A 71,581-nucleotide genomic window follows, 5' to 3' on the forward strand; every position below is an offset into this window, starting at 1 on the left:
GGGTAGAGTGGGTCCGCGGGGAGGGGGCCAGCAGGCTGCAGGATGTGAGCCTGCTCCACTTTCAGGCTTCTCTAACCAGGGATATGCATGATCGCCCTGACCTCAATCTTTCTCTGTGAATTATGGAGAGTTCTCTGAAAATGAGGCATGTGCAAAAAAGTTCCACCGGGCTCCCCACCCTCCCCTCATTTCATCCTTCCCAACTTAATAAGGACCATGGTTTATTAGCTGTTCCCTTCCAGCTCGCCTTGTCCTGTGCCTGCACACGTGAGACTAAAAATACCCATGTCTCCTATTGGAGGCTCTGCCCAGGAACAGGAAGGGCTGGAGCCCGCACTGACACTGAAAACCGGCTCCCTTGTGCCCCCTGGGATCTAGGCCACTGGGCCTGTCCCGCTTGGGGCAGATGGGCACCAGCTTCCTCCCGACAGTCCCCAGGGATCCCCAGTAATGATCAAAAGGCTGTTCTGACTTTATGTGTGTGTGTGTGTGAGTGTGTGTGTGTGTGTGTTTTAAATTTTATTATTTATTTTTGGCTGTGTTGGGTCTTCATTTCTGTGCGAGGGCTTTCTCTAGTTGTGGCAAGCGGGGGCCACTCTTCATCGCGGTGCGCGGGCCCCTCACTATCGCGGCCTCTCTTGTTGCAGAGCACAGGCTCCAGACGCGCAGGCTCTGTAGTTGTGGCTCATGGGCCCAGTTGCTCCGCGGCATGTGGGATCTTCCCAGACCAGGGCTCGAACCCGTGTCCCCTGCATTGGCAGGCAGACTCTCAACCACTGCGCCACCAGGGAAACCCTTCATGTGTGTTTTTGTTCAGATGCTCCAAAGCCATTTTCTGGGAGTCTCCTCACCACCCCGTCAGACAGCCTCCCACCATGAGGCACGAGGGCTCTTCCCCAGGGGACACGCGTGACCAGGAGCACAGCTCTGGGCCCCGCAAGTGGCCCACCCAAGTCTTAGCCTGCTCCCAGAAAAGACATCTGTGCCCTTTCTATTAAAACACGCAGGACGGCAAGTGTGTGAGCACTGGGCCCATCTAGAAGCCAGAGTTGGTACACTGGTGAAACCGTGTGAACAGATTTCTTGCTCCTTGTTTCTCTGCCAATAAAACAGACAAAAGGCATCAGCCCAGCCTTGGGTTAGAGCAAGGACGACATGAGTTCACGGAAGTAAAAATGCAGAATTCTGCACAGAAGTAGGTAACGGCAGGTGGACAAACTTTGAAGCAGGAAGTAGATGTGAGGACGCCTTGCTTCCATCAGAGAGAGAAGCAGATCGAGGAACATGTAAGGGACATTTCAATAGCTCGGCAATAAACACTTGGTGAAGCTGAAGGGGTAATCTCTCCACGGGCTTTCATGTGCCACTGGATACCTCTCTTGGCATGGCCTGAGATATTTTGGAAGTGATGATGAAAGACAAATTGATTTTCATCATATCCATCCACAGGAAAAGGCCAAGAACGCCAGCGAGTATAAAGACTCCAAAATTTAAACTACCTGGAACTTGGATGTGGTTCTTCCCACAGGTGCATCTCGTTATATGCAAGAAAGGGGGTTGGAATGAGCCATGGACAGAAAAATAGGGACTGGTGATGAGGGTGTCATGGACAGAAATACTGACAGGGAACGGCTGACGGGCCATCGGGGAGGGACATACCAGAAAGGTTGAGAACGGAAACCGTGTTTAACAGAAATGTCACAGCTCTGGCTCCCGGCTGCGGTGAGGTGGGGCGGCTGCGTGGGACTGAACAACACTGTCAGAACCAAACTCTCCCCAGATCCGTGCTCCAGATGGTTCTGCCAGGAGCGGGGGAGGCACTTTTAGAGCTGCTTGTCCTCATTTCACCTTCTTCTCCTCCATCCCCTGAAGGTCCGAGGGAGACACAGAAGAGCAAGTGCTACCAGTCTCTGGACGGCTGGTACCTCTCTCAGCTAAAGGGAGAGGTCTTGTTGGCTGGGAACACTCATTCCACCCCATTTGATTCAAACATTTATCGAGCGCCTCTTGTGTGCGAGACACATAGGAGGCACAGGAAGGGGGACTCAGGAATGAGGAAGACCATGAGTTGGTCCTCAAAGACCTTAACGTGATCCCAGCGTGGCCATGACCTCACCATAGACTTTGCTATGAAATAGGAAAGCTCTAGGTAGTTTGGAAGAGTATTCATTTTTCAAACTGATATTTAAATGTTTGTGCCATTCCAGTAGGAAAAAGGAACTAAGGATTCAAACTATTTAAAGTTTAATGATTTAACACACACACACCCACACACGTAAATTTATGTAAAAAATATTGTTCAATCTCAGTGGTAAGTTTAAAATGAAAATTAGAAAGAGTTACCATGTATCAATTATATTATGACAAAGGTTCACACAATGACAGTATTCACTACTTGTGACGGTCTACAGGGAGTTGGACGTACACAGCTAGTGAGATTGTAAACAGGCATGATTTCTCTGGAAAGTGATTGGACATTATATCGATTTCTCTGGAAAGTGATTGGACATTATATCTATCTCAAGCCTTAAAATAGTCATAACCTTTGACTCAAGTAATTCCACTACCTGGAATCTACTTCTAAAGAAATAATCAGAAATGTGGTCAAAGGTATAAGCACACAGATATTTATCAACATATTATTTATAAAAGTGGAAAATGCAAAACAAACTAAAAGTTCAACAACAAGAAAATAGAAAAATGGATTGAGGTACATCGGTATAGTAGGTGATGAAGCAGCCTTTTAAATTAGGTTTTGAATACCTTTCAGTAAACTATTCACTACCTGTGTTGAGACTAAAAAAATCACGAGACCAAGATCTATATGATGTGATCCCAGTTTTATTTTTTAAATAAGTATATACACATATATATGTGTGTATATATGTATATACGCACACACATTTATTATATATGTTGTAATAATTATATGTTGTAGTTGAAGGAAATGCTAAACAACAAAATGTTTAAAAGTGATTATCCCTGGATGATGAGATTGGATGATTTTATCTTCTTCCCTATATAACGCTTGCATTTCAATAATGAGCATGAGTTTGGCAGGATGGCTTGTTTCACAGACCCCTCTAGGGAGCCCTGCTGGGAGTGGTCCCACCCTCACCCTGAACGGTCACCTGTGTCTGAGGGTTGAGCTGGGTCTGCCCTCCAGCTGGAGTGGAGGCCCCTCGTGTCACCTGCCTGCTCCACCAGCGCCTGGCGCCTGCCTGTGCTCCTGCCTGCTCTGAGCCCAGCTCCCCACCTCACCTGGGCAGTTCGCACCACACTCCCAGACGCCCCTTCATCACACAGCCCAAGTGTGGTGTCTGACGATCTTTCCACACCAGCATCCCCTTACCCAGCAGCCTCTCCGGAAGCCCAGCCCACAGTATGTACCCTCAGGCCTCGCCCTCGTGAACACTCCCTGCTCTCCCCTCCCTGCTGACAACATCCATCACGGCTCAGGGTGGCAACAGGAGCCCCACCCACTGCAGGCCTCCCCTCATGCTGACCCCCTGCTGCTCTTGGGCTCCCCTCTGAGCCCTCCTCCCTGTACTGCGGCATCAACCAGACCACCCTGCTTTCACTTCCTGAAACGTGTCATCTTCTCTCTCACCTCCAGCACTCTCCCTGCCCCCACCCTCTCCCCCACAGGCTGTTCCTCAGCCTGGAAAGTCCTCGCCCTTCTGGGGCTCTTCCGACTCATTCACCACCAAGGACACTGTCTGGATGTCAGCCCCACCTCATAGCCTTCCTGGATCCTCCTCTTTAGGAGGACAGGTACCCCCTCCCTGAGCGCTTACTGTGTCATTTCATCATGATGGCACTGCCCACAGTAGGGTCTCAAGAACAAGCTGCAGCCGGTGCCAGGAAGCATCCTCAAGACAAACCCAGCAGAAATAGCAAGGCTTCTTTACAGATTAACCATCCTCTCTGCAGCGCACCTCCTAATGGTTCTGCAAATGGCAGAACTCTGCCTCCCTCTCCATCCCTCACAGCTCCTAAAGGCTGCTGAATGTTCCCGACCACCAATATTTGTCTATTGCCACTGCCACCAGTTCTCACCCACTGAGATGACACAGAGCCTAAGAAATCTGTCCCCAAAGGCCCAACTCAGGGCTTGAGCTCAGAGAATTTTCCCAGAAACCTCAACAGATGTCTTGGGCTCCTGGCTCAAGGTGTGTTCACTATGACCATTGAAAGCATCTCCCCTGCAGGCTGACGGCTGTTCTTCCCCTCGGCTGGGACGCTAGGCATCTCAGAAGCATGTGATGGTCTCAGGGGGCGGGGGGTGGTTCAGCACATGAGCTTTGGGGTCATACAGGGTATGGTGTCTAGGGTTAGGGCATCAGTGCTATGTATGAGACATTGTGGGACCTTGTATAGGTCTCCTTAGGTCCCTGAGTCTCAGTTTTCTCATCCATAAAATGGAGATAATACAGAGGCACATCCCATTGGATGCACACCGTGTTCACAGAGCATGGAGGGGGGGATGGGGGGAAGGAAGAAGAGCTGTGCTGAGCCACACTCCGCTGCACAGATCTGAAGTCAGTTGTGCAAGAAGTGGATTCTGTGGCTCACTGAGTTTCTCTGCAATGGCAGAACAGTGACAGAGGACAGTGACACAGGAGGGAAGGCAACTTCCTGCTCCAGGAGGAGTTCAAGGATGCCTCCAGTTTCTTCTGTCCACCCTCCCCAACTGTGGAATCACATGCATGAGAACCTCCTCAGACCAGGACAGACAGGGGTCTGACCAGAATACAGGAAACCACTGTAGCTTTAACTAAGCTATCGCTAAGCACTTTATCTCAACTCCCTCACCCATTTGACAGATGAGGGAAACTGAAGCTCAGAGAGGTTAAGTACATTGCCCAAGGTCACCCTGCTAGGAGGGAATCTGGAAGCATACATCTTCCTGGCATAACTGCTTCAGTGGGAATTGACAGGTTTTGTAAATTTGATGAGTGTGGGACCAGAGTTGGGATAATCTTCCAAGTCCTGTTAACTATCGGGATGGATACAAAGAGAGGCACCACAGAGAGCTGGCATTCTCTAGGACTTGCAGGAACTAGGGTGCCCAGGAAGGCTTCAGGGTGGAGGTGAGGTCTCATGTCAGGCCTTGAAGGATGGCTAGACCGTGCTTGCCAGGGACGTCTAAAAAGTCTTCCAGGAAGAAGTGAAAGCAATAACAAAGACTCAGAAGTAGAAACCAGCCAAGCCAGGCTGGTCATGACTCCAGGAGAAGCCCACAACAGCTGTGAAAAAGGTTTCTGGGAAAGATGTCTGGTCCCCCGTGTAACTGTTTGCCCATCTCAGGGGAAGCGAGAGCATTAAGGGGCGGGGACCCGGTCTGCTGCCCTTCCCCGAGTCGCCCCACTCTCTGTGCACCCCTTCCCCACTGCACCAATGGAGAAAAGCGTGTTGTGTCTACAGATTGCCGGCTAAGAGCCTTCCGTGGGTTGGCTTGCCTATTAGGTCTCTATAGAAAAGGGGAAAACTTGCCTCTTGGAATCTCTAGAGAAGTAAGAGTTAGGACTGGTGGTCCCTGAGGAAAAACAATACTGTGAGTCAGAACACAACCCCTTCTGGCAAGGGCAAGCCTCCTCCCATCAACCACCCCCCACCGCCAAAATAGCAAAGTGGGCTCGGGGCTCAGAACCACTCAACTGACAAATCCCCCCTTCAAGCAAAGGGGTGAAAGCAATGTGGGTGACAGCTGGATGTGTCTGGGTATTAGATGTGACAGAGGATAAAGGAGACAATACAGCCATATGACTGCTCTTTGTCTCTCGGTGTCCTGAAATTTCCAAGTCATTGTGATTAAAATAATTAAAGTTCTGCCCTAAAATGGAGATATCCCCCGGCTTGTCAGATCCTCAGACGAGGGTGTAGATTAATTAGCTGGGTCAGAATACTGAGGTCCTTGAATCCCGTGTTGTTCAGGATGGTGGCAGGATAGAGGGGTTATTAGGGGGTGCAGAGCAAAGCCTGGCAGCAGAAAGGCCAGATGTGCTCGGGGAGCAGTGAGCATAGCTGTGGCTGCAGCGTGTGTGAGTTGGCAGCGAAAGAGGAAGACATGGGTCTGTAGAAGGAGGCTGGACTAGGGTGTGAATCATAGGCTGTCTGTTCTCTGTCCCGCTGGTTGTAGGAACAACTGGAGAGGGATTTTAAGCAGAGGGATAGATCCTCTGACGGGTACCTCGTAGCCTCGGTCTTCAGTCCTGCTCCCCCTTCCCTTTCCTGATACACCCAAATGCCCTCGCCTACATCACCTTCCCCGTGGTGTCTCCCTCTCAGCCCGGAACCGATGAGGCTCTAGATGAGGGTATGGGTCACCTGAGGCCGGGGATGGGGGAGGGTGGGGGTGAGGAAAGCATCTCTTCTTTCTGCTCATGCTTCTGGCAGGCCCAAAGACTGAGGGCTGTGGGTGGGAGCCTCTCCAGAGTGGGTCCAGGTTCTGGGCAGCATCAGGATCCAGGAGCGGCAGCATCTCCCAAAGCAGTCAAGGCAACGTGGCCCCTATATTTACGGGTTTTTTCCAAAGCAGTGTTCTGACTGCATTTTTGCCCCCCAAGAAACATACGTCAACAACTGGAGTTGTTCTGAGTTGTCACAACTGGGAAGTGGGTGCTCCTGGCACCTAGTTAGGTAGAAGCCAGGGGTGCTGCTAAATATCCTACAGTGCACAGGACGTCCCCCTACAGCAAAGAGCTCTCTGGCCTCAAATGTCCATAGTGCCGTGGGGGAGAAGCCCTGCCCCAAAGATCTGTTTTCAAGTACTCTGGAAAGGCAGGGGGTCCCAGACCATCTTCCTGGAGCTCAGGCTAGCACCACCACCCTCCCCCCTGCCCCAGGTCATCATCCCCTCCTCCAAAGGCAGCTATGGAAGGTACGCCATGGTGAGCGAGTTCCTAAAATGACACTCCCAGCAGGGGAGTAAGCATGGGGGATGGAACGCAAATGTCTGCTGAGGGGGCTTCAGCTCCCTGCCCTCCCCACACAGCCCCATTCAGGTGCTGCACAGGAGCTTCTGTTGGGATCCGCACCCTCAAAGGACTTAGCCCCAGTGGTGAGGTGATGCTAGGATCAGAGAGCTGCCTGGACAATCTCCAAGACCCCAGCAGCTTCAGATATTGAATAATCCATAGTTCTTACTTCCCTAGTCATCTAGAGAGCAAGGCTTAGCCAGCCTCCCAGCCCTGCGTGTGTGTGTGTGTGTGTGTGTGTGTGTGTGTGTGTGTACATGCCCACATGCAGACAGGACAGGGAAGGACAGGGCTTGCTGCATGAAGAAACTGACTTGCAAGTCATCATCTTTACTGGTCCTGCACTCAGCTCTCTCAGGACTCCAGTCAACACTGCCAGAAGCCAGTGACCGCTCCTTTCATCGGATGCCCGGTGGGCAATGGGGCGGCGGTGATACAATGGTGTGGCGGTCTTTACATGCGACTAAACTGTGAGCCACAGTCAGCGAGGAAAGATCTTCAGAGTCTGAGAGTTCAGCTTTGTGACCCCCAGCTCCATCACTGACTTGTCACTTCACCTGTCCCTTTCCTCGCCCTTAGAATCAGGTAAGAATGACAGGTACCACTTGAAGACCACTTACAATGCACCAGGCACCTCACATGCATGTCACTGTTACAGCAGGACCTGCATTATGCCCATGATATGAGTGACAAAATGAGGGGAAGTGGCTTGTCCAAGGTCACAGGGGTAGCAAGTGTGGAACCCAGGCCTGTGCCATACGGTCTGCCTTCAAGAGGTAGCGGGAGGTCTCAGCGGCCACGCTGCAAGGTAGGGTCACCTAACTCCACAGCAAGGAGGGTCCCAGAGCAAAAGGTCTCCACGCCCACGGTATTTCTTAACAGTGGAAACTCAAGTTAAGGGACTGACCCCAGCCCGGTAGGCCCGCGGTGCCGAGGGCTGCCAAGCAGATGCGCTGTAAACACTCCTGAGTCCCAGAGCCAAAGGCTCTGCTGCCGCTGGCTGGGCAGGCCAGGCCTCACTAAAAATAGACGGGCCCTCAGGTCCAGCTCCCTGGCTGCCAACCGAGGCAGGCCGCTCCCTACACCCAGCCTCCTCCCCTCCCTCTCCCCCTTCCCCAGCGGGCTAGGGCCAGGCTTCTAGAAGGTACAGAGATGTTAAGACTTTCACTTCAGACCAGGCAGGGCTGTTAGGCTGACTCCCGGTGGGCAAGTTCCAAGTTCTGGTGGGGCCATAATGGGGGAGGGGGTGTCCTGACCCCAACGCCCCACACACCTCCCTCTGAGGAAGGGAGCTGTCAACCTCCAAGCCCACCAGGGGAGGCAGTGGAGCCCAGGCCAAAACTTGGCCAATTTCTCCACATTTTGGAATTGAATCTGGGGCCTCCTTGCCGTTTCTCTTTCCCTGCACTGATTCTCCCTGTTGACAGCACTGTACAATTTCTGTATTTGCCGCGGCTTTCGGAGATCTGCTGCTGGCCATCTCAGGAAGGCCTGGGGGAGCGCGGGATGGGGCAGCGCCCGGCCGGCAGGGGCGGGAGACAGGGGGCGCGGGGAGGGAGGCTCCGGAGAGCGGCCGGACGGGAATTTCCTTTCAAAGGTGACTTAGAACCTCTTCATTAGGGTAGCGCCCTCCCGGGCGGGCCCTAATGGCGAGTTTGGCAGAGTCAGCGAAACGCGGCGCGGCTGCCGGGCGGCGAGGAGCGCCCTCTCCCGCACCCTCGCCGTCTCCCGCGCCGGGCAGCGGCGCGTACGAGCCATTTGCAGCTCAGGCAGCCTCGCGAGCGGCCGCCGCGCACGGGCCGGAGCTGGCTGCACCATGGAGCTGAAGAAGGACAGCAACGCCGTATCCATCGACATGCTGCTGATCGTGCACTCGGAGAAGCGGCACGCCGCACAGGGCGCGCACTCGGACCGCCAGGCGGACCCGGGCGCGCCTCCGCAGCGCAGAGGAGGTAATGCGCCCCCAGGCAGGACCCCGGCCTCCAGCCCCTGGACCTCCTCACCCCAGGGCCCGCCTGTTGGGGGGGCGCGCTACGCGCCCCCCCGAAAGGGGTCCCCGAGGCCGACCCGCTCCCCAAGGCTGGCTGCGCCTCCGCGCTGCGCCTCTGGCATCCCGTGGCAACGCGCAGCTCCGCGATTGCCCCAGTTGACACCCCGTGCAGGCCTGCCGTGCTTCCGTCACCCCCGGGAGCAGGTTTCCTCCTGGTCACTCTTTGAAGGGTGCAGATCAGGTTGGAAGATGCCCTGGAGGAAAGGGACCTCGGGCCTGACTCCTGCGTGCCCGAGGCCGCATTGCAGGGCACAGGGGACCCAGGGGGATTCGTGTGCTGAGTCAACTTTGAGGTGGGACCCTCCCTTGGTGTCCTTGCACAGTTCATGGCCTCACTGTCCCCTTTCTTGAGCCCTCTCCCAGCCTCCTACAGCAGAAGGCATGCCAGGTGTAGAAGGCACACAAGCTTGGGTAGGCTTAGACTTGAAATCTGCTCTCCCCACTTAGGCTTCTCTGTTGATTCTACTTGTCCTACAGACTTTCTGGGGAAGAGTAGACTGGTAAAATAAAGCGACTTTTCATAGATTGTGGAAAGCAGGGCTCTGACCTCTGTACTCTCCAGAGAACAGGACACAACGTGAGGAGAGTAGAGATGGAGAACAATGGCGGTTAAATCAGCCCCTCATACATCTGGGAACCCCCTGGTCCCGAGTCCCTGAGGAAGCCCTCAGGAGCCCTTGAGGAGGCTGGTGTGAGGGCGCACTAGACACACTGTGTCCTGGTTTTTTGGGAGCAAAGCTTCACAGCCCTCAAGGTAAAATGACCTGCCTCCTGTCTCCCTTCCAGCTCCAGAGCTCCTTGAAGGTGGTCCCCAGTTCTTCTGTCCCCACAGCCCCTATGCACATTGAACATGCACCTTCCACCTACCCTGCTGAAGCAGGGTGGCTTTGCCCCCCACCAGCCCCACAAGGTGCAGCTGCCCCATAGCTCCTGGTGACCTCCTGGGGAGGCAGACAGGGGAAAGAATGGAGATTCTGGAGAGCTGAGAATGTTGGCAGGTGCCCCAGTCTCCCGAGGGATTTGGGGCCCAGGAGTTATTTGGGTTAGATGGTTCTTTAGTTCTCAGAGCTGCCCCTGGGAGAAGGGGAGATGGCCCGCGCAGGGGTATTTGTAATGAGGAAATTGGCAGAGGCCGTTGGCCTTCCTTGATAGAAATGTGGCTGCCCCTACTGCACGGACTGCGGTCTGGAAGGCCAGAGGCCCCCCACGAGGTGCAGCTCCAGGTTAGCGCATGAGTCCCCTCCTCCCTCTCTCCTGATCACATCTCTCCGAAAGGCTCTGACACTAGAAAGAGAGGGCAGAGAACACAGAGAAGGCTCAGAGATGCCAGAGATCGGGGCTGCTCAGAGAAGTGTCCAGCACCCGGCATAAAGCCTACATGAGGCCAGACCAATGCACTTCACACTCATGACCATGACTCAGGGAAAGAAGACCGCTGTTTGCTGAGCCCTCTCTGCTGAAATTTTTCTCCAAATATTTTCCTGACAGACATTTCTCCCAGGCGCTATGGCAGCGGAGAGACCCGTGTGACTTACTGATGATCAGACAGCTCTGCACCAGAGCAGGGAAGAGGGAGCATGCATGACCTCCAAGGCCCGCTGGGCACCAGTAATGTCCAGGAGACCGCTGGCTAAGCCAGCCTGCGGGCCCACTCCTTGGGACAAGCTAAGGAGGGGAAATGCTGGACAAGACCAGCTTGTTCCAAGGCCTCCTGTTAGTGCACAGAGATCCAAAACCCACCCCTCCCCCACTTCCAGGCGTCTCCTCCAGTCTCCTCCCCGCTCCAGGCCCCCGGCTGCACAGGGAATCTTCCCCGGCTCTGCAAAAGAGGGCCTGAGCTCTGCTTTGAGAAAAGAGCAAAGCTTGGTTACTCTCACATGCAGAGGACTGAGTAAGGGTGTGACCAGGTGGCTTTCTGTTGTGTCCCTGTGGCAGAAAAGAGTCAGAGGGACAAGGGGGCAGGGAGCGTGTGCACTGGGAATTTGGGCTGCAAGTCAGCAGATACTCCCTCCCCTTTCTTGCAGGGCCCTAGCATTTCCCCAGCAGTTTCCTTAGAGCCGCACTTCTCCAAAACATGCCTAGAAGCCCTCAACTCCTATTGTATATTCCCCTGGCCATGGAGGAGGTAGCCTAAAGCTGCCACACCAGGTCTGAAATAGCTTCAACGCCTTAGGTTTTATCCCCAAAGTGGATGGGATGTGTGCATTCCACTCCCCAAGTGTCGGTGAAGGTTCTGAGTGGTCAGGCCCAGACACTGACTATGGAGGGCTCTGCGGAAAAGAAGGGTGTCAAGAAAGGCCTGGGGGCGCTCAGAGTGGTGCAAAGGGTTGGAGACCCAGACTGGAGGCTGAGCTTCCAGGAACGCGACCATAAGCTGTGCGGAATGGCTGGTTTGGTGAGGAAGCCTCTGCTGCCACCAAGGAGCCCTAGACACTCCTTCTGTGCCAGGAACTTGAAATTATTGCAGCAGCTTGCACTGCCAGAACGTTTGCCAGTTCTGTGCCAGGAACTCGACCTTGCAGCCATCACTTCCAGCCACCACCAGAGAGAGAGAGACAGAGAGAGAGAGAGAGAGAGAGAGAGAGCGCGGTTCCATTCGCTTCCCTGTTGCCTCACTAGGTCCCAAGACAGAATGGGACACAGGTTCATATCAGTGGATGCCTTGGCCACACAGGTCCATGCTCTAGCTGCAAGGGAGGCTGGGAGAGCAGGCAACCATCACGTTCAGTTCCCATAAGGATCCATCAGTTTCCGTCTTTGCCCACCCGCCACCCACATCAAGACTCTAAAAGTGGGAGATTCACCACGTACAGAAGTAGGCAGGAAAAATGAATGGCAAATGTCTTCACAATAATGCTTCCATATTTATGCAGTGGAAATGTGGGAGTGACAAAGGGGCACCTCTATTGTGAAAATTCTCCCTGAATGATCCTGATAACCAACCCGTCACCCTTGGAAACTACCGTGGTAATATTTTTTTAATGTTTTGAACGTGGAGGTTTGCATTCATTTCTTCAAGTGCACTTCATTCGTGGGCAGCCTCCCTCGGATCCCGGGAGAGCCAAGCTCCACCAGCCCCGCTTTAGCCCAGATCAGTTTGCAACTGGTGCATCACACACTTGACCTGAGTCTCCCCACCGCAGAGAGCCTCACGCCAGTCCTTGTTACTTCACAGGGCTTCAAGGTGTTGGAAACGGAATCCGGAGATGGCAGAAATTAGAAAGAAATGACCTACATGGTAAATTCTCTCATTTTCATTTTGTTTTCTTTTCGATCTCTGGAATTCAACATACTGAAAAATGCCTGGAAGCATTGGGTTTCACTTGCTTGAGGACTAGTCTAGACATCTAACCACTCAGACAGTGGCTGCTTGTGATGCAGCCAGGCCTCTGGGGGCACTGTGACCCTGGAAAATTTTCCTTGGCAACAGGTCCACCAATTTCCTGGAGGGTGTGCGGGGAGGCAGGCGGAGCGATGCTATAACCCTGAGCACCCACTTGTTCGCTGACTGAGCTATAAAGAACTTGGCATCATATGGGATGGTGGGTTTGGGTGTGTTCCCATGGGAGGTGGGGCTTCCCAGGTCATGCATCCCATGCATCTTGGGGAACCCATCTTTTGAAAATATTTCTGAACAGAGAAGAGAGCAGCCTGCCTCGGGAGATGCCACTCAAGGGTTCTGTGGCTCCTGGCCTGGGATCCAGAATACAATAAGATCTGAAGAAATCAGCTTCCAAAGGCTCTTTATGGTGCCAGGTGTCTTTCCCCCTGCAGGCCCAGAATTTCTCTGACCAGGCCATGCATGAACCGTTATACTGGGCCTTATTCTGTGCCCTTATTGTGAGGTTTGTAAGCCCGGCCTCCAGGAACAAACACTGTGGAATTGCACTGTGGGCATGTGAGAATTCCAGTAAGAATCAGACCTCCATTCCCTGAGCCCCAGTAGGGGATTCAGTCAGATTCCGACTGTGTGAGCCCCAGGATTGGATGACTGACTCATCAAATGCCAGTAGGAAGGGATCCACACCCCCATGACCCTCCACAAATGGGGAAACAGGACCCCAATTGAACAAAACAGAGCACCTATGCTCTGCCATCCTTCTGACAGTAACAAAAGGGGAGGATGAAATTCTAAAAGTAAGTTCATGCATTCATTCCCTCAGTAAAGGTCGACAGTGATTACTTTGTGCCGGGAAGGGTTCTAATTGTTGGAGATGGAACAGTGAATGGGACAGTCGGGAGTGCCTGCCCTCCTGGGGCCATGTTAGAATGATTGCATCGTAATGCCATTCACCACAGCCGAGTCTCAGCACCCTGGAGGTGAAGAGCTTGCCTGTGTCCCCTGCACTGTGCATGGAGATAACTTATCCTCAAGACACCCCCCCAACCAGGGACCACCCTCTGAGTCCTGGCTGATGGGCATGCATGGGTGGGATGGCTTCCTAAACCTTGATACGGGGCCATCAGATGGTAGACGCACCAGTTCCAGCTCTACCTAAGCAGACGCCAAGGTTAGCGAAACTGTGCTGTGGGCTTTTGAGAATTACAGTAAGAATCAGACCTCCAGACACCTGACAGCCACAGAAGCACATAGCAGCCCGTGCAGGGAGGCGTGCTCGGCCAGTGTGCGGGTGGGTGGAGGGCAGGCGGGCCACGTGGGAGGAAAGAGACACTGCGTCTGTGTTTGTTGCAGCTCTTACTTTGCCTGAGTTGTTGGAAATTCATCTTATGGCTTCTCGGGCATGTTATTAATGTTATCAGTCCTCAGGAGAGGATTGAAATATACTGAATTCATCCTCTTTTTACCATCTTCGGGGTTCCTGGTTTGGGGGAAGTTTAGTGGAAAAATATAATAAAACACAAAGAGACGTGATAACTCTTACAAGACTCTTCCTTAAGACATGAAGTGGGTCTTAGTACAATGTACCAGCCGATAAAGAGAATGATTATAGTTCTTGCAATACCACCCAAGAACTGAGAGTTTCAGGTAAGTGCAGGGCTGGAGAGAGGCCGCACAGAGGCCTTGAGCCTGGGAAAGATGATGGTTCCACCACTCCACCAACATAACGCAATTTAAAATTTACTAAGTCAAATTTTATTTATTTTTTCGAGTGGCATGCTTGCATCCGTGCAGAGGTTAAAATTCCAGCTTCTTTCTGTGTTTTCTGATGGTGAGGTCCTGGGTACATGCTTGCCTTGCTGGTGTCCAAGGCACCCAGCCCTGGTAACTGGATGGCTTTCATCTGAAAAGGAAGCAGCTGATGGCTTGTGCTTGGTGGAGTGTGCACAAATGTGGCTGAACGTGGGGTTGGTCCAAAAGGGCACATGTCCCCTCTCTTTCTGCACTGTGCACTCCTTGGGCTGGGGCATTGGCAGGGTGGGGGGAGCCCGAGTACTCCAAACTTTTCCAAGCAGCAGGTGTTTGGGCTGAGCCACCAGCTTGCCCGGCAACGGGCTTCCCCTGCTGTGATTGGCTGCTTTCCTTGGTCCTGGCCGAAGTCTGCCTAGCAGCACAGGGACTAACGCCCCACAGCTACAGGGAAACCAACTGTGCAACCCTGACTATAAATAGCCCACAGCAGCTATGCCAGCCAATCATCCTCCTTGAGGATTCCCTTCCCAGATCCTATTTCTTCCATCAGCCAGCAGAGCAGGGATGCGGCCAGCTGTGCCCGCAGGAGGCAGCTGCCCTGTCCTTGCCTGGGTCTGGCCTGGAGCTCCAGCCCAGCATACTGCATCACCCTGGGTTGGCACACACAGCGGTCCTGGCCCTTGGCCAACCAACCGACCTCAGCCCGGTGGGGGCTAAGGGTCCTGGCTGGGCCTGCTTATAGAGAAGGCTGGAGAGGATGTGCTTCCCAGCCAGGAGGATCGCACGTCCAGCCCAGCTCAGTGACCCACCCACCCATCCGCCCTGACTAGCTTCTGCCTGAGCCCAGGCATGGGAAACGCTGAGTGACAGATCTGGTTGGGTACACAAGGGATGTCATATGAATGGAACCAGGTCAGGCCAGTGCCCCTGAGTGCTTGCACCAGGTCCAGGCACAGGTGCCAGTGGTCACTTCCAGTGACAGGCCCAACAGCCTTTCTGCAGCCCAGTGGGAGACCAGGGGAGAAGATGGCAGGCCAGGGTGGTAGTGGTCCTTCCCCCACCCCTCTGAAGCAGAGGTTCAAGGGCAAGACCAGGCCACCACAGCAGCTGTAACGGGAAAGATGGAGGGAAGACAGTGCTTCCTGTAGGAGGGGCAGATAAGCTTGTGGGTTCCCCCTCCATGGCCTATGGCAGCAGCTGAGCATCTCTCCACAGCAGCCTGGCTCCACTAGGCTCTGAGGACAGCTCTGTGTCCTGGGACATGAATATCGCCAGTGCATGGAGAGCATTCACCCTGCAGAACAGGTGCCCTGCAAATGTCTGTGAAACTGAACCAAACTGCAAGCACCCCAGCTCCTAGGCTACAGTAGGTGGCAGGGTACCCACACCCCCCCATTCCTCTCAGAGGGAGGCAGGAGGCTGGAGACTTGGGTTCAAGTCCCGGGTCTCACCTGGCTGTGGGGTCTTTGGCAAAGTTAACCAGTCGAAGCTTCAGGCCCGTAATCAGGATAGGAGCCTCCCTGGCTGTTCCAAAGAAAGGTGTGGAGATCAGCGGGGCAACCCTCTGCACTTTGGTAACTGGGCCCGGCTGCAGCAAAGTCAGGAGCTGTGGTCACTTAGCCCATGGGAGGCGTCCCCAGCTTCTCTAGAAAAACCCAGCCTCTGCCGGCACCTGCCGAGAGCGTGAGGCTGTGCGTACACGGGCTCCCGGTCACTTGCCTGTGTTCAGGTGTGTGACTCTGCTGATTCACACGTGTTTAGACCAAGCCTGGCAGCTCTCTCCTCTGCCTGGGGAAAAATCCACCCCACCGTGGGCCCAGTGGTCACTGCAGTTCCCTCTGTCTTCCTTAAATAGGAAACCTGGTGGAGAAGCAGCACGCCCAGCAGACCCAGGTCATCACCTCCTACGACAACCAAGGTAAGGTTCCGCCACTGCCTGTGACCTCTCCCCCAGCTCCTGTGTGCCCGGATCCACTGTTCTGGCCAGAGACAGCAGGTGCAGAGCCCAGACCGTGGGGAGCAGGGGCCTCTCTGTCCTGGGGATGCTGGAGCACCCTTCTCCTCTCCCACATGCCATGGAAAACAGTGAGAGGCTGCATGTGTCATGGAACAGAGGAGTAAAGTCCTTGGGCTCCAGCATGCACTGCTGTCATCATCATCCCCCTGGTTGTCATCACGATACCTCATATTTGCTGAGTGCCAGCTTCACGGCAGGCACCCTGCCAGACCACGTACATGGTCATTCTCATGTGGATTATGCCTCACAACAGTCGTATTTGATCGGTACCCTTACCATCTTCATTTCGCAGATGAGTGAGCTGAGGCTTAGAAAGGTTTTCTTTCGTCCAAGATCACATGGCCAGCAAGAGTCAGAGCGGGAGCCGCCTGACCCCCTCCCTGCCCCCCCGGCCCCACCCACCCCCCAACCACCACCAGGGCCTCAGCTGTTATACTTCTCACAGCTCTGCTTCTTGTAGAAACTGGCCTCCCCCTACTGGCTCGCCATGTGCAAGCCTTCCCTCCCACTGAGTCACAGTGGTTCCCTGGCCTCTCCTCCTGAGGCTGAGCCTTCCAGGCCCTTCCACCCAGGGACAAGTTTAACTCAGCAATGGGGAGTGAGAGAGCCCTTCCTCAAGAATCCTCACTTTGCCAGGACGGGTCCTGGGGGCTCAGGGAGGGCAGGCAAGGGCAGCCCCGTGCGGACTCTGCAGGTGACTGGATCTGAGAGCACGGCGGGGTAGAGACGGGATGGCTCCACAGCTACAACTGGAGGAGAGGCCAGGTTAGAGACCTCCACTCCCCCCCACTCATTAACCTCCCCTCCTGCTACCCCAGTTTTTCTGCTCAGGGCCTGGTGCCTGAGAGCTCTCATAGACTCAGCCCCAAGATGTCACCACTGGTGCTCTCAGCACTGATGTCCTAATCTATAAGGGTTACGTCCAGGGTGCAGTGTGGAAGGAGGTTGCCCTGGAGGATTCGGAGGTCCTCGGGGAATCGCTGTCTGAGACACCGGCTAACCCACTATCCCCAGGGAAAGGCACTGGCAGGTAGTGAGGAAGGGCCTGTCAGCTCAAGTTCCCAGCAGGAGGTGGCCAGCTGTCCTTGCAATCTAGGTCAGTATCCATTTAGGGCAGAATTCCTGGGACTATGGCTGCAGGACAAACCCAGGCCCCCTGCTTCTCTGAAATGGACCTAGCAGCACAGCTCACCACAAATAAGAGTAAGTGATACCTCACTAGAGTGAGAGTGGATTAGCAACCACTTCTCTCGCTTAGTTCTGGCCACATCCCTGATGGGGTCATGGTGTTATTCCTGTTTACAGAGGAGGAGTCTGAGACTGGAGATGCTGTAGTCCCCCAGCGGGGTGCTCCTGCCAGACCTGTGGGGTGGGACTAGTGGGATGGGGCCTGCCACTCTCCAGAGCCTCACCTGGCACACCATACCCTGGCTCTCATGGGCCATTCACGTGCCACCTCCCAGTATCTGAGGCTTCCAGAGGGCAGGAAGGAGGGTCGCCTTGGCATCCAACAAACAGGAGAGGGTCCATCGTAGGTTGGGATAGGATGGGCCGCCCCAGGTCTTAAGGGAGCCTGGACCACAGTGAGGGAGAGGCTGCCCTGCTCTGGGGCTGAGCCAGAGTCCACACTGATGCTGATCCGTCCATTCCACAAAAAGCAGCTCTGGATGCCGGCACTGGGGATCCATCAGAGAACACAACAGACAAAGGCTCCTGTCCCCGCGGAGCTGACACCTAGCGAGGGAGACAGATGACCCTAAGAAGAAAAATGCAAGGTGTCAGATAAGGCTGGGGGAGAAAATAAAGCAGGAAGGGGGATGCGGGGGTGCACATAGGTGTGTATTAGTTTCCTACAGCTGCTGTAACACATTGTCACAAACTTGGTAGCTTAACACAGATGTATTCTCTTTAACAGTTCTGAGACTACAAGTCCCAAGTCAGCCTCACTGGGCTAATCAGTCTCTCGGTTGGCAGGCAGGTTCCTTTCCTTTTGGAGGCTCTGGGTAAGAACCTTTTCCTTGACTCTGCCGGCTTCTAGAGGCTGCTGGCACTCGCCAACTTGTAGCTGCGTCACTCCAATCTCTACTTCCACTCTCACGTTGCCTTCTCTCCGTAAAGTAGATACAGTCCCCTCTGTTTTATAAGAATCCTGGTGATGACATTGGGCCCACCCGGATAATCCAGGATTGCCTTCCTATCCCGAGACCCTTAAGCGAATCACATCTGCAGAGTCCCCTTTGCCATATAAGGTAACTTTCACAGGTTCCAGAATTAGGACATGGATAGCTTTAAGGGCCATCATGCAGCTACTACAGGGAATGATTTAAAATAGAGTGATTGAGAAAGGCCTCCCTGGGAAGGTGACATCTGAGTAAGGGAGGCGGTGGAGCAGCGGGTCATGCGGCCTCCGGGTAAGAGCTCCCAGCAGAGGGACACCGGGTGTGGTAACTTCATGCGACAGGTGACAGAAAGATCACTGGAATCTTGGATCTTCGTGCGGAAGAGGGCTTCGGAGGATTCATCTGCAATGGGTGTGTGCGTTGAATGAGAGGGGAACGATCACAGGACCCCAGTGACCTCAGGCCCCGAAAGTTATTCGTGACGAATCAGATTTGGGTTGAGGCCTCATCCTTCCAGGTCACCCACCCTCATCCCCACGCAGACACTCTGTGCCTTCTTGGATCACGCGTGCACTAAGCTCCAACTGCTGTGTTTCCAGACTTGTGACATCCCTGTCGAGCTCCATTCTGCAGAAAGAATCATGAATGGCCCTGGGTTTTCAAGAGCCCAGTGGAAGCCAGGGTCAGTCAGGGCTGCAGGAGATGCCCTTCATCACCCCCTGACGGGTGCCCCTGAGGTCTTGGCCCTGAGCTCTGCACACTCTCTGTCATCCCACGACTAGAGCCACTGCAGTACCCGGTGCGGGATCTACAGAGATGGACCGTCCCGGGTCATCATTCAGCTCACTGTTCCTGGGATGTCAGAGCTTACGCTTCCGGCACTAAAGCTGACTGCCATACTCTGGGTAGAAACCTCTGTTGAACACCCAGCCAGGGGCTGTTCAAGGGTCATTTTTTTAATAATTACAAATGCTTTAGCTGAGGGTTTCTGACTCTCAGCTACTGCAGGAAAAAATTCCAAGGCAGAGGATCCAGGTTGTAAAGGCGGCAGGCAGCCAGTTACGGGGAGCATTAAGGACCACCTTAAGTCAATGATGGCAAACATCTGACGTGAATCCTGCAGCCTCCACACACTGATATACACCCACGTGTGTGTGTGTGCACTCACACACACACATTCACATACACACGCACATACCTGACAATCTTTGCTAATTGATAAGCGCTCCAGGCAACTACTTCCAATCAGTCAGAGTTAATGAACAACACGAAATCTGTTTGCCATCTCTGCATTAGGAATTCTGAGCAAATTAGGCCTTTAGACACAGCCTGATTCAAAGCCGCAGAGACCTGGAGATAAGCTCTCGCGTGGGAGGACTCTCCTGACGGGGTAGAAGGCAGGCCCAGGGCAGCAGGCCAGTGGACGGGCTTGGGCTTGCCTGCTGCATCTCCACGTCTGCGAGAGTGGGGAGACGGAAGCAGAGCCCGTAGCATCTGGGAAAAGGGCCTGGGAACCACTTCTCAGATGTAGCAGAAAATAATCGCTAATACACTTTTACTAAGACAGCCAAAGTTTCAGCTTCAGAAAATGCTGTTTGGGTGACAACTGGTAGAAGTGGGGAGGGGTGCCATGAGAGAGCCAGCCAGGTGACCCGAAATCCCAGGAAGGGGCTGCTTTGGGTTTAGATGTGACTAAGATTAGTGTCATGGTATCTGACTGCACTTAGGGTTTAGATCTCACTTTAAATGGTGCTCCAATAATGCTCCACTCTTTATCATTGGCCAAATTAATTTTTTTCCATAAATTAAGAGTCCTATTTGATACAGGAATGTTGTAGTCAGCAAACTCTTAGCACTTCACACCTTTAGGAAGCACGGGTACTGTGACCCTGCTCACCAGGGGACAGCATGCCCAGACCCAGGCCTGTGTAGAGCAGAGGAGCCTCCCGGAAGGGCTCTTACACAGCGGTGAATGAGAGCGGGAATCACACTCCCACACCCATCAGGGAGGCGGGGAGGGGAGCGATAATCAGCAGCGCCACTTTGGGACAGAGCCAGGAGTGGGCCTCAGGAGGATGCTGGGCGTCAGAGGGGAGAGAGAAGAGGCAGTGCAGGAAGCAGGAAGGGATGAGAAACAGTGATGGGTGGAGCTTCCGGCCAGGGCGAGTTCCCAGCGTGAGACCACCCCGGAAGGGCTTAAAGAGTATTTTGTTTTTCGGCTTGCTCATTCTCTGACAGAGCGACGTGGCTGGATTGGAGTGGTTGGAAGTACCCAGACGTTAGGAGAAGTTTGGGGAAGAGGTTTGTTGTTGAGCCCTAAACCAACAGGTGGGTCAGTTTTGCAGCTTCCCTCCACTTCTGGAGATCGTTGCAGCTCAGCATTTCCCAGATTTTGTTTGATAAAATAGTACTGGGTCCAGTAGACTTCTGCAGGACTTCTCAGAGCACTGTGTGTTGCGAACTACAAAAGGGGAGAAAGTGGGCATTTTTCTCACAAGGAATCTGGCAGCCAAGTACAGCTTGGCACCCACTTTGAAAACTGACTCCGAGTGTCTCTGGGGGAGAAAGTGCAAAGGCAGAGGTGAGCAGGCTGTGCCTCGTGCCTCGTGGGAAGACACACAGGCAGAGTTGGCTGCCCATGGCGATGGTACCCGATCCTGTGACCAGACCTGAATGATGCTTTGAACTCTGAAATGCTTAACGTCTTGTCAAATCGCAGGCTGATGTTCTTTGACAGTGAATGTGCTAGAAACTACACTCAAAATGAATATTAACCCCTTTAAAGTAATCCCTCGGGAGGCCACATTGTATCTTTTAAAATTGTTTGAGAATTACCCTCTTTGGCAGGCAGAGCAAGTTCATGAGCTACACAGGAAAGTCAGTATTGTTATTCTGTGAAAACACATTTAACAGGCAAAGGGTTAGTAAAAAGAGCTCTTACAAAATCAACAGGGAAAAATTAACGCATCAATAGGCAAATAGGTGATTCATTAAATAAGATTTAATATGGCAAATAAGTATATGAAAAATACTACACTGAAAATTAAAGAAATACACAAAAACAATGAGATGTCATTGTTCATTGATAAAAATGTAAAGGATTAATAACAATCAAATGTCAGTGAGTGTATTGGTACTCTATTTTTACATTACCAACCACCCCAAGACTCAGTGGCTTAAAACAATTACCAGCTTACAAGTGTACAGGTTGGCTGGATATTCTCGTCTGAGCCACACCTGGCTGATTGCAGGTCCTGGCTGGGCTCGTTCATGTGTGTGGTCAGTTGGAGGGTTGGCTGGAGAGCAGCTGGTCTAGGGTGGCCTCACCTGAGATGGCTCTGCTCTGTCCATGTGGTCTGTCATCCTCCAGGAGGCTAGCCTGGGTGCAGTCACCTGGCAGTTGTGGCTGGAATCCCAAGAATGGAAGTGGCAGCGGCAAAGGCTCTAGGCCTAGGCTCGGAGCTTGCACAGCGTCACTTCTACCACATGCTAACTGGCCAGATCACATCATTAGGCTGGGCCAAATGTGATGGAAGGAATAAAAGACCTCTTCTTAGGAAGAAGTACAAAGTAGTGTGGCCAATTTTGCCATCAAACACGGCAAGGATGAGCAAAGTAGGCATTCTCTTGCACTGTTGAGAGGATCGTAAACTTAAAATCATTCATGTGAAAAGTTTGCCAGTATCTAACAAAAGCCTTAAAAATCTCCATACCTTTTGATCCATGTTTAAGAATGTATTTGAAGGAATTGATGTGAAGAGTGTGTAAAGCAGTGTGTATCAGAACGTTCATCACATCACTGTTTAAATAGCAGAACATACGGGAAATGTTAACTATCCAACGAAAAGGGATTGCTTATAATGATTATAAACCATTTGTAGAACAGAGTATTATGCAGCCATTTAAAATGATGACTTGTGAAGATGACTTTATATTCACTGACATGTAAAGACTTAAGTGAGGAAAGCAGGATACAAAAAGCATGTTTATTGTAATCCTGCTTTTCAGGGTCACCTTCTATTTTTACATCTTTCTGTATCATACAAGTTTTTGTTTTGTTTTCATTCTGCTTTGACTTTGGGGTTTGGTTGGTATTTTAAAATTTTTATCTTCATTTAAACTAGCATACAGTAAAATTGGATTTTTCTGGTGTGGAGTTCTATGAGTTGTAACACATGCACAGATTCACGTCACCACCACCACAATCAGAATACAGGGAAGTTCTGTCACCCCAAAAAGTCTCTTGTGCAGACTCTTTGTAGTCACATCCTCCCATCATTCATTCCTGAGAGAATTGTTGAGAAGTACAGCTTGATATAGATGTACCACAAAGTGTTTATCCATTCACCCATCGAAGGACATTTAGGTTGTTTCCAGTTTGGGGTGATTATGAATAGAACTTCTATAAACATTTGTGTATATGTCTTTGTGTGAACATGAGTTTTCATTTCTCTGGGATAAAAGCCCAAAAGTGTAATTGTTGAGTCATATGTTAAGTACATGTTTTGTTTTATAAGGAACTGCCAAACTGCGGTATCATTTTACAATCCCACCTGCATATACTTGTCAGCATATAGTATTGCCACTATTTTTTTTATTATTGGTCTTCTAATAGGTGTGATATCTCATTCTGCTTTCAATTTGCATTTTCCTAATGGCTAATCATGTTGAACAACAACAAGATGTTGAACATCTTATTTGGTGATATATCTATTCTTTTACCCATTTTCTAATCGGATTGTCCTTGCACTTTTGTAAAAAATCAATTTGCCATATTTGCGTGGGTCTATTTCTTAACGCTGTTATGTTCCATTGAGCTATGTATCTATCCCTTTGCCAATATCACACTGTTGTGATTACTCTAGCTTTTTTTTTTTTTTTTTTTTGCGGTACGCGGGCCTCTCACTGTTGTGGTCTCTCCCATTGCGGAGCACAGGCTCTGGACGCGCAGGCTCAGCGGCCATGGCTCACGGGCCCAGCCGCTCCGCGGCATGTGGGATCTTCCCGGACCAGGGCACGAACCCGTGTCCCCTGAATCAGCAGGCGGACTCTCAACCGCTGCGCCACCAGGGAAGCCCTGCTCTAGCTTTATAGTACATCTTTTATTCTTTTTAAGTGATTTTAACTAATTAATTTATTTTTGGCTGCATTGGGTCTTCATTGCTGCACACCGGCTTTCGCTAGTTGCGGCGAGCAGGGGCTACTCTTCGTTGTGGCGCGCAGGCTTCTCATTGCAGTGGCTTCTCTTGTTGCGGAGCACAGGCTCTAGGCGCGCAGGCTTCAGTAGTTGTGGCACATGGGCTCAGTAGTTGTGGCTCGCGGGCTCCAGAGAACAGGCTCAGCAGTTGTGGTGCACGGGCTTAGTTGCTCCGTGGCGTGTGGAATCTTCCCAGACCAGGGATCAAACCCATGTCCCCTGCATCGGCAGGCGGATTCTCATCCACTTTGCCACCAGAGGAGTCCTATAGTACATTTTAAAATCAGCTGGAGTCCTGTTAATTTTTTTTCAAAATTAGTTTGGTTATTCTAGTTGCTGTACCTTTCCATCTAAATTTTAGAATCATCTTGCCTATATGTACCATCTATAAAATTCCTGCAAGGAGTTTGATTGAAATTGCATTAAATCTATAGATAAATTTAGGGAGAATTGCCAACTTGACAATATTGAGACTTCCAGTTCAGAACATGATATGTTTCCCCACTTATTTAAGTCTTCTTTAATTTGTGTGATCATATGCTTTAGCTTTCAGCCTAGAGTTCCTGCACTTTTTTTTAGATTTATACTTAAGTATTTCATTTTTAGAGATATGAGAAATAGTAATTTTAAATTCAATTTCTAATCACTTATTGCCAATACAAATATAATTGATTTTGGGGTGCTGACCTTGTATCCTGTAACCATGCTAAACTTACTTTTTAGTTCTAGGAAATTCTGTTGTAGATTATTTGGGATTTTTCTTTGTAGACAGACATGTCATCTGTGAATAGAAGACTTTTATTTCTTCCTTTCTGATCTATATGACTTTTATTTCTTTCTCTTGTCCTGTTTCACTGAGTAGGACTTTCAGTACAGTGTTTATTAGGAACAGTAAGAGTGGCCATCCATGCCTTATTCCCAATCCTAGAGGGAGAGCATTCCAGTTTTCACTAGTAAATATGCTCTTAGCTCTGAGTTTTTGGTAGATGCCCTTTTTTCGGATTAAGAAGTTCCCTTCTATTCCTAGCTTCTTGGGAGGTTTTGTTGAATGGATGTTAAATTTTGTCAAATGCTTTTTCTGCATCAGTTTATATGATCATGTGGGTTTTCTTCTTTAGCCTGCTAATATGGTGAATTACATTCATTGATTTTCAAATATTGAATTAGCCTTGCATTCCCAAAGTAAACCACACTTGGTTGTGGTATGTTATTCTTTTACTATGTTGCTGGATTTTATTTTTCTAATATTTTGTTGAGGATTTTTATGTTTATGTCCATAAGGGATATTGGTCTGTAATATTCTTTTCTTATACTGTCCTTGTCTGGTTTTGGTATCATAAAAGGATATAAATTATTCGATACTCTTCTGTTTTCTGAAGGATCTTGTGAAAAATTGTCATTGGTGTTATTTCTTTTTAAATTTTGTTAGAACTTGCCAGTGAAACCATCTGGGTCTGGTTTTCGTTTGCTTGTTTGTTTTTGGAAAATTTTGAACTACAAATTTAGTTTTAAAAATACATATAGGAAAATTCAGGTTATCTACTCATTGGGTGAGTTTTGGTAGTTTGTAACTTTCAAGGAATTGGTTCACTTCATTTTAGTTGCAGAATTTCTCTTCATAGAGTTATGTGTACTATTCTCTTATTATTATTTTAATATATACGGGGTCTGTAGTGATATCACTCATTTCATTTCTGATATTGGTGTCTTGATTCCTGATTTGTGTCTTACCTCTTTTTTATTTGGTCACTCTGGTTAGAGTTTTATCTATTTTACTGATCTTTTCAAAGAACCAGCTCTTGGTTTTGTTGATTATTCTATAATTATTTCTTCAAATATTTTTTTTTTCTGCACCACACTATTTCTCCTCTCTTTCTGGGATCTCAGTGACATGAACATTAGATCTTCAGGCATTGTCACACAAGTTCCTGAGGCTCTGTTCACTGTTTCTCTCTGTTTTTCCTTAATAATTCCTATTGATCTATGTTCAAGTTCACTGACTCTTTCCTTTGTCATCTCTATTTTGCTATTGAGCATATCCAGATAATTTTTTAAACAACTATAGTTTTCAGTTCTAAAATTTTTATTTCTTTCTTATTTATGTCTTCTACATTTTTCTGATACTTTGTATCTTTCCATTTATTTTAAACTATTTGCCCTCACTTTTCAGAGCATGGTTATCATGGCTCTTTCAAAGTCTTTGTCTGATAATTCCAAAATCTGTGTCATCATGGGGTTAGCATCTGTTGATTTTCTTTTCCTTTTTAAGTTGATATTTTCTAGGGTTTCTCTATACTGAGTAATTTGGGATTGTAGCCTTTGCAATGCTATACAGATCTGCCCTGCACATGCACCACCCAGCAGCCAGTCTGGGCATTGGTCTACCCCCTAGTTTAGTTCTCAAAGACTATGATATGATGCTTAGGATGAGATCAAAGCATGCACAACATGAATGAGGTCCATCCATGAAGAGGTGACCACAGGAGTTCATCCATAACTTTATGGAATTGCTTTCTTGAGCTCCCTCCTCTTTATGACCCACTTCCCAGTCCTCTGGCCCCCAAACTGGGGTTTTAGTTTCCCCACTCTTCTGGGTAGTTCTCACAATTCTGCCTGCATCTGGAACCAATCAGCAGAGAACAAAGAGAGAAAAAAAATCAATGAGTATTTTCTCCCACACTCTTGGGAATCATAGCTTCACTGGTACCTCCCCTCAAAGTCTTAGGTGCCTGCCGGGCCACCAAACTCACTGCTGCACTGATACCAGCAGAACTTCCCTGGGGGCTGAGTCAGGAGATAATGGAAAAAAGGGGTAAAAAAACAACAGGGGATTTCCCACACTCTGACTCTTAGAGTTTCCCTTTCTCACTCCACAGGCCAAAAGAAAGGGCTTCTCTTAGAGCACTTTTTCTCTGCATCCATTGTGCACTGCTGGGTTTGGGGCTGCCTTTGAGTCCAGTCTAGGTAATAGAATTGGGGGTGGGGAATGGTCAACTCTGCCAATTTGATGATGCTTTAAATTCTAATCTTCTTTCCCAATTTGCCTATCATTTACTTTGCGGAGTCCTCAAAGAGTTAGCCCATGCATTCTTTCCAATGCCTACAGTTGCATTCGGTGGGAGAGACAAGGTAGAATTTGTTTACTCCATCTTGGCCAGATCTGGAAACTGTCTGCTTATTTCTTGTTTTTTGGTTTTGTAAACAAAAATTATTTGCATATTCAAAAGAAAGCTCTAAAACCAATTGTGTTTTATTGATCAAACATCTGTCATGAGACATTGCACCCTTTCCTGAGAATATCACCCCCTATTCCTCTGCAGGGACACAGCTGACTGTGGAGGTCCACCCTCAGGATGCCATGCCCCAGCTGCTCAAGAAGTTCTCCTTGGCTAAACGTACGTACGTACAGGGCTACTCATGTGTGAAGGGCTGGCAGGGAGGATTGAGGGTAGCTGGAAGGGCCAGAGCCCAGCCTGGACACCTTCTTGGGGAAGGAGAGGAGTGACCTGGGCCTACACACTGGGAAGAGGCAGAGACACGACAGCTTCATCCTGGGCACTCTCTTCTCCACACTCAACAACCCCTGTTCTTAAGTCTCTGCCATTAGGTGTGGGTAACACAAGGCATTTAGCTAAAGATGAATTTCATCACAAGAGTGCTGTTGTTTTTAGACACCATTTATTGACTGCCTAAAAAGTGGCATGTGCAGTGCTAAGCACTGTACACTCAATGAGTTTTTAACTCTTTGATATGCACCAGTATTATCCCCACCTTGTAGATCAGCAAAGGCTCAGAGAGGTGAAATAGCTGCCAGTCACCCAGTTAGGAAGCGGATCAGAACCCAGGTCCTAATGAAGCCTGTACCCTTCACCACCGCACCCGGCTGCCTTCTGTGCTGTGCGCACAGGCCCAGACCCATGCCCACGATGTCTCCTCTGCTCCCTTCTTGGTCCTCTCCCTGCATCTGTCCATCCTGTGGGTAAACAGGGGCCTGAGGAAATGCCGGCCAAGGAACGGAGGTTGCAGGACAGCCAAGGCTGAGGTTCATGAAGTGAACCTTCATGTCTGCTCATGGCGGGGGCCGAGGCAGCTCCTCCAAGGCTGCCTGGTCCTGCAGCCCTCAGCAGCCAGGGCCTCGGGAGGGCAGGCAGGTGTAGAGAGGTCAGGCCCTGGGAGTTGACTGGCTGGGTTCAGATCCCAGCTGTGTGACCTCAGGCAAGTGGCTTAACCTCTCTTTTGGACTCAATTTCCTCATGTATAAAAGGAGGAAAATAATTCAACATCCCTCATAGGATTGTCATGAGCTAAAATGAGATCGTCAATAATGCACAAGCCAGGTGTAGTAAGTACACAAAAAATCTGGCTACTCTTTTGAACCCCCATCACTCTACCAAAGAATGTAGGTGGAAACAAAATGTGGCTGTAAGAAAGACAAGGTCCACTGTTTCTCAGAGTGGCCTATGTACATTTGCAACCTTCTGTACCTTTGAAGACCTACAGTGGCCTTCAAGGGCAGAGAAAAACTTGCCTTGGCTTCCCCACCTCTGGCTCCTTCTGGTTCCAACAGGGACCCACATCTTCCTGACCTGGCTTCAGATCAGCAGGAAATTCTCCCCTGTTGCCTGTGGAGTCTAATAACAATTGCTGACCATTCTGCCTTAACAGTCCTGGATTTATAGGATTTGGTTGTCCTTGAACCTTCCCGAGGAATAATTCCCCTCTCCCCCCTTTCATGAGCTGCCCATGGTCAGTTCTTGTCCTGGGGTCATCTGGTAGTGAATTCACTGGTGCTCTCAGGATCCCCAGCTGTGGTCCGAGATGGCAGGAGCGTCCAGAGGAGGGAGGAACACGGAGCTCCAGGCAGGCCCACTGAATAATCGCAAGGCTTGATGCCCAAGCAAATTCTCCCTCTGCTCACAGACTGCACTTCTCTTTCTTGTCATCCCGTCCCTGGCTGTCAGTCCTCCCTATTCCTCAGCAGGAAGCCCGGGGCAATCCCAGCAGCAATTCCATGGTGGGTGGGGATGGGACCAAGAAGGCTGTGAGAGGGAGAGTGAAGAGGAGACGTCAGAAACAAGGACACCCACACAGAGAATCGTCTGTGCTTGCATTTCTATTTCTTCTGAAATGTCTCTACTTCTGACCTTTGGGATATTGTAGGTTTACAAGGCGATAAAAATGGAAACACAAGAGCCCGGCAGCCTGGAGGGAAAGACGCCCACGGTAAGTTGTGGTACCTTCCTTGGAGCCATTCTCTGAGACGGTAAGTTGGTTTAGCCTCATGAGCCAATCTGTGCTCAATTGGAAATGGCTCCCTGGAGCACTGTGCTGGGAGTCTGGGGCCACCTCTGGGCTCAGGGGACAGGAGTATCATGATTGATTGGCAGCCTCTGCCACGGACACAGGTAGAGAAGTAAAAAGCTCACACACTAGATGTGATCCCAGAGTTAAAGCGTAAACCCCACCAATAACAAGGCAGCCCATTATGGGAAACATTAAAAACAGAATTCAGAATTGTATTAACTTTAAATGGAATGCCAAGCATCTGTAAGGAGGGAGGCAGGAGAATAAGCAGAGTGGGGCAGAGGAAGAAATCCCGAATGGGTAATAGACGGCCTGGGTTCAAATCCTGCTTTTGGCGCTCACTCACCTTCCCTGGGCCTCAGTTTCCCCCTCGGCTCAGACCAGATGGCATCTAAGGTTTAGTACAGTTTGGTACTTCTTCCCATTGTTTTGCTTTAAAATTAGAATAACTTAGTTAATGCCACTGGTGTTTAAAATGTATTTATGCAAAATCATATTCAAATATTATATAATCTGCTCAGAAAGTAAATTTAATGAGGCATAAATCATTATGGATATTCTTAATGTTCAGATATTGTAGAATGGAACCAAGAAAGGGTAAAACTTTCTTAATAATAGGGTTTTTCAGTCCCATTTTAGAAACAGCATCCTTCTTTGACATGGGGGTGGGGAGACCTCATTTGCAGAGCTGACGCTTGTTAAATGTGTAAGTCCACTTCATATCCACTTAGGTCACTGTGACAGCCCTTGTCAGGGGATGGCAGGAACCAGAGTCTGTGGGGGGAAGAGGGCACCAAGAAGGGGGGGAAGCTCAGCAGGGTCTCCTGCTGTGTCCCCCCTCCCTTCTGTGGGTCTGGCAGGACAAGGGCCGCATGGTAGACCACCCGAGATAGGCCCTGAAGTGATCTGAGTGATGGGAGGCGAGAAATCCCAGCTCTGGCACCAGGCAGTCACTGAGCCGCTATGGCGCTGGGCTTCTAGGGAGCTCCAAGGTAAGACTGTACAGGACAGAGGGCTGGGGGCAGGGGACGTCCAGGGAGTCTTGGTGTTTATTAGAGGAGCAGAAAATGAAGAAAGAAAATGCTAGGTTGCTGGGCGAGGCCACAGCCTCACCATAGAGTTTGCACAGCCTGCCTGCCCACCACGCACCCTGTCCCCTCTTAGGAGAGGAACAGCCTCGGATCCTGGATGTGTCAGAGGTCACAGGGACCAGCACCTCGCCCCGCCCCACACCCTCCTTCCCCCCCCCCCGCATCCCCCCCCATGAGGACTCCTGCAGGGCGTCAGCAGGGACTGGGGGAGCAGGGAGAGGGGGCCAAATCCAGTCTGAGGCTGAGAAGGGAGAAGGCCTGGGTCCTAACAGGAAGGGACCCACAGCAATGGGGAAGTGCAGAAGGACCCGTGTGGCCTGCTCCTGATGGCTGAACTTGACTGGAGGCTGGGAGCTCCTCTGTGGCCAGACGTTGACCAGCTCCCTGACCCGCTGGCACTGCCTGCCATGCAATGCTGGCCCAGGGAGGGTCGTGGAGCAGCTCCAGCCAGCGCTGGTGGCGTCCCCACCCTCTCACCACACCTCTCAAGTCTATAGCACCAAGGAAACCACTGTATGCATCCCGGTGGGAATGGCAACACTCTCCAGCATCCTGTCCCCCGCAGTTCCACAGTCTGACCTACAGCCCTGGTTCTGGCTATGCAGCCTCTACACTTGCTGCTCTGGTCTTCCTGTAGCTCACGCAGTTACTTGAAGACATTTAATAAATTACTTTTCTTTTTAAACTGAAAAAAAAAAGGACTCTCACAGTCCACGAGGGTTGTGTGGGTACATGCAGGCGCAGCCCCGCACCGGGCACAGCGGCTTCGCACCCCTGCTCTGCGCTTGCCTGCAGAGGACCCTCACCCTGCACCCTCCCAGGGAGAAGAGTGCTGCTGACCTTACCACGTGATCCACCGTCTCTTTCACTCTCCCAGGTGCCCCATAGATTGCGCCGGAGGCTGGGCTGCTGGCTTTAGCACTGCCCAGTGAGGGGGAGGTCACCGGACTAGATCCCAGGCCTTGTGCAGCCCCACCAGGCACTTTCCCATGTTACTCTGCTCTTCCCAGGCTTGCTGTCATGTCCTGGGGTCCCACCAGCACCCCTGACTCACCCAGCACCCAGAGGTTCCTGACATAGCAGGCTGAGAGTTGATTCACTGGAGTCAGGGGATCAGTGCCCCTTTGGCCCCATCCGCCTCTCACCCCCGCCCTGTCCTCCTATCCAGCTTGCCTGATTTTGGTCAGCCTGGCTCAGAGGGCCTTGAATAAGAAAGACCCAGCCAGAGCCCAGGCTCTTCTCTGGGCTGGGACAGGGGTTTGCTGCCCATCCATCCATGGGTTGGTCTGACCACTGGTCAGTCAACCCTGCAGCAGCTGCCTGGGGCTGTCCTGTGTCCTGGCTTCCTCTGAGAAAGGCTGTGCGTAGAAGAGTGATTCTGAAGCCCAGCTTCCCTCAGGGCCCCCCCCCCACTGTACTTTGGGCACCTGTTGCCAGAACTCTTAACTTTCTTGGGGTGCAAGCGGTCAGTCTCCAGATGACCATGGGCAAGGGAAGAAGCCTGTCTGGGTGCCAAACGCACCTCACCCTACAGAGGTCCAGGTGGCCCAGGACCATCTTGCCCTCTCCCACACCCGGGTGCCCTTCAGACCACCCTGGGCACCGTGGCCAGGACATCAGTGGCAAGCAGCGCTGCCTGGGTGCTTCCCACAGAGCATTCATTCCTGGAAAAGCTAGCAGGGAATCTGCAGGAAACTGTGGGGTGGGGAGGAGGGATTCTGTCATCAGTCCGTCTGGGGCTGCTGAATTCACTGAGGTGCGATCAATCACTTCTTTTACTGCTGGCTTCTGGGGTCTGCTTACTATCCCTGTGGGTCTCCCAGAGGACTAGAGGAGTTGCCACGGTTCCCAAACCAGTTGGACCGAGGAACCCTTCTAAGAGATCTAGCTCTTGAGAGCAGTGTTTCAGTCCGGGAATCATGTTGAAGGTCAGGCCGTCACAGCTCCTCAAAAAGACAGGGAGCCCTGGGCCAGGCAGTCCTGTTGGCCAGTCTCAGACCCTGACCAACCTCCTTGTGTTTCCAGCCTACCCCTGGGATCGCTCCAGCCTAAAATCCATGCCCCTGGACCTGCGGCAGTTTGAGAAACTGGACACCTATGCCTCACAGGTAGGAGAGCCGGGCCCTCTGCCTGCGATGGTCACCCCCACAAGGCGGCTTGGAGTTTCCCAAACCAGGGCGGCAAAGGCTCTCCCCAGACCCCTCCTGAGTGTATCCTGAGTCCCTTGGGTGGATAGTACGGAGCGCCTTTCCACAGTATGTGGGAGGGGGACAGAAGGGCCCCGGACAGAGGCCATTTCACCCTCCCACCCCACCCACGGTCCTGACGCTTTCGCCCCAGGCTACACACCCCGCGCCGCCCTGTTGGCAGGCGCCTCCGGCCAGCCCTGTCCCGTCCTCCCCTGCCCACTGGGGCACTGCTGCTGCTGAGCCCTGCCAGCCCCAGCCCATGAAGGAAGGGATGTGAGGATGGGGGGAGGACCACAGATGCAGATGGCCAGCACCCACATGACCACAGCAGTCCTCACCCCTGAACACATGGGCGGCTGAGGTCCCACACCTCTGGGCCTGGGCACATCTGGGGCAGGTGTGGGGAGGGGCAGCTACAAGAGCTGATGCCCTAGGGACCCACTGGGGTCCTGGGAGCCAGGCAGGAGCCATACTACAGAGAGTCTGATTGGAGCAGCTAAGGAGCTGGACCCGTCGCTACGGTCAGAGTGAGCAATCCTAGGCCGATAAGCCGGGAGGTCGTCTACAGTCCTAGCAAAACCACCCTGGGGTTGGCAGGTAGTGGATACTCAGGAAGCTTGTTTGCTGAACTGATGAGTGATGATAGGAGCTCGGATCCGAGAGTCTGATTCAAGGCAGGGGCATCAGTAGGGGGTGTCCAGCTGTCCTGGCAGGACGAGGCATCCCTGGATAAGGCGGGGACACTGAGAACGGAGAGGAGCTGGAAGCAGAGGGGAAGGACCCCTCCCCAGTGTGTGTGCAGTGAGGTAAAGGTGGGGCAGGGCTTGCCCAGTCACTGCGCTGAGCGGTGGAGGGCAGGCAGGGTAGCTTCTCGGCGCGCGGAGTGAGGGAGCTGGAGCACGTGTCGGGGGTGATGGTTTGTGTGGGGTGCAGTGGGCTCTAGCGCCTGTGGAGGTGACCCCTGGGCAACTGGATAGCCGAGCCCGGAGCTGTATCTAGCCTGGAGAGGTCTGGGCCGGAAACCCTGCTTTGGGAGCTGTCAGATTCAGCTAAGAGCTAAAGCCATAGGGAGGGTGCCATCTTGGGGAAGGCAGGGCCAGGAGCCATCTGAGGCCGGGTGAGACCAGGAACGGTCAGTGTTCTAGAAGGTGCGGTCATGGTTCACTCTGGCCAGGCGAGGCTAGACAAGCTCCCTTCCACTGCTCAGCACTGAGGCCCTTCGTACTTCCAGGGGGGCAGCTCAGAGGAGGTTGAAGGCCTCGGCCAGGCTCCGGCAGGCTGAAGGGCAAATGGGGGTTGAAGGGGGAGGGAGTGGAGGGAAGACCCCACAGGAGCCTGGCAAGGAAGGGAGACTAGATGTGGGCAGTCCTGAGAGAGAGACTGGGGGGCGTTTTGAAGAGACACGGCAGACAGGAGAGGCTGGGGCCACCAGGGCCGGGAGGAGGAGGTGAGGACGCAGCGGAGCGAGGGCAGCGCCTGAGGAAGGAAGGGCAGCTTTGCCAAGGCAGGCGGCCTGGCTCCGAGGCCAGCAGAGAGCCCAGCGGAGGAGGAGGGCTCGTTGGTAAGGAAGTCTTGCCTGGCCTTGTTGAGTCTGAGGCCTGGTCATCTGTGAGAGTGAGGGAAGGGAAGGGGGGCGTTCAGAGTCTGTGCAGGGTGGGATATGTTGTCATGGCTGCCAGAAGGGATGGACAGGCTGCTGGACAGCCTCAGAGAGCAGTGAGTGGGGACCAAAGGGCCAGAAACCATAGAACCGAAGCTGGGGATTAAGTCAGGAGTCAGCCAGGCTGTAATGCGGGCCTGCAACGTGTGCTTCTAGGCCCTGGGAGAGGGACAAAGACAGGACTGTGGTGTTGGAGCAGCTGGGCAAGGGGACACGCGGAGGGGCCTGGCGGTCTCCCTGTGCTCAGAGGGTGGGTCCTGGAGCTCCCGTGTGAGCGGCGGAACCTCCTAGGTCAGGAGGACCTAGGGTGGGAGCTGACGGAGGCGCGGGCAACCATTGCAGAGGTAAGCGCACAGGTGCCCCTACTTCTCTAGAAAGAGTGAGCATGGCCAGGGCTGCCTTTCCAGCAACCCCAGCCCTGTTTTCTCCTGAGGATCCACGCAGAAAACCTAACTTGCTCTTTTTTTATATATTATGGTAAAACTTATGCCATATAATTTGCCATTGGAATCGTTTTTAAGTGTACAATTCAGTGACATCAATTACATTCCCAGTGTTGTACAACCGTCACCACTGTCTACTTCCAAAATCACCCCAAGCAGAAACTTTGTACCCGTTAAGCAATAACTCCCCATTCTCCCTCCTCCCAGCCCCTGGTAACCTCTAATTTATTTACCGTCTCTATGAATTTGTCTAGTCTAGATATTTCATATAAGTAAGAATCATACACTGTGTCTTTTGTGTCTGACTTGTCTCACTTAGCGCTGTGTTTTCAAGGTTCATCCATGTTGTAACATGTCTGAGAACTTCATTACTTTTAATGGATGAGTAATAGTTCATTGCATGGATATACCACATTTTGTTTATCCATTCATCTGTGATGGGCACTTGCATTGTTTCTACCTTTTGGCTATTGTGAATATTGCCCCATGAACATTGGTGAACAGGTATCTGAGTATCTGTCTGCAGTTCTTTTTGTATATATACCTAGGAGTGGAATTGCTGGGTCATATGGTAATTCCATGTTGAAATTTTTGAGGAACTGACAAATTGTTTCCCACAGCAGCTGCACCATTTTACATTCCCACCAGCAATGTACAAGGGTTCTAATTTCTTCAAATTTTTGCCAATTTTTTTATGATTGCCTTTTTCTTTTTTTTTTTTTTTACTATAGCCATCCTAGTGGGTATGGAGTAGTATTTCATTGTGGTTTTGATTTGCATTTCCCTAGTGACTAATGACATTGAGCATCTTTTCATGTGTCTATTGGCCATTTATATATTTTTGGAGAAATGTATATTCAAGCCCATTTTAAAATTAGGTTGTCATTTTGTTGTTGAATTATAAGGGTTCTTCATATATTCTGGATATTAAACCCTTATCAGTTATATGATTTGCAAATATTTTCTTCCATTCTATAAATTATCTTTTCACTTTCTTAATATTGTCCTTTGATGCACAGAAGATTTTTATTGTTATGAAGCCAAATTAATCTATTTTTTCTTTTATATCCTGTGCTTTTGGTATCATATCTAAGAATCCATTGCCAACTCCAAGGTCACCGCGATTTACCCCTGTGTTTTCTTCTAAGAGTTTTATGGTTTAAGTTCTTATATTTAGGTCATTGATTATTTTTGAGTTAATTTTTATATATGGTATGATGTAGGGGTCCAACTTCCTTCTTTTGCATATGGATATCCAGTTGTCAGGTACCATCTATTAAAGAGACTATTCTTTCCCCATTGAATGGACCTGGCACCCTGGTCAAAAGTCAATTAGCCATAGACGTATGAATTTATTTCTAGACTCAATTCTGTTTCATTAGTCTATATAACCCTTATGTCGATATCACACTGTTGTGATTACTGTAACTTTAAGTAAGTTTGAAATCCAGAAATCTGTGTCCTCCAACTTTGTTCATCTTTTTTCAAAATGGTTTTGGCTATTCCAGGCCCCTTAGAATTCCATATGAATTTGAGGACTGGTTTTTTCGTTTTTGCAAAAAAGGCTGTTGGACTTTTATAGGGATTGTGCTAAATCTGTCGATTGCTTTGAGTAGTGTTGACCATGACTAGGGGCTGCTACAGCGCCCAGATGGCCACTTGACTGGCCCCAGGAGCTGCTGCAGAGAGATGTGATGGCTCTAGGGCCAGTGGTTCAGCTGGTCAGCACTTCCCACTGCGTCCAGACCGCATCAAGGTTGCCCTAAGCCCAGTCTTTGAGCCTCTGGGCCTCTCCTCCTTCTCTGCCCAGAGGAAGGGCAGTGCTGGCTGCAGGTGGCAAGGCACCAGGCTCCTCACAGCCCTTGTCTGGGCCCTGACGTAGCACACTCCTCCCACTTCCCAGGTGACAGTCAAGAGCGGCCTGGACGCGCTGGTGAGCGACCTGCTCCAGGAGGCCCACAGTGACCTGGAGAGGGTCCGCGCCATCTGGATCTGGATCTGCCACCACATAGGTAGGCCTGCCAGTAGGGCCACTGGCTCTGGGACCCTGTTCCCAGAGGAACGTCTCTGGGCTTGACTCCATCACCCATGTGTGTGGAGGAAGAGGGAAGGTGGAGGAGAGGGGCTCTCAGATGGCTGGGTTCAATAACCAAGGTTAACTCACTGTGTGCTAGCAGTCTTCATGAAGGGTGCATGGGCAAGGATCCCACGTGGCCCTCTGCCCACAGCCAGAGCTGAGGCCCCTCACCCAGCGGCAGCCTTCCCTCAGTCCTGCCTTCCTGGGCGACCTGCTCCACAGAGATGAGAACCCAGGGCAGAAGGTCATCTCCAAGAAGGAGGAGGCTGGGGATGAGCCATAGCTATTTGAAAAGTTGCTGTAACACCAGAGGTTTCTCAAAACACCCGGGAGTGGTGGGTGAGTGGGCACCCCTCTCCCGGCTGCCTGCTCCCACAGTGGGGGCCTCAGCTTCTGCTCTCAGCCCAGTCTCCAGGTTCTCAGAGCCACCCCAGGGAACCTGGGCCTGCGCAGCTGCCCACAGCTCTGCATGGGACACCCTTGAGATTCTGACCAGCTCAAGCCAATCCCACAGGTGGTTGCTAAGGGGAAGCTGGATGCTGCACCCCGCAGTCCATGGAGGAGCTGGCTGGTGGGATGGACTTCTAGTGACTTCCCTGTGACATAGAGTGGCAGCAGGGCTTCCCTGACCTGCTGCCACTGGGCTTTCTCTTTGTCCTCCCAGAGCAGCAGTTAGGGATGCAGCTTAGAGGATGAACTCACCTGACACAGGTAGGGCATCTGCCATAGGACCTGAGGAGCCACTCCTCCAACTCCAGCCCTGGCACTCAGCCTGGGCTTTAAGGGGGCAGGATGGGAAACAGAACATCCGTCAGGACTTTGCTGCACCGCCCTCACACACCCACACCCACACACACACGCACACGCGCACACACACACACACACACACATCCCCACACGCACACACACAAACCCCACACATGCACACCCCAAACACACGCACACACACGCACACCCACACCACACCCACACCCACGCACACCCACGTGCACACACCACACACACAAAACACCCCACCCCACCCACACACACATGCACGCACACAAACCCCACACGTGCACACCCCAAACACGCATGCACACACACACCACACACACCCCTGCACACCCACACATGCACACACAAACCACCCCACCCCACACGCACACATGCACACACACACACACATACAACCCCACACACACCACACACACATCCCCACACACACCACACACAAACACACACCACACACATGCACACACACACCACACACACACCACACACACACACACACACACAGCCCACCCCACCCCCAACATGCACGCACACAAACACACACACACACACCCAAAACACCCACACCACCCCACAACCACACATACACACACGTGCACACACACACCCCACACACATGCACACACACACAAACACACACAAACCACCCCACCCCACACGCACACAAACCACCCCACCCCACATGCACACATGCACGCACACACACACACACCACACACACACACAGCCCACCTCACCCCACAGATGCACACGCACAAACACACACCAAAAACACACACAACCACACACACACACAAGCATACACACACAAACCACCCCACCCCCCCCCCACACACACACACCCCACACACACACCAAAAGCATGCACACCCACCCACAACCACACACACACACACACCACACATACGCACACACACACACAAACCACCCCACCCCACACGCACACACCCAAAACACGTACACCCACCCACAACCCCCACACACACACACCCCACACACAAGCACACACACCCCACCCCACCCCCTACACACACGCACACACACACACACCCTACACACACACATAAACCCACACACAGCCCACCCACCCCACAGATGCACACGCACACACACACACCAAAAACATGCACACCCACCCACAACCACCCCACACACACACCCCCCACATGCACACACCAAATACACGCACCCACAACCACACACACACACACACATACACGCACACACCCCACCCCACCCCACACACACCCCACCCCACCCCACACACACCCACACACAGCCCACCCCACCCCACAGATGCACGTGCACAAACACACACACACACCAAAAACACGCACATCCACCCACAACCACACACCCACACGCACACACACACACCAAACACACACACGCACACACACACACACAAACCACCCCACTCCACACGCACACACCAAAAACACGCACACCCACCCACAACCCCCACACACACGCACACAAACCCCACCCCACCCCGCACACACACGCACACACACACCACACATGCACTCGCACACACACACATCAAAAACACGCACACCCACCCACACACATACACAGACCCACACACACACACACCCCACACACACATCCCCACACACACCACACACACAACCCAACCCACCCCCACACACGTGTACACACACACACCACAATCACACGCACACACACCCACACAGGCATACACACACCCCACACATGCACACATGGACACACACCCTCACACACACCCCACCCCACACACACACATGTGCACACACACACATGTCCACACACACGTGCACACACACGCACAACCCACCCCACACACACACACACACCACACACACACGTGCACACACAGCCCACACACACACTACACACGCACAAACACACACACACCACACCACCAGCCCCACACACACACATGCACACACAGACACGTGCGCATGCACACACACATGCACACGCATACACATACCACCACACACACACACACACACACCACCCCCCACCACCACCACACACACACACACCACCCCCCAGCCCCCCCCACACACACACACCTCCTTTGTGCCCTCAAAGGCCACAGGCTCAGGTCCTCCCCCATGCCTTAAGCTCTACTGTTACTGAAGTGACAGTCTGTCTTCTCTGTTTGGGACAAGTTTTAATAGTAGCTCAGTTCGCCCCCTGCAGGTCAGTGTGAGGCTTTGGCCTTGGGGGCTGCCGCAGGGATGGGTGAGCTGCCTCACTGGCCCCGCCTGCAGAGCTGTGTTGTGGTGGGGACACGCAGGCAAACCCCAGCCCAGTGCTGTCTTTGTCCCTCCCCTCCCAGCCGCTCCTACGAGGCCTAAGGAGCCAGTGGCCCCCCAGCCAATGCCTTGCTCTTCCTGCCCTCACCCACACAGAGGGGACATTTGCCAGACAGCACCTGGACTGGGGCCCTGTTCCCTTCAGTCCATAGCGGTTTCTCCCCGGCCTGAGGGAGGCCAGCCCAAGTGATGCTGGAAGTACAGTGGAGGGCAGGGGCAGCGCCACAGATTGTGGACCCCTCTCTCCTCTGCACCAGCCGGGTCGTCTCCAGGGACCTGGTTCCTCACGGCCTCCTCCTCTGCCCTCTAGAGTACGACATCGAGGCCGCCCAGGAGAAGGACCGCCAGGCCTTCAAACCCACCACCATCCTGCAGACCCAGAAGACCAACTGTGATGGCTACGCTGGGCTCTTTGAGAGAATGTGCAGGTACAGAGGCATCCCGGGCTGACCACCCTGACCCAGCCCCTCCCCCTGCCAAGTGCCCTGCACCTTCACCCACGTGCCAGGCCTGAAACCCAAGTTTGCAAACTCTGCTCTGAATCCAAGTGAGTCCTGAAAAGGTCAATTTCTCCCTTTTTAACACCAGCGTAATTGACTTTGTACCATCTGTCGGGCTTCGGGATACATTAACATAATGGCAGATGAATGCACAGAGATAATTTGGTTATAAAAGGCCCTTTTTCCACCTTCTCCCATCCCTGTGCAGCTGAAGGTTAGAAGAATGGCAGATCTGGGAACGCAAGGACAGTGACTGCGGGCGCCAAGAGGACTGTGAAAGGCTGTCCTCAGGGCTGGCACAGGGGCCCTCTTGGGGCAAACAAAAGGTCCACCCTCGAAAAGATTTGTCAGTTGGAAAAGCTGAATAACTAGGAAGCAGCTTGTGTCTTGGAGCCTTTGGGCTCCGTTTCCATTGCTCCGGGAGCGAGCACCTGGCCAGGTTGCCCAGGTGGGTGAGAGCAGGCGAGTGGCTGCTCTCATTTGTGTTTGGAGACCTCACTGCGGGTTCTAGGTGACCTGGAGACAGACTCAAGGCTGGGGGAGCCCCGCCGACCTGCACAGCTTCCTGTGCCTGCTCTCTGAGGTTTGCCGTGTTCCCCGGGAAACAGTCAGCCAGCCCTGGGGACCACTGAAAAGCCCATCCCCAGGGGTGTAGACAGACTGTGCCCACTGCCCCTGCAGCCCTCTGGGAGCCGGGGTTCTCAGGCACCCAGACATCAGCCAGCCAGGACTGCAGGGGGCAATTCATCAAACCAAGAGTAGCAACAGACACTTAAGAGTCCACGGGCGGGCGGGCGTGGTGTGTCGGTGCTGTACAGCGGCCACAGGATGTCCTGCTCCTGGGGGACACGCATCCCAGTCCCTGCCTGACCCCCAGCGGTCCAGCCTCCCACACCCAGCAAGCGCAGACATGCTTCTCCACCCCTCCTGTTCACCGTTTGCTCTTAGAGGGGCCCACGGCGGGTCAGGGTGCAGAGGTGCAACCCATCTCCCAACCCCCGCATTCCCACCCCACCCTAGACCCAGGCACCCCACATGCCTTTGGGCCTCTCCAGAAACCAGGGTCCTCTCCGGCCCCCTGCCCAGGCTCCCAGGCCCTGGGTTCCTGAACCAGACTAAAGGCTTATGCTGCCCCATAATGTCCTCCCAACTGCAGCCTCATCTCCCTCCTGGCCTTGCCGCCTCCGCCGCTCCCCCCACTTCCAGCTCCTCAGGCCCTTTCTGCTCTCCTCTCCCTAATGCTCTTTGGGCCCCGCTGCAGGATGGCCCCCCTCCCCCTCCCAGTGTGCCGTCAGCACACCTGTACACCAGCTCAGGTCTTGCTTAGGCTTTTCTTTAACTCACTTTTGTAAATTAAAAATAAAACTTAACTATAGATTTATAAAGTGCATAGAAGCAAAAAGAAGAAAATTAAGTTACCCGAATCCTACCACTTAGAGATGACACTTGACATTTTGTCATATTCCTTTCTGGACTTTGTTCTATCATGTAGGCTTTGCCTGTGCTCATTTCTTCTTATAGGTCTTATAGGTCTTCTGTGTCTTCATATGTCTCCCCCGACCCTTTCTGCTTTCCCTGTGAATATACATCTCAGAATCCTACACACAGTAGGCCCTCAATGACAGGAAATGACAGGATATTCCTAGCAGACTTGTATGCAATGGACCTTCTTCTCTTTTTAAATAATGGAATAGCCCTCCCTCTGTGTTCAGCTCTATTTGTGCCTAGCACCTTTCAGCATTTTCATCTCAATTTGCAAATTTGAAAACACTCAGCGTTTTAAGTCATAGAATATATCCTTCTTTATCCAGTAGAAGCCTTCTTAGCATGGTATGGAAGGAGTATCAGATTTATAGCAGAAGGACTTCCAGGCCTCTGTTAGTTTACCAGTCCTTGATTTCCAGTCCTTAATGTACCACTCATTAGTTTTGTTCCTTTTGGAAGGCACTAAGCCTCTGGGAGCCTCATTTTTCTTATCTGTACACTGTGGACTTTATTGCCTACTGGCAGGACTGCAGGACTAAATGAGAACATGCAGTTTGGAGTTTGCTAACCTGACTTGGGGCTTGTTGTTTTTTTTAATCCTCCCTGTCTTCCCACAGTACTGGAGTGTCTTTGCTCTGTAGAACTTTCCTACAGACCCACATAGACTCACATAGGCTCAGAAAATTGACATTGGCCTTGAGTGGAACTGTCAGCTCTTTTGGCCTGGTCCAGATGCTTAACAACGGCCGTATTCTGGCCTGAAGCTGATCATTAAAACACATCCCAACGTTTTGCATCATTTAAAGCTAGGTTCCAACCTGGCAGTTACCATGTGAAATACTCTCTGCATTGCCTGGGACATTTAACAATAGCTCACAGTTCGCTGAATTCCTTTAACTTTGGCTTTAAAGTTCGGTAACCTTGTCCATGCATCCTTCCTAAGTCCCCTTCCCTTTAAAATAACTGCTGAAGGTTTGGTAAATTCATTATCAGACTCCTTAATAACTGAAGACGTGTAATCCACACTTGCTGGTTTACCCCTGCTTAGTTGTCAAGGTGGCCTCTTAGCAAGAGTTGTATCCACACGGCTGTCATTCCTTCTGCCAGTCCATTTCACCTCCCTGCGGTGGCCTCATTAAAGACTGATATAATAAAGTAATTTGGTGGGGAATTCAGATATTTTTGCAATGTCATTCATTTCTTCATCGTCTTTCCCAAGTAACCAATATACCTTTTTTGTTAGCACTGTTGCTTGTAACTGCTGGACCCGTTTCTTTCTGACCTTCTCTCGTCCAGCATTGATGTCTCTCCTTTTGCCTCAGTTCCCCGACAGCCTTCATGAATTTTGCTTCATTTCCTTGCAAGGGTCAAGCTTAATTCCCCAGAATTCTGCCGCTAAGTCAGCCTCCAGTGCAATTTCTCCCCGTTACCACCGCGCTGGCACCACCAGCTAGCAGATTTTCCGGGGACTTCTGATAAGGCCGGGAGCTTATTGCCAGTTTGAGACTTTGGTGGTGAGGAGGCTCGTTGTCACCAATCAGATGTCGGTGCGTTTTCCATGCATCCTTCAGCTGTCACAGTGGCGTGCTGCTGCGTGCCCCAGCCCATCCCAGAACATCACATGGTTCCAAAGGCCCAGAAGCCTGGATACATTAAATAACCTTAAATGATCCTCACCATATACGGCCTCTGAAAGGGGCATCTAAACTCTCCCATCCTTATAGACACACCAAAGGAGAGTGCTCACGAAGATGAAGTACATCACTATAGCAAACCAGCCTTTAATTTCACTCTGTATACCACCCAGAAGTTTATAGATTAAAACAAATCTCGGTGTACAAAAGGGCTGGTGCAATTACAGAGCCTACTGAACTGTGCATCAGGAAAAATGAGTCCTGGCGCTGCTTTGGCCCCTGGACTACTGAGTGTCCCCAGGCAAGTCAGCCTCCCTCTCTGAACTGCCAACTCCTCACTTGTCAGAGAGGAGCCACTGAAGTCAACCTCAACAGGCTCTAAACAGGGCTTTGGAGTGAAAATTATTACCATGATTACAGTTACTGACCTTGCTATAAGGGTGGTGGTATAAGAAAAGGGTAAGGGGACCGACCATATAGCAGAAATATGAAGACACTGTCAAATTTACAAGAAATCAACTACATAAATTGTGAAACATAAATCATGGTTATTCATGTCCTGCTGTAGTATAGAAATCACAATTTTTTTTGCCAGTTTAGAATTTACCTTTTTTTGGATTTATATAATATACCTTTTTTAGTTTTTATTGAAAAACATTGATTTGAAATGTTGGGTTAGTTTCAGGTGTACAGCAAAGTGATTCAGTTATACATACATATATATATCCTTTTACATTCTCTTCCATTATTGGTTATTTCAAGATATTGAGTATAGTTCCCTGTGCTATACAGTAGGACCTTGTTGGTTATCTGTTTTATATATAGTAGAGTGTATATTTTAATCCCAAACTCCCAATTTATCCCTCCCCCACCTTCCCTTTGGTAACCATAAATTTGTTTTCTACGACCTTCTTGAGGACCATTTCAGGAACAGCAAGGCCCTAAAAATTCTAATTCACACATTTGCCCAGTTAAACTGGCCCTTGGGCTTAACGTTAACGAAACCATGTTTCCTAATTTTACTATTAGAAATCACAATGTTTTCATCAAGATGGGAAAAAAGAGCATGCCTCACTGCCTCTCCTATAGCCTTCCCACCCTCCCTGTTTTTTTCTGTGTGGCTCAGACATCCTGGGAGAAGTGGTCCGAGGTGAGGAGGCCCACTATGGTCAGGGGCTGATATGTGCAGGGTACAGCGCCCACCCCAGGCCGCTCAGCCACCCTGCTGCCGAGGCCCAGATCGTCTCTGTTTAAAATGAGTCACAGTCTGGATCCATCACCGCCTCAGTAAAACCACTGGTGTTGGGATTTTCAAAACTGTCAAAAGTAAAAACCAAGATCCTGCAGCCCGAGGTTATCAGATACGTCTCCCTGGCTGACATTTGGGGCTCTAGGATGGCTGGTTGGGGTTCCTTGAGAGGCGGAAACGTTTCTCATCCTCCGCTTATTCAGTGCTCTCCCCGAGCTTTCCAGCAAATTCTGCTCCTTTGGGTTCCCTGAAAGGGCCGTGCTTATCACTAGCATTTTCGTGACGGTTCACATATCTGCCCCCTTCCGACTATGAGCGCATCTAGGGTGGCCAGTGACCTTTATGTTTAGAATATTACAACTTATTATGTTATACTATTTATTACATTTTGAAATGATATATGTGATATTATCCCCTGGTGCCTGCGCCTGGTACAGTGCTTTGCAGTGTATACCGTTGGTGATCTTTTGATGACCTGAGATGGTGGTGGGTCATCTGTCTAGCAACCAGCAGCTAGAATTACTAGGTGCACACCCTCGCATGAGAGTTATGGATTATTAACAATAATGCTTTACATTATGACTTCTTTGTCCAATTCATCTAGCACATGGCTACCAGGTAATAAAACATCCTCGTGTCATAGTCAAGCGTGGCAGAAGCTTACAGCTGAGGGGGTTTTTTCATCTTTACTCTGCCCTAGGCATTCCCCACGGCCCTCCCAGCTTCTCCTCAGCCTGTCAGAAGAGAATCAACCCTTAGAGATCATTTAATGCCAACCTTCTGTGTTGCCCACAGTGAGCCTGGCAAGGTCACACTGGGGTGAGCCCCGCCCTCCCGGCTCAGCCAAGTCACCGCCGCCTCCAGCCCCCCCGCCCCCCCCCCCCAGCCCTCTGGGAGGACAGCTGGCCACTCGCTTCTCCCCCCTCCGGCCCTTTCCAGGCTTGGGGCGGGGTGTTCACTCTTATTCCCCTACTTGGTGCTCAACTCTGACCTCCACTTCACACCCGTGGTGGGAGGATACCTCTGCCCGGGGACACGGCTTCTCCCAGGAGGACACTCCGGCAGAGCTCGAGTCAGCCATCTGCCCACATCAGCCCCAGCCCCATCTTTCTCACAGCACCTGGAGGCCGCAAGGGCGCTCAGCACCTCTCCTTGCCCCCTTGACTTCGCTCAGAGCGGAGCAGACACCCTCCCAAGGCCCGCAGCTCCCCTCCCTTCCTGCAAAGCAGCCCCTTGTGTAAACACTGGTGTCCCAGTACTCCACACTCCTCCACATCATCCTAGAAATTCCTATGCACCGACGTTCTGGGCAAGAAAGGAAAATAACTCACTAAAAGTGTCATTTTCAAGTAGTATTTATGGATTCTTTTCCAATTCGAAAAGTAACGCAGAATCGTTATTGAAAATTTTAAAATTAAAGAGAAGCTTAAAGAAGAAAATTAAAATCACCCATAATCCCATCACTAAGAGACCAGATGACTTTTGGACTGTCTCTCTCACTCTGCCCTCCCCCATCTCTTGTTTTCCATGCATGCGCACACGCACGCGTGCACACACACACACACACCCCTTGTGCTGATGGCGGGGTTTTATAGGCTCTTGTCAGTTAACAGCGTGTCAGGAACATCTCCTACCTCGTTAAATGTTTTTCACAACATTCCTTCTCCTCGTCCACTCTCTGAGTACATGGAGCCCTACCTCCTATGGAAGGCGCCCCCATGCCTCCCACGTACCTCAGTCCCAGCCCTCTGGCCTGGCATGGGACCCTTGCCGCTCCCCTCTGCCGGCTGTTTCCTCTAAGACTATAAACTCACTCAGATCCCGCAGGCTGAGAACCCCCTGGGCCTCATCCCATTGCAGCTAAATGAGGAGGGGGCTCTCCAGGCATGCCTGCTGCACTTCCCCACTTCCTGGGCCCACCCCTCCCAGGCCTCGAGCCTCTGGGCGGCCCTTCTGCTCCAGGGAGTCCATGTTGGCATCCACGGGAATCTGGTTTCTCTCGTTCTCTGCTCCCGCCCCCCAAGGAATCTGGTTTCTCTCGTTCTCTGCTCCCACCCCCCAAGGAGTCCCGAAATCCTCCCCACGGGCCCAGCTGGTCTGTTCCCATGGGATTTCTTAGGCAGCCTGGGAGGCCTGGACGTCCTTTTGGCAGGCAGAAGGGTGGGGGGCTGCAAAACTTCCCAGCCCATAAGGAGCCTCAGCAGAGCAGGCTTGCCCCCCGGCAGGAGAGGGGAGCTCAGGCCGCGTGGGCACGTGAGCGGCCCCCATGGCAAGGTGGAATCTGGTAATTTGCAGGCTCCATATTTTGCCTCACTAGGTCTTTCAACAAATGATATGTAAATAGAGATAAGTAGTATTTAATCCAATATTCTACTAATTGTTAATTAAATGGTCGTTTTTATACGGAAATTTTCCCCATTCCTATCCTGTGTGCATGGCCATTTCACCCCATTAGCCTGAGGCTCCATGGCCTCTTGTTCAGAGCAACTGAGGCTGCAGACCTGCTCCCGGAGGGACCCCAGCTGCCCGAGGCCGCTTCCCTGATTCAGGCTGGGCCTACACCCGGAGCACAGCCCCGGTTCGTGCAAGGGGAGGGCAGAGTCAGCGGGCAGCTCGTGCTGAGCCCCATCCGATGGGCCATCACGAACATCCTGGCTATCACGGGTTTGGGCGTTGATTACACCAACCTTCCACAGTGAAAGGAAAGTGTCCTGAAGAAGGAGCACCTTGTTCTAGCTCACACAGAGGCCCCAGAAGGGCTGGCACCAGGGGTCCCCTGCACCAGAAGAGCTGCCATGTGGGGGCAGGGCTGCTGAAGGAGAGGACCAGCTGGCCATGGCAAGACTCTCGGGGTGCTTGCCGTGGCCGTGCGGTGCTGCCCACAGCCCGGGTCTGGGCCTCAGTGTTCCAGCTGCAAGCGCCCAGATAGAGCTTGCCATTTGGTCCCCAGAGGTGACCAGCGCCCATCGCCCCACCGTCCAGGCCAGCTTGGTTGTGAGCAGTGAGGGAACACACTGTCAAGGGGGTCTTGATAAAAGCTCGGGCTCACCGCTCAGCATTTCCACTCCCAAAGTAACAGCTACAGGGGACTCTGAAACCGTGGCCAGGGCGATCAGTCAGCAAATGGCCTTAATGCACCGTGGTGGCCCTGGCAGTGGGCCAGTCCTCCCCAGGTCAAGATGGGGACCCCAGCTGGCCTGCCCCAGGGGTCCCCACACAGGTGTCCGCGGGCAGGACGTGGCGGTGGAGGTGAGCTCAGCTTTCTCCCTCACCCTCGCGTGCAGCACCCTGCCTGACGCCCCACCCGTGGCACCTCAACCCAGCTCCCCAGCCACGTGAGTCGAGTCGAGAGCATTGGCATGCCCCTGGTTTCCGTGTCCGCCAGGCGCCCCTCACCGTTGCACCACTGTCCTGCGGCTGCCGGCGGAGCCCTCAGGCAGGCTCTGGGGAGAGACATTCCCAAGTGTTCTGTAGAGGCTGGAGGGGGAGCAGACAGCGGGGACCGCAGCCAGGCTGCGCCGGAGGGACCAGCCAGCCCTGTGTCCCCCTGTCCCCCGGCTCTGCAGACAAAAGTCTGTGTGTGTGTGTGACTGGGCGAGAGTCAGGGAAGAGGAGAGGCCCGGAGGGACTTCCGGACAGCAAATGCACCTAAGGCTTGGGGCCACAGACAGACAGACTTGTGCTGGACGCAGCCCCAGCAGGAGCCGCCTCTCAGAGCCCTGTCCCGCCCCAGGATCGCTGGCGTGCAGTGCATGACGGTGCCTGGCTACTCCAAGGGCTTTGGCTACCAGCCGGGGCAGAGCTTCTCCGGGGAGTTTGACCACGCCTGGAACGCCGTGTTCCTGGAGGGGAGATGGCACCTGGTGGACAGCACCTGGGGCAGCGGCCTGGTGGATTCCACCACCTCCAAATTCACCTTCCTGTAAGTACCTCGGTTCTGCGGGGTGCCTGGTGGGTGGAGATGGAGGAGGCAGCAGGTGGAGAAGGCTGGATGGAAGGGGAAGGAGGGCTGGGGGGGCTCCTCCGTGTGCTGCTGGCCGCTCCCACCCTTCCTCTGGTGGAGGGAGTGAGCTAGCTCCAGGCCAATGATAAGGGCCCAGGCCTTCCTGCCACCTCACTCTCCACTGTCTAAATCCCCCCTCTGTCTCCCCAGCGCTCCCTCCACCCAAGTACTAAAAGCACAGTGTTTGCCCACAGGCCAAGTGCAAGGCAAGGCCGGGCTGAGAAGCTTCTCTAAGTGTCTGTAGGTTCCCCTCAGGCCTCTGGCCACTGACGGTGTTACAGTTGCCAGAGTTGTCTCCTACTGCTTCTCGCAGACACCGGGCTTCCTCCTCCTGCTCTCTGGGCTGAATGCAGCTGAATCCCACCTCTGAGAAGGGGATCTGGTGTGCGGGAAGGGGTGCTGGGGTGTGCAGGTTCCCTGTGGCCACAGCGGGGGCTGGAGCGCACCTGTCTGCTGAGGCTCCAGCCTTAAGCTAAGACCCTGACATTCGTGCTGGATCTTGATGGCCATCAGCAGCTCAGATGCCTTTTCATCCAGAGAAATGAGAGCACGGCCCCATTTGTGCAGCTAAAATCCTGGCGGTCCTGCACGCGGGGCCGCTACAAGTACGTGCACGGAGCCCGTACATGCAGGACGTGTTCACTCACACCCCTGCTTTGCTGCCTCAGCTCTGGGCGCTGCTCACTGAAGGCTTGCCCATGTCGGATGAGTCCCCCGTTCTTCTCCTGATCTGCATCACTGACCAGAGAGCCGTGTCTAGGCAGCCCCAGGGACCACATCAGGGCCTCCCACCTGCACAGCTACTCACATCAGGTCACCATGTGGACGGAGCCGGTGCACCAGGCTTTCCCTCCCTGCCCTCCCTCCACTCCACTGGCACCTGGTCTGCGGGTCACGGCTTTGCTCCCTTCAAATCTCTTTGGCTTTGAGAGCAGGGGCAGCCCATTCCCCGCCTGGTCACAGCCCCTCCTGGGTGGTGGCCTTCTCTTAAAAGGGGCCTCAGATCCTGTCTCACCTCCTATTCATGGAAGCGGCCACTGAGGGGGCATCTGCAGCGCCCACATTAGGGTCGGAAATGGTGCCTCTTCCCACTGGGTAGTGGCTTGGACCCCCCCTAGGATACGTTAGCCCAAAGAAGGCCCCGAAGTCCCCCTGTGGGCCCCCCTGCGCCTCTGCACAGCCGGGGCCTGCTCCCCCCACATGACTACTGACCTGCTTTCCTCCTCCAGCTACAATGAATTCTACTTCCTCACCCACCCTGCACTGTTCATCGAGGACCATTTCCCGGACAACAAGAACTGGCAGCTGCTCAAGCCTCCTCAATCTCTGAGGCAGTTTGAGAATAACATGTATCACAAGAGTGAGTTCTACAACAAGGGGATGCTGAGCGCCCACCCGCAGACCTCCGTCATCAAAACAGGTAACCCGGGCCCGTGGGGCTGCCCTGCCAGGGCCCAGCTCACTGGACGCTGTATATGGGGGCTGTGCAGGGGAGACAGAGGCAGCCCGGGCCGTCAGGCCATCAGGGCATGACGCAGCCTCAGGTCACATTTGCGGGGACAGAAGCCCCTCCCACCAGCATAAACCAAGACAGGGATGCGTAGGGGGTCCGAGGTTTCCCTGGCCTGAGGGCCGCGTTCTCAGCCCGGGGTCGGGGCACCAGGGCTGGTGGGCCCGAGCTGGGGGAGTCTCTCTCAGCTCACACAGCAGGGAAAGGACTGCCTCAGACCTGGCTACACCTGCCTCCCAGCTCAGGTGCCCGACAGATGCTCCTAAACTCCTGGCAGAGAACGTGTGTTGACCCGGCTGAGCCAGGGTCTGTGTGTCAGTGGCTTAAGCAGCTAGTGGGCGAGCGGCGGGCGTGTCCCAGGACAGAGCGCTGGGGGCTGTAGTAGGGAGGTAGCCACCGCGCTGGGTGCTGGGAGCTGGAGGAGAGCAGGCATCACGGGACATGGAAGGACGTGCTCCAGGAAGGACACAGCAAGGCCTCCAAGGTCTGAGCTCAAGCACCCCAGACGACGGCCGGGCTCCAGGGGCGCTGCCTGGCCTCTCAGAGCTCCCCTCGCTGCCTGGATGCCGGCCGGTTCTGCCCGCTGCCCTGTTTCCTTCCCTCCTGAAGGCAGGACCAGCCTCTTCAGCCGACTTCCCCAGGGCTGGGCATGCAGGACCCCCGGCCGAGCTGTCCCCAAGGCTGGCCTGGACTGACCTTTGTTCCCCACCTCCCCACAGGGGCCACGGGCAGCCAGCTGTGTGTGTTTGGGAACTACAAGGCCTATGGGGGGGCTGGGCCCAGGGGTGCCTGAGCCACAGTCAGGGCTCAGCCCAGCAGGATCAGTGCACCCCCACACTTCCTCCAAGGACTGCCTACGGGCCCCATCTCTGCCCCCAGGGCCCTGTGTGCTCCCAGGAGAGAAGGCCTGAGCTCACCTGGTATGAGCACAGCGGGCTCTGTGGGAGGGTCTTCGGGGGACCCCCACCCCACACTCAGGAATATAGGGGCACCCACATTAGTCCCAGCTGACTTGTCCCTTCTACCTCACAACAGTCTCCTTAACTAGGCTGCTGAGCTTGGGAATACTTTTTCTAACACTACAAATACCTAGCAGCTCCCGCTGCTAAGATAACGTCGTGAAGCTGCCGTCTCAGGAGTGCGGCTCCTACACGTATGTCAGATGGGGCCCTGCTCCAGCTGTCATGGGCCACGGGGCCACAGGGAGGAATGGGCCAGGTCACACCAGCGTCAAAACAGTGCCCCCAAGGGGTTTGCCTTTTCAAGAGACAGAGAAATGTAAACACTGGGTTTCTTAATATATAGTAAACCTAAAATGTGATTGCATATTCATGAAGCATATTTATAGAACATTTCTTTGCTGGAGCTAGTTTTCTTAAGATTGGGGATGGGAAGAAAGCTGAGAGGAAAACTGAGGTGGGCAAAAGGCAGGGAGGAGAGAGTGAGAGGAGGCAAAGGAGGGGTGAGAGGAAGAGGTGGTCACAGGCTCCAGCTTGGTCCCCAGGTGTCTCCAATCCTTGATTTCAAGTCTTCCCAGCCAGTCAACTTACCTTTGCCAAGAACGCCCTGGGCCAGGCGCCCCGGCCAGGCCTGGGACATGGCAGGAAAGGAGGCAGGTGGACCCTTCCCTGTGGCACCCTCAGGGAGGACAGACGGACGTTACCCATAACCAATTCATTAGTACAGTGCTAAGTTCCCTGGAGGAGATGCAGAGCCAGGAGAGAGGCTTCCAGGCAGCTCAGCCTCACCCCAGGACATCAGGAAAGCTTTCTTTGCAGTCAGAACGTTACACTGAGGTCTTATCCAGGTTTGGGGGACAACGGTATGGGGAAGAGCATGTGTGAGGGCCCTGGGACGTGAAGGGGTGTCCCCCGGGAGGATGTGAGGGAATACCGTGCGGGCCCGAAGACGGTCCTGACTCAGGCAAGGCAGGAGGGGACAGGCCTCTCCACTGGCCTCTGGTTTGATGGTGAAGTGAGCCCCAGAGTGACCGGGTGGATATTTTCAGGAGTCCTCGGGCTGCCATGTGGAGATGCTGGGAGTACTCCATGCATCAAAGGTGAATTGCATGGGGACCACACAACCAACTGTGGTGCAGGATGGAGCAGGACAGGGTCCATGAGCAGCTGAGGGCTGAGACAGCTCCTGCCCTCTGAGCTGGCTTAGATTAGGAAGTGAGGGGAGAGAAGGGATTCAACCGAGAGAGGTTGATAACAAGTTTGCTGATCTTGGTCACTTTCCTTTGGAGGTCACCAGGTCCCATGGTGGCTGGTGGCAGTGGAGAAAGAGTGTAGACAAAGAAAATAGCACATAAGCACAAAGAATGCCACAATTAGTGTATGGGAAAGGGAAGGGATCAGGTGGTGGTCAGAGGGTGGAGAGAGGGCCAGGCTGGAGAGGGTGGTGGATGCAAGGCGAGGAGAGGACTTCCAGGAGGGCATGGCCAGTGGCGCAGCTCATCCAAGAACACTTGAACACTTGGAGAATGGGAATGGAGGCCAGATTTCAGAGAGCTGACTGGGTGGAGGGGAACTGCAGTGGGCAGGTGTTTGGAGAGTAAGGTAGGTGAGGAGCTGGCAGTACCTGGGAAGGCAGGGAAAGTCTTCCAGATGGAGGAGGTAGCACTGAATGCAGTCGCTGAGCAACCTGGAGTCAGGAACCTTGTGGCTGATTAGACAGGAAGTCTCAGGGACACTTGTCCTAGAGCCTGGGCATGGCTTTCTGCCTACCCAGCAAGAGCACTGGACCCCCAACTGGGGAAAGGCTACTAGGGAGCATGGATCAGACGCTAGTCTGTCTCCTTCCTTTGCGCTCATCCACGCACGGGACCAGGGAGGTAGCTGGGAGGAGCAGGAGATCAGCTTCTGAGAGGAAGGCGAGGCTCTCAGAGAGGCCCTCCCCCTCCCTGTGGCCCTGCGAAGCAGGGAGGGCCAGGTAGGGGTGTGCTGGTGGGCTGCAATAACCGGAGAACTCGGCCCCTCTCCCCGACAGCAATGACCAGGACAGAGGAAGACAGCACTGGAGGGCAAGGGGAGAGGCAAGGAGCGGGGAAGGTGGGTGCAGAAGACCCTCCCTTGCACTCACTGACCCCATTAGAGACATGTGGCCTGGGGTGGCAGGGGGGGCTCAGGGAGAGTGGGGGACACGCAAGGAAGCAGCCCTGCCCCTTGAGCACAGCCTCCAGGAGGGAAGCCATTCCAACCCGTTTTTAAGGTGATGTGTTGACATGACAGCTGTGATAAGGTAACGCCCAGATGCTGGAGGGAGCAGTGTGAAAGCAAGACTTGAGAGTTAGAGGCTCTCCAACCAGGGTCTTGGGCCCTCCTTGTCCCTCGGCCCTCTCCCCTGCCCTAGAATCAGGTTAAGGCTCCGTGTAACACTCATCTGATACGATCAAATGGGCAAGGCGAGCACATACAGCTGGGGGCAGATTTTTTTCTTGAGACACCCTCCCACCCAGCTTGCAGCTCTCAAAGAGAACCACCTAGAGGGGGTAGGGGCGCCCTTCCAGAGGTGTGCTGCTTCTGGCTTATATCATGTTCAGTGAGATCACACTGGTGACTTAAAACTATCATGGTTGGGCTTCCCTGGTGGCGCAGTGGTTGAGAGTCCGCCTGCCGTTGCAGGGGACATGGGTTCCTGCCCCGGTCTGGGAAGATCCCACATGCCGCGGAGCGGCTGGGCCCGTGAGCCATGGCCGCTGAGCCTGGGCGTCTGGAGCCTGTGCTCTGCAACGGGAGAGGCCACAACAGTGAGAGGCCCAAGTACCGCAAAAAAAAAAAAAAAAAAAAAACTGTCATGGTGAAGGTATTTACACCACGGAAATGGGCAGACGCTATATGTCAGCACTTTCCCCCCAGAGATCCCGTTGTTAAACATTTACCAGCACATCCGCACAGGCCAGACCCCTCTCACCTGACCCCGGCTCTCTCCCCACAGTGAACGGGAAGGTCACAGTCACCATCGAGAGCTGCGCCCCGACGCTGTTCATGTTCATGCTCAACGGCAAGCAGGAGCACGGGCTGCTGAGCCTCAGGAAGAACGGGATGAAGCTGGACGTGTACCCTCCGACCGTGGGCACCCACAAGCTGCAGATCTTCGCCAAGGGCAACTCGGAGATCTACAGCTCGGTGCTGGAGTACACACTCAAGTGCCACTACGCAGACATCGACGTCCGGCTGCCTGCGGAGCTGCACCAGCCCGTGGGGCCCAGCTGGTTCTCGGAGCAGATGGGCATCACGAAGCCGTCCCACCCCGAGCCCGTCATCTACACCAGCGACGGGCGCTGCTCCGTCAGCTTCGGCGTGGAGGAGGGCATCAGCGTCCTGGCATCGCTGCATGGGGACGATGGCCCCGTCACCGAGGAGACACAGCGGCGCTACATCTTCCAGCTGCAGCGGGAGAAGCGGACGGAGCTGAAAGTCCAGTTGCCCCACGCCGGCAAGTTCGCGCTCAAGATCTTCGTCAAGAAGAGGCAGGAACCGGGCAACTACATCTTCGTCTTCAATTACCTCCTGTGCTGCACCAACAGCAAGGTGAACTGGCCTGTGTTCCCCGAGAGCTTCGGCAACTGGGGGCAGGACAATGAGCTACTGGAGCCCCTGTCGGGCGTGCTGCCTGCCAACCACAACGTCCCGTTCAAACTGAAGCTGCACGGTGTCGCCAAAGCCCTGGTGAAGGGGCAGGACACGTGGCCCCTGACCCTGAACCGCGAGGGCTACTGGGAGGGCAGCTGCAACACAGCCGGCTGCCAGGAGGTCTACGTCATGGTGCTGGAGAATGCCAACCACAACTTCTACTCTTACATCCTGAAATACAAGGTGAACGCCCAGTGAGGGCTGGGGCCCCACCACCCCTGCTCTGGGCAGTGCAGAGAGCCCCAGACACCCCTGAGTCTGCATGGAATCCCTTCTAGGCCTCTGCCTCAGTCTCGCTGCTCTGCCACGGGAGCTGTGACGTTTGTGTTCTGGTGGCCGAGGGGACAGAGGCAAAGGCCCTTTAGAAGACAAAGGTGCTATGTAAATCTAAAGTATTGTAAACTGTACACCACTGCCCAGACGCCCCCTTCTCGTGCTGATGCTGTCGTTGTTATCTGGCTGGTGTGGGAAAGCAGGGATGCTGCCCGGGCCGAAAGTTTTTCCCATGATGGGGAGAGAAGAGGGCGTACTCTACGAGGCTGAGTCATCCTGAATCCTAGAGCCCCTTTCAAGGAGCATCATAGTGTTTCTCACCAACTCCTGGACCCCAGGGGAGGCTGGACTGTCATCTTTTTCCCAGACCTGACCACCTTCCGCATTCCCGATGCCACTTGTTGTTCCAGGGTCCGAGAAGGAAGGTGTGGAGAGGAAACTAACTGCCCCCCAGCTGACTAGGGGCTGAGGGCCTCCACAATCCCTGTGTGTGCTGGGAATGTGGCAACAGAAAAGTTATGGGAGACTCCAAGGCCAAGAGCAGCCGGTGTCCGCTCTTGGTGTCCTGGGTAGGGGCCAGGAGGTGCAGGGATACATGGCAGCCCTGCCACCTGAGTCTAAGGATGTAAGACCTCCGACTCTGCTCTCACAGGGAGTAATTCAGTCCACTCTAAGAGCAATTCACTCGGCCCCTCCAGGCCCTCTCAGGCCCCCCCGCCACACCCTTCACAGGAGGCCCCAGGAGGCTGCTGGGCCCTTGGAGAGCCCTGGAGATAACCCTAAATAAAGACTTTGGGTGAAGTAGTGAGATTGCCACAGTGCCAAGGGGCCCCCACGATAACAGGGCCCTGCCAGCCCCAAGATCCCTACCACCAAAGCCACACCTGGGGGGACCTCGACCTGTCTTGGGAGCAGTTTCTGTGCTGAACGCTATCCTATGCTCCCTCCTCCCTTTCTCAGACAAGAGAGACCCCCCAGGGCCCGCCTTCCGTAGGGACAGTCCAGAGCCCCTTACTTGCTCAGGCCTGAGAAGCATCGCTGCCCAGCCGGCCCTTAGCAACACCTCGGGCCAACGTTGCCATGGCAACAGCAGAAAGGCTGGCTCCAGCAAGGGCAGCAGGAAGGGAAGGATGGAGAGGCCCCAAGAGGCCCTGTGTGGCCACTGCAGCACCATCCCAGCACATGGAGACACTGGAGGTGGTTCCGCCTGCCCTCCTGGCTTCTCCAGCTCTGCAGCCCCTGCCTATCAGTGCCTCAGCCCCTGAGAGCCAGCACTGCCCAGCACTCTCCTCCGCACACTGTCGCTCCACATGCCCGGACTCAGCTACAGCCAGGGCCCCCAGGGATCCTCACAGCCTCCTGAGCCTTCATCCTCACGTTTGTATATTCAACAAATGTTCGTGGAGCACTTAATAAGCACCAGGTACGGCGTCGGTTGACCTTTCATGCTGGGGTTACAGAGGAAACCAAGGGGCCCTGCCCTTGCCATCCCAGAGCTCAGGGTGGGTGGCAGCAGCCTCTCTTGCCCAGGCCTGTTTCAAGTTCCAGACTCCTAACACTTCAGTCCATCATCCCCCTAGGATCTCTGCCCCGAAAACCCCCACTGTCACCCAGTATGGGCCCGGTCCAGAGACGTGTCACTACGGGGTGCCCATCCTCCACCAGGCGGGGGGCCCTGGAACTCAAGGGCAGTACACCGTGGAGGGCCAAGCTGCCCTGGCCTGTGTCCAGCCGTCCTCTGATAGGCTCTGCCACCCAGGCATTCAGCACCGTGTCACTCATGTCTGGAAAATGCACAAAGGCCGCAGACGCAGAACCGTTGTGCACCACAACAGGGAAACAAGGGGAGTTTCTACACCCTGAAAACAGCCTTTTCTCACCCCTTTGATTTTATGGGCTGAAAGAAATGTGCTGTGTTTCATCAAAATAATAAGTGCCTTCTATGACTCATGTCACTCCCTGGACCCAGAGCTGGCTGCTAGTCCTGCCGGGAACAGCATGCATCCTTTACAAAACAATACAATTAATCTATACATTCTAGAGCACACAAAGGATGCCACCCAGAAAAATAAGAACTGTCCCTAGACGGCGACGGAGGCCCAGCCTCTCAAAGCGCTGGGGAGCATCAGCGGCACTCCCTGCTCATTTCAACAGGCGCCCCCGCCCCTTGTAAAGACAGCTGTAGGCACAGTCAGACGACACGTGCATTTCTTCCCACTAAAGTAAAAATACATGAAATGAAATCCAATCTTCATGAATTTTTACACGCACGCTGCTCAGGGTAGAATTCGGGGTTGCATTTCGAAGTCTTTTATTCAAATCCCTATCTTTGTTTCCCGGTCGAGGCGTTCCAGCGGCCAGCGGAATGGCACGGGCGCCCCCTGGTGCCCGATGTGCGGAGCTGCGGGCGCTGCAAATCCCCTTGAGGCTGAATCTATCACCGGGGTTTTTACACAGAATTTGAAAAATGCAGCTGAGATGTTTATGTTAAATTCACTGAGTGCTTTCTAGTGGCTTCTCAGCGCTTCCTCGTGTATACATGGAGCACGTCGTTGCCACGCACAAGTTGTGAGGCGAGACTGGGGCCCTTCCTGGCATGGTGAGACGACGTGAATGTAATAGGATTGGGGAGTATTTTGCCCGGAAATCCCTTCCCGTAGGAGTGGATGGAACAGTTTGACCACACTCATTCCTGCGCGAGTGAAGGATTGGAACTGACCGAACTCAGAGAGCTTTTGCTGCAAGTCCCCAGAAGGGCATGGAGGATCGTGGAGGGTGGGGGGAGTAGGATGGGGCAAATGGGCTACAAACACAACCGCAATTAACTTCTTTTCAGCTTGTTTCGGAAGCGCCACCAGCACAGCTGGACTCCGTTTTCAATCTGATTGTGATCATTGTGTGTTCCCCATATGTTACATTGTCCCACCAGGGCGAACCCCTCACAGCCTGCTGAGATTAAAAGGAAATAAATAGATTAACTGAAGCATGAAAGATTTAGGCTAGACATAAAGTATTTCCTGTTGTTAAGCAGGAGGGACAAGTTGCCAAGAAAGTTTGTGAAATCCTCTTCTTAAAGGACGGGAAAAATAGAAAAGTTTTCCCAGTGGTCTGGGGTCTTTGATGCCACACTAACCGGAAGGACTAGGTTCTTTCCAAACCAGTTTAATTCTTGAAATACGCTCGATCACCCACAACAAACAGGGGACCAGAATGGTATGGTCGCATCCTTTGCTGTCGGCTAAGCATTCAGAGGTTGTCGGCATCTGTGTCCCCCGTCAGTTTATCTGAGGTCGATCATTTCTTTTCATTTGGATGAGCAGTTGGAGCTCTGAAGAGGTGATTAATTTTCATAACGTGTGCATTGAGTTGTGTGGGCCACTGGCTGTTGAGTATGCTTTCCCCCACATTGTTGCTCGTGTTGTTTTTCAATAAAATTTATATTCATTTTTAACCAACAATGTAATTATCGATCCATGCTTATCACTGTTCTCACAAGGGGGGTAAAGAACAGGAGAAAACACTTTGATGTTCAAAGGGAACGCTAGGAAAAAAAAAATCAATGTCCCAGATATTTGAATGTGATGGTGAGATGCAAATAGAATGTCAGGCAAATAGCTATTTCACATTAAAGCAAACATAATTAGGTTAGCTCCAGCCCCTCTCCGGCACACGTGCCTTTGAAGAACATAAAGGCAGTGTCCGTTTCATTGAATCTTGTTTAACTTGAAATTTTTTAATTCGATCCTAATTTCTGTTTTTAGTGGGAGAAAAAAAAATGTTCCAAAAATGCCTATCAGCCTACTTTTTGTTGTCGTTGTGAATATATATAAATATATATTCCTTGATATACGTATACTTGCAGAAACTTTCCAGCAGGTTATCGAAACAGATTATTCATAAATTAGACATTTAGGGAAATATAGAAAATGAAAATCTAGACACCTCTAAGAAGCTGCCGTAACCATGGAGACCATTCTCATAGCTGTCGTGTGAAGGACAAAAAGAATTCGTGTTCCCAAATCTGGCCTTGTCACGCCCCTCACTGCTAGACCCACAAACACAAGCCCCAGCACGCTTCTCCTTACGAAGGAGGCCCACGGGTGATCTTTAACAGCATGATAAGGGAAAGTCAGAAGACACACTTTCCGCATAATAGAAGGGGGGACTCTCAAATTCTTAGACCAGTTTGAAAATGTCAGCCCCGAGGCTGCAGTGGATGACCTCTAAAATCCCTTCCAGTCCAGAGAGTTTGTGATGCTGTGTCTCCGTGAACAGATGCTGGCAGGCGGTAGGCCTGGGATTGTCAGTGACGGAACATCTGAAGGGCCCTGCTGGGTTAAGAGCCTGCCCTGCGGCCCCCAGCAGACTGCGCTGCTGGCTCCTCTCTTGCCTGAGGGACCAAAGGGGAAGCAACAGCCCCTGACAGGATCTCTGATTTAGTGAGCAGAACTAAAGAAAACTAAAAGTCAGGCGGCAACTGGGATGCCGTCTCTTGGAATATCCCACCCGCATCCCTGAGTCAAAAGATACTGAACCAAAGTCACTTCTCTCCCCTAGATTACCTCCACCTCCTCCTGGGCCCCCAACAAATGCATCCCCATCCCCTAAGTCAAACTCATGGTGGCCACTAGTAACCCCAGCATCCCCTTCAGTGAGGAAATCTGGTCCATTCTGCCGTGTTCCCTATTGGGAACCGTCCAACGCCGTGAGTGTTCCTTTGAGCAGCCTTTGCCGTAATTCAGGCCCTCCTCGTCTCCCGGTGACACTGTGTGCTGCTTCCTCTGACGACATGAGCCTCCACCTGCCCTGTGACTCTCCATGCTTCCTCTTACTTGAGTACCAGGACTAGTGTGTTGGTTAAGACAAGGTGTCCATGAAAACCTTCCAGAAGTTCGCCACCTCTGGAGAAGGCATAATTTGGTCAGGTGTTGGTGGAAAATGTAGGTCTTCAAACAAAACCTGGTTTTAATAGGGAGGCAGGTAAAATCCCAGAGTCTCCTCCTTTTCCTGGACTCTGAAGAGGCAAGGTGCTGAGGACGTCTCTAGGAGACAGTGTGGAGGATAGCTCTTAGCACCACAGCCAGGGAGACCTCTGACAGGTGCAGCGGTGCTGGCTGCAGGTGGTCACCCTGCTGGTAAGGGTGATGGCAAAGGATGGTCAGGGACCCTCTGGCCATGAAGAGTCTTATGGAGTTGCCTTTCCTTCATCTAACGATGTTTCCTGCCCCAGCTTCTCCCCCAGGGCCCAGTCTGAAGGAGGCTCTATAACCTAAGCTTGGTGCTTCCGTTCAGGAACACAAATACCCTTGGAGGCACCTGCCGGTCCCACCCAAACAAGTCCAGCGAATAAACCTTCCTACAGGAAAGCTTCTAAGACCCCAGGAAAACCTGTTACCTTAGGAAAGAGCTGCAAAAAGGGCACATTTTTGTTATTTAAGACCAAAAAGCATAAACATTTTTTACTGACAAAGTCTGAGTATTTTCAGGCCTATCTTCAGGAGGGAAGGTTGATGTCTCAGAAAACAATGGTCCAGTGAACACTCAGAGCTCCTGGTTCTTTGAGCATTACTGTCCCCAAGGCCGATCCTCTAAAGAGAAGCACCTACAGGATGAGACATAAAAGAGACAAAATGCCTCAAGGTCCTTGTGTATCCAGTGGCAAAGCTGAGTCACAAGGGTTTGAGAATGAGAAGGAAACCTGGACTTAAACCGGCTCTCCACATGTTTGGTCATTGCTGCCTGGAGCATTGGGTTAAGAAGGATTCTGAGGTCACATCGGGCTCAGTAGGAAAGAGTATTGTGATTAGCTAGTGATCCATAGACACTGGACTGAAGGGTGAGGTGCACCACGCATTTGCCAATTCTGACCGAAAGGCAACCAAACTCAAGCCAAGACCAAATGATACAGGAGATTATTCAGACCAGTGGGTGAGCGCTGGCTTCCCGGCAACTTTGCCCACAGACGGACAATCAGTCACCTCCCACCATAGACCCGAGGTTGTTGCTCTGGAGGCGTCCTGACCACCTCTGGGCTCCAGGAGGTCACCACCCAACCCACCCGCGTGGAGCACACACACGCACAGACATAATGCTCCAGGAAGGAGGAAGCACCCCGAACTTGTGTGTTATTTCATCTCATGATGAAACAGTACCTTGCATTTAGAATAAGCAATCAGTACGTATTTGAAGTGAACATCAATTTGTCCTTTCAAAAACGAAATTATAAATCACTGGATTTATTTACATGGCTGTTGACCCAAAAAACTGTTGAGTCATCTTCTTTTTCCCAACTAACTGAAAGCTATATGCTGGGCGACGAGCTCCTTTGCCCCTGTGGGAAATGTGGATTTAAGGGACACAAAGGTTGCCACCTGGCTGGGCGTACTCCTGGTGTTCACCTCCAAAAAGCAACTGGGGCAACCGGTCGATTGGAGGAGTGCCCTTCTTCCCGGGGGAACTGCCGCCCTAGGCTTGTGCTGAGATTGCTCTGTTTCCACTGGGGGGACGGCTGAATGCCTCCGTGACACGAGGAATCAGACATAATTCCACCCCAGCTGTGCGGGGACCGGGCGAGGACGCCCCCTCTAGGGTGGCAGGGAGGACGGTGGGGAGGATTGTGCCATGAGGGCAGAGGGGCAGCCACACCGAGAATGGCCAGGAGGAATTGGGCCACACGATTAATGGAGAACAGATGTTAGGAGTGAGGGGCCCCTGGCAGCTCCCATATGGACAAGGAGTGGTGATGAGGGAGGACGGGGAACGTTTATGTAAAAGAAATGACTGCGGGATGACAAATTGTCTGGTGAGCGCTCTGCCGGTCTGCATATGTATTCGTGTGTATGTGAACACCAAGGGGATCTGAAAGTTAACATTGGTCATTTCATTATACGACAAAAAATTAAATGTAGCCAAGATACCGTAGGCATCTGGAGGCTGTTCCCCACCTTGCCCTCAGGACTGGATGATGAGCGTGGGCACTGTGAACCCTCTCGTGTCTGTTTCATCAGCCTCAGATCCCCTTCCCCACCTCCCAGGAGAAATGCAGTGGAGAGAACCTGATCTTGGGAGGAAATCGACTTTGTCTGTGAAAGCTTCACTTGACATTTTTAAAGCTCAACAAGAGTGTTCAAAGGAAAGATGGCCTCTTAGCCGCTGGTCACTGAGCAAAAGTTGCCTTGTGCGGTCAGGAGCCATTAATGCACGACTGAAACCTCAGTTTCTCTCTGTAAACATTGGCTTGACTCAGGGTAGAGGGGGGCGGGGCCTGAGGATCCCCAGGGACCCCTCCTCACAGAGCTCCTGAGGCCGGATCCCTGGATGACACAAGGATGGTACCAACCGTGCAGTCAGCCACCCGGATTCCAACCCAGCGCGGCCACCTGCCGCTGCTGTTGGCAAGTTACCAAGCCTCCTGTCTCAGTTTTGTCATCACTAAAATGGGGATAATCACAGCACACACCATGTAAGCTTCTTATAGGGTTTGAATGAGTGAAAAAGAACACAGTGAACAAAGCCCCTGGCACATAGGAAGGGCTCAGTGAGACTCAGCTGTCATCATCACCACGCCACAGTTGTCACCAGCATCACGAGGATGATACTGATGTGTTGTGTGTTGTTCCCTGAAGAATCAGAAGGTCGCAGGCCCCTCATAAAATCATACCAGTCACTGATTCCAGCCTAAAAAGAAGAAATCCTGTCTCCAACACTTGGCCACCCTGCCTATCCTAGAATTTTCCAGAGACCAGGAGCTCTGCACTTCTCAAGGCAGCTATTACATTACTGGGCACTTCTGCTGAAAGGGGCATTAAGTGAGAGCAGTTGACCAGTCCACCCACTGGCTGGTGGATATATCTGTTATATTCCAGGACCACCATGTGGCAGGAGCCCTGAGCCACCAGTACAAGACCCAGCTGATGCATCCCAACCCCACTCTCCCTTCACCGTCTCCCTCTTCAGAGGATGAGGGTGGAAATTCTTGCTTTATCTCAGTAATGTTTAGTAAACTTTTTTAGAGCCTTGCATATCTTTTATTAGATACATTTCTAAGTAAGCACAGATGTATTTTTCATGATGCAGTAAATGGTATCAATTTTTTTTAATGGTATCAATTTTTAAGTTCATTTTCTACTTGTTTTTTTCTAGTGTACAGAAATAACAATTATAGTACCTGAAATCATGCAGTGTGTTCTTTGTGGATGTGTACAAATATAAAAATATGGTTGTGAAATGTTAACACTATCACCAGGATAGCACTTGCTTCTGGGGATAGAAGAAAGGGCAAGAAATTAGAAAGGATCACAGAAAAGTTTTCGGTAATCTTTGATGCTAGGTAAGTTTTGAAGCATATATGATGAAATGCCGGCATTTGTTAAATCTAGGGGAAAACAAATCACCCAATGCCACCATCTAAGAAAAAGAATCTTTGCCTAACCCAGGATCACGAAGATCTTCTCCTGTTTTCTTCTAGAGGTTTTATAGTTTTAGCTCTAAATGGAAGTCACTCTCTTCTATGAGCTCCGTTCTCCCTGGAGGATAGAAGGAGCACGTGGCAGACAGCCAGCTGCTGTGGCCTCAGTGTCCCTCGGAGCTCTGCAGACAAGGGAAGGTGGCCTGTCCTCCTGCGGCCCTCCCCAACCCCTGTCCTAGAGGCCTTGGCTGTGGTGATGCAGCCTGGCCCCAGGTCATCCTTATCACCTCCACACTGGTGTGGGTAGAGGTTACAAACCTTACTGTTCAGACTGCACAGTGTTAACTGCAGCCACCATTTAAAAATCAGGAAAATCACATTAAAATCTGACTGGCAACTTTTCCCAAGAAGCCTGTGAACAGCTCCACAGGGAACAGAGTTGCAGCGCTCGCTTTGGATGGGCTGGCTGCCCAGGTCCTCCTACCCCTCCCCCTCTGACCATCTCCCAGACCCTGAAGCCAAGGTCAGCTACCCGCCCCTGAGTGGATGCTTTCCTACAGCTGCCCCCTTCAGTGACGGATATTACCTGTGAGGCCCCATCAACAGCTTTTTGATTCTCTTCCCTATTCAGCATCTCACCTGGCCTCAGGACAACCTCACTGAGCGAGTATCAGAGTCCACATTCTGCATATGAAGAAACTGCCCAAGGGCGTACAGCTGGTAAGTGGAGACCCAGCTTTGAGGTTTCCCTCTCTGCTCTCAGACTCATTTCACTCGGCCCATCCCGCTGGGCACTAGGGCCTTCTTTAAGCATTGGTGATGCAAATTGCTAAGGGCGCAGGTGTGTTACTAGACCCATCACGCACACTTGTCAGAGGTTCTGGGAGCTGGGGTCTGTGTCGCCGGCATCTTCAGGGAATCACAGGAGCTCAGGCTTCTAAGATGAGGAGTTTGCTTGGTTAAATATTTGATGAATGAATTAATAAATGGATGAACTGTCATCTGAGTAGCCCACATAGGCTTAACTATTAATCACAACACATTTTAACTGCAGAAATATTTTAGCTCAGGCATAAAAGAAGAGGAAGAAGGGTAGCCTACAATGCACCCATGCCAAACCCTCCCTCGCCACTGAGGCCCCCTTCTCATTTAAGGGAAGACTTCCCATGAAAAGCATAGACAATAATATTTGCATAACCCTCTGGGGTAAACTGGAGAGGATTTAAGGGTGTCTATATGAGACAAAATTCATTACATTTTCTCTGCAATATGTAATTTTGATGATAAAAATAAAATGCAAGTATTAGGAAAGACATTGAATTTATATAAAACTTCCAATATGATCTTTTCAAAATTTTTAATGAAAACCCTGAGCTTTCTTTCATGACCTTAACTTTTTTTATTGCAATATAGTTGATTCACGATATTGTGTTAGTTTCAGGTGTACAGCAAAGTGATTCAGTTACATATTTTTTTTCAGGTTTTTTTCATTATAGGTTAATACAAAATAGTGAATATTGTTCCCTGTGTTACACAATAAATTCTTGTTTCTTATCTATTTTATATGTAGTAGTTTGTTTCTGTTAATCCCATACTCCTAATTTATCCCTCCCCCCTCCCCTTTCCCTTTTGGTAACCATAAGTTTGTTTTATATCTGTGAGTCTGTTTCTGTTGTGTAAATAAATTCATTTGTATTATTTTTTAGATTTCACATATAAGTGATATCATATGATATTTGTCTTTCTCTGTCTGACTTAGTAGGATAATCTCTAGGTCCATCCATGTTACTGCAAATGGCATTATTTCATTCTTTTTTATGGCTGAGTAGTATTCCATTGTATACATGTACCACATCTTCTTTATCCATTCCCCTATTGATGGGCACTTAGGTTGCTTCCATGTCTTGGCTATTGTAGATAGTGCTGGCAATGAACATTGAGGTTCATGTATCTTTTGAAATTAGAGTTTTTGTCTTTTCCAGGTATATGCCCAGGGGTAGGATTGCTGGATTATATGGTAGCTCTATTTTTAGTTTTTAAAGAAACCTCCATACTGTTCTCCACAGTGGATGCACCAACTTACATTCCCAACAAGAGTGTATGAGGGATCCCTTTTCTGCACACCCTCTCCAGCATTTATTTGTATTCTTTTTGATGATGGCCATTCTGACCAATGTGAGGTGATACCTCATTGTGGTTTTGATTTGCATTTCTCTAATAATTAGCAATGTTGAGTATCTTTTCATGTGCCTGTTGGCCATCTGTATGTCTTTGGAGAAATGTCTGTTTAGGTCTTCTGCCCATTTTTTGACTGGGTTGTTTGTTTTTTTTGATATTGAGTTGTATGAGCTATTTGTATATTTTGGAAGTTAACCCCTTGTTGGTGATATCATTTGCAAGTATTTTCTCCCTTTCTGTAGGTTGTCTATTCATTTATTTGGTTGATGGTTTCCTTTGCTGTGCAAAAGCTTTTAAGTATGATTAATGACCTTAACTTTTTATATCAGAATTTATACTGGAAATTGTTACAAACAATTCTTAATTAAGATATTTTTAGCTAACAGTGTCTTTAAATTCCTTCTAGTCCACCTTGATGAGAAACTTTACAAAGTAGTGATAATTTTCTTTACAACATTAATTTGAAAACTACCGCACTACAAAATGTATTTAAAGACTCATTGCAATTCCTCTTCTTTAACTGACAAATTTATTGTTGAAGTTTCTAGTAATTTATGGAGAGATTTTGAATCCAATGAAGCATTTTTAAGTCAACTGTTAAGTTATGAGAAACACTAGTTTAGGGAACTTCTGTTTCTCATTGGAGTAGAGTCATCTTGTAGCTGGCTCGGGGTGAGAGGCGAGGGTACACAGCAGAGAGCTATGATTATCTGACCATTGCTGGATAAAACATTTGCTTTGTTTGTAGGATTTAATTTTAGGCCAAGGGTCCAAAATGCATGTCCTGAGATTCAGAGACTACTGGATTGTTTTGTGAAGACAGAGATTCAGGACTGCCATCTAGAGTTGTACCTACAGGAACTCCGACTGGCCTCCCTGTGTTACCAACCAGGGTTCCTGGCCTCCTTAATCAATAGAAATTGATCAGAGGCCAGACAAGAAATTCAGGCAAGGCTTTACTGGGGCCCCTGCTGCAGCAGGAGGGAGCGAGAACAAACAACAGGTTCCCTTCCTCGATCCCCAAGGGGCGGGGGTTCAGTTAGCTGGTTAATTATATGGGGTGAGCGTAGGGTTTGGTCCAAGGGTTGGGCCGGAGGGGTGGCTTAGGTAGTCTGCCCACTCCCTTGGGGGTGCTCTGTGGGTTTTTGGTGTTTTTGTGTTTTGTTGTTCATAATTTGCCCCGACTGCACATGCATGCAGTTATTTTTAGTCCCTTATCGTTCTTTGTATTGCATTGCTCGAGGATAGGCGTGTCCAGGTGCAAGCACTGCAGCAAAGGCTCCCAGGTCCCAGCCTGTCTCACCTGCACCAGCTACCCTCCTCCGGTCCCTTGCCCCACAGTCCCCGGGTGGCTGCCCTTGGGCTACAGAATTCTGCTTGGGTGCACAGAGCCCCAGCTACCCCCGTGTTTCATAGCTCCTTGTCCACAGTGGACGGTGGCACCCTCTGCAGCTCTGTTGGAGGAGACGTCCGAGTGGTCCAGCTTCTCCCTGATCACGTGCAGCAAGCCCAAGATGCCACTTGTCACCCACTGGGTTTGTCACCTACAGGGATCCCCAGGCCAGGAGCTCTGACCATCCCAGGCTTGACCTGGTTGCCCTAAATGCTGAGAACATCCACAGCCCAGGGTCCCCTGTAACTCAGGGGAATGCTCTGAGCTGTCGAGTGCATAACACTAGTTCTCCAAGATGCCCAAAGTCACTCCACGAATAATAAAAAATAAGGTTCCTCTTGCATAAATTGGTTTGTGATCTCATCCGTTTAAAGACTGAGTTCTTAGAATCACAGGTGACACTAAGCACAAATACTGCCCCCACTACACAAGTGAATGTTCACAGAGAACCAGACTGACCAGGAACAAGGTAAAGCATAGATAAGCTCTAAGCCTCTAAATTCTTAACCTGGAGTCCGTGGACCCCCTACCAAGGGGTCCAAGGAGAGAATTTAAGCCTCTATGAACTTGAGTGGGAAAACTCAACATCCTTATTCTCAATAAGCTCTAACTGAAATTTAGTTTCCATTCTATTAGGAATATTGGCTATAAACTACAGCAACACTAGCAGTACCTGGGGCTTTATTCCAAGAGAAATCACAGGTATTTTCACCTCTCACTACAGTTGTTGCAGACACCTCAAAATAGTATCTTCATGCATCATTGCTTCAAAACATAGTGGGCAATAGACCTGTCACTGGGTCTCATTATTTAATGAATTAATAAAGAGGTGCATGTCATACTTTAATCACAAATTTGTTTTTTCTTAGGTTTTGATAACTGAATGTCAATGTAATTGGTTTTCTTTTTAACATTATATATTTCATTTTGTGGACTTAGTCAGTCCACAATCCCTCTGCCAAAGAAGTCCCTGGCACACAAAATGTTAAGAACATCTAAGTGCCTAAGGCCCCCAGCTCCCAGTGATTTGGAAAGCACAGGGGAGACTATCAGGGAGAGGGATGCAGGGGTCATGGCCAGTGGGAGGAAGAGAGGCAGCTCTCCCAATTCCATCCCCGCTCTGGGGGGATGACATGCAGCCTTTCCCATTCTGCTTTGGTACATTTCAAAGGAGCTCTTATTAAAATTTTGAAAAATTTCAGGTGTCTGGAACACAGTTTGAGAAATGTAGATTTAAGGAATGACTTAACCTGGGGATATATTGGAATTGAGTGGTGTTGCTAAACCATGTGTTAGTGTTAAAACTTTTGAAGCAAATTAAGGAGATCAGGAGATGCCTTCATAGTCCACAAGCGGCAGCTCATGCAGGAGGTAGCAGGTTGGACACATCACCTGTCTAGAACCTTCCCCATCCTTTGCTCACGGTCCAACTCTTATTAATAAGAACAGGCTGCTGCCAGCGTTCCATGCTGGGCTGAGGCGCCTGTCAGCCCAGAGGAGAATCACTAGGGAAGCCACAGGGCTCCTGCCTCAGCCACCACACTGTCGGGTTACACGGGGACCTGCACATTGTAGCACATGCTCCTGCTGGGAGCAAGGGCTGTGCTCAGCCATGGCTGAAGGGACTAACTGGTAGAAAACACTTGTTGCCTTGTTTGTGGCATTTAATTTTAGGCTGAGGATCTGAAATGCATGTCCTAGGTTGCAGAAAGATTCAGACTGGTGAGTTGTTTTAGTCCATATTACACATTAGGGGCAAGACACATCCAAGAGATGGCCCAGCGAGAGGCCCATGCCGCTTCCCCAAGCCAGTGCTTCGGGCCTCAGGACAGCTCCCAGAGCTAGCAGCCAACTTATCCACACCGGATGCCACCCAGAGCGTGGCGGGTCCATAACAGCACCGGGCAAAGGGGTGTTGACCAGTGTCCTAGTTGATCTTCTATCCCCTAGCTGAAGAAATGAGCGGGTGTATGGCGTGTACCTGGCTTTTCTTCCTCTGTTTTGCTGTCACGCTTGTAAAGACACTGGGGACTGGCCAAGCAGTCTTAGGGCACAGTCTCGTATTCCCACACTTCCCAGCAGTGGTCTGGAACTCCATCTAAAATGTTCTGTAAACAGCCCTCCTCTAACCACTGAGAGAGCGCCGAGCATTCCCGTAGCCCCTCCAGACAATATACTTGGCCAAGAAGATCTGCCTGGTTGGTGACCACGGACGTTGCTGCCAGGGCCCTCAGTCATCCTGGAAGCTGCCCCACTAGCGGCAGCAGAAGCCTGCGCTCCACTGCGGGGAGAGCAGGAGATCTCGGTGACCCGGATCCTGGCAAAGCCCTTACCCACGGTGTCTCAGTGTGTAATCTTGTCCCCACACAAGCAGTTATTCAGACAGAGCTTGATCACCACCCTCTAAAGAGGGGTGCCACTGTTACTCCCAAGTGTGAAAGTGGAAAATATGAAATTTTAGAATAGCATGTGCTGTATGTGCTATAATGTTTTCTGAATATAAACTTGACTTTTTTTAGGTGTCGCTGTGCATCAGAGGCTTTTTTCGGAAAGAGCTTCATTAAAATATAATTCACATGCCATATAAGTCATCCATTTGAAGTGTACAGTTCAATGGTTTTCAGTTGTGCTATATTCAGAGTTGTGCAACCATCACCACAATCAAATTTTTGAACCTTTTCATAACCCCCAAAGTAACCCTTACCCTTTAGTCTTCACTCCCAATCCTGCCATACCCCCCAGCCCAAGGCAATCAGCAACTACTTCCTGTCTCTACAGATTTGCACATCATGGACTTTTCAAATAAATGGAATCACACATATGTGTTCTTTTGTGACTGGCTTCTTTCACTTAGCTTAATGCTTTCAGGTTTCATCCATATTGTAGCATCAGTACTTCATTCCTTTTTATTCCCAAAAATATTCCATTGTATAGATATACCATGTTTTGTTTATCCATTCACCAGTTGGTGGACATTTATGTTTTCTCCATTTGGGGGCTATTATGAATAATGTCGCTATGAGCATTCGTGTGCAACCCTTTGGACATATGTTTTCACTGATCTTGGGTATATACCTAGGCTCGGTATTGCTGGGTAATATGGTAAATCTAAATCTAACTTTTTGAGGAACTGCCAAATTGTTTTCCAAAGTAACAACCATTTTACATTCTCATCAGCAATGTATGAGCATTCCAATTTCTCCACATCCTTGTCAACATTTGTTATTTTCCATCTTTTTTTATTACACGTGGGTGTGAAGGGTTTTGAGTTGCATTTCCCTGAGAGCATCTTTTCATGTGCTTATTAGCCATTTGTATAACTTTAGAGAAATGTTCATTCAGATCTTTTCCCCTCTTTTAAATTGGGTTATTTGTCTTTTTATTATTGAAAAGCTTGAATTTTTCATGACTATTCAACTGCACTTTAAAACTCAGCCCCAATAGGAATTCGTTGGGCTCCTCCAATTTTGTGTCTCTCCCCAGGAAATGGAACACCATTCTGGGAGAATTCCAGCCCCTAAAGTTGTGGTTCTTAATCTATTTTTGTCTCACAGATATCTTTGAGAGTCTGGTGGGAACTATGGACCTTCTCCCTGCATTTAGTATCAGGGAATTCCTGGACTTTCCACCATTCAAGCTTTGCCTTGACTAGGTTCCTCCTTTTCATAAGAGGAGTATAAACCTACTTCTGATTGGATTGTCAAATCATTTGAATGTGGCCTTAATGGGCAACATAAGTTTCCCAAATTCTAAGCTCCCACAGAGAGAAAGAGTGAACCGTGTTGTTACTAAAATCGCACTGTGGAGAAATAGCTTTTGTAGAAGATTGCTGTCCATCATTCCTCTAAATGTTCCCCTTTGATCAAGCCAGGCCATGAGAGCTTCACACCATCATGCTGGGGACTTCTGAGAACCAGTTCTTCTGAATTGCACTTCAGCCTTACGCCAGCAGTCCACACTGAAGCCCCCGGTAAGGAAGCTGTACCGATCCTCTTATTAGTCAGTTACAAAAATGCTATGTCCCGCTCCGACGGCTCATACACTGAGAAAGAGAGTGCTTCCTTTGAACCCATGGTGTTTTGATTTTGTAACAATTAGTTAATAAAAATAATTTAATTATATACTTAAGTAAGTAATAATGTTTTCTTCTCTACTCTGGCCCTTAAGAAGCTCAGAGCAGCATTGCTGCCTGCCTCTGGCAACTGGACTGGACTAGCTGTTTGTTTGGGACCAGCGTTTATAGCCCTCACCTGTCATTTGGCCCAACCCCACTGTTAGTTCCTTTTTAAAGCATTTTTGTATACTATTTCAAGCTGTTTCTAGAACAAGTCAACACATTTCTTTTTCTAACCTTGCCATTCTGCACCTCATGTTGTGCACTTCATGAAACGCCATGCATGACAGCTGTTTGCTTAATGTACGTTCTCAATGACAGGTAGAGCTTATCTTGTAGTTATTTTTCTCACATGTAACGTTTAGGTTCTGGACTCAAGGATATTTTGCAAACAGACAACCATCACCTATAGTTTACCAGGTGTTACATGTCTGTGTATGAAAAGGAAGGTAGAATTTTTTGCAGCTAAGCAGACATAATAGAAACACATAGCATTGTATTGTTTCTATTCAACAAGATACTTCCATGTTTACTAGGCCAGGCACTGTTCTAAGTGCTTTACAAATACTTATCTTCACAAATCCTATGAGGTAAGTACAATTTTTATTTCCCCCACATTACAGATGAGAAAATGAAGTCATGGAGACGTTAATTATTTTGGTCAAGGTCACAGGGCTAATAAGTGGCAGAGCTAGGATTAGGAACAGGGTTGTGTGCCTGCAGAGTCCACACTCTCTATCCCCAGGCGCTGCTAGAAAGAGCTGGGGCTTTGGGACCCTGGGCAAGCCACTTAAATCCTCCCTGTCACATGGGACAATGCCACTCACTGCCTCCTAGACTTGTTGAAATCAAATGAGGCTCCATGGGAAGGTCATGTCCATCCCATAGTGGGAAC

General features: G+C 51.4%; 1 protein-coding gene across 1 annotated transcript; it reads left to right on the top strand.

The window, feature by feature from the left end:
• Nucleotides 1-8,545: 8,545 nt before the first annotated feature.
• On the top strand, nucleotides 8,546-58,045 carry KY (kyphoscoliosis peptidase). Its single transcript, XM_004278934.3, has 11 exons — nucleotides 8,546-8,932; nucleotides 12,206-12,268; nucleotides 15,978-16,040; nucleotides 26,777-26,851; nucleotides 28,617-28,679; nucleotides 31,877-31,959; nucleotides 36,047-36,155; nucleotides 39,614-39,731; nucleotides 47,905-48,093; nucleotides 49,404-49,594; nucleotides 53,624-58,045. The coding sequence occupies exons 1-11, from the start codon at nucleotides 8,797-8,799 to the stop codon at nucleotides 54,517-54,519; spliced, it is 1,986 nt and encodes a 661-aa protein (XP_004278982.1). The 5' UTR covers nucleotides 8,546-8,796; the 3' UTR covers nucleotides 54,520-58,045.
• The last annotated feature ends 13,536 nt before the right edge of the window (nucleotides 58,046-71,581 follow it).

This window comes from Orcinus orca, chromosome 5 (assembly GCF_937001465.1).
Source record: "Orcinus orca chromosome 5, mOrcOrc1.1, whole genome shotgun sequence".
NCBI classification, from domain to species: Eukaryota; Metazoa; Chordata; class Mammalia; order Artiodactyla; family Delphinidae; genus Orcinus; species Orcinus orca.

What these genes read in the sequence shown, in the direction of transcription:
- KY (XM_004278934.3), top strand. Translation starts at nt 8,797, where the DNA reads ATGGAGCTGAAGAAGGACAGCAACGCCGTATCCATCGACATGCTGCTG. An exon ending in CTGGATCTGCCACCACATAG is followed by an intron (nt 36,156 to 39,613) that starts GTAGGCCTGCCA and finishes TCTGCCCTCTAG; the next exon opens with AGTACGACATCGAGGCCGCC. An exon ending in GACCTCCGTCATCAAAACAG is followed by an intron (nt 49,595 to 53,623) that starts GTAACCCGGGCC and finishes CTCTCCCCACAG; the next exon opens with TGAACGGGAAGGTCACAGTC.